The sequence below is a fragment of the Elephantulus edwardii genome, unplaced genomic scaffold (assembly GCF_000299155.1).
Source record: "Elephantulus edwardii isolate Elephantulus edwardi_28Jun2011 unplaced genomic scaffold, EleEdw1.0 scaffold00071, whole genome shotgun sequence".
In the NCBI taxonomy this organism is placed as follows: domain Eukaryota; kingdom Metazoa; phylum Chordata; class Mammalia; order Macroscelidea; family Macroscelididae; genus Elephantulus; species Elephantulus edwardii.
In genome coordinates this window covers 6,184,048-6,254,144 of record NW_006399821.1, presented here as the reverse complement: position 1 = coordinate 6,254,144, position 70,097 = coordinate 6,184,048, and the positions used below count along the sequence as shown (strand labels likewise).

Genomic DNA, 70,097 nt, shown 5'->3' with positions numbered 1-70,097 from the left:
TGAAACTGAAGAGGACCTGAAGCAATGAGATTATGATAGGAGAAAGACCACAGTTGGATAGCTTATAGAAATGGATTTTTCTCAGTTTGGGTGGCTAACAGAATTAAGCATACCAATTCTAGAAGAAGATGTTCTCTATCTCTTAGAAGAGACACAGAGTTTTAGGGGTTTGCCAGCATTGTCTGCATCCAATGGGCCTGTCCCACAGCCAGGTTTTCTCTTGTGGGTGTACTGAAGTCCTCCTCTGTTTGCTTCTCTCTTTGATCTCTTGAAAAACAAAAAATGGGGCAGAGCACAAACCAGGAAAGCTCCCTGAACATCTCATCAGGGCCAGGACCTGATTAAAGGTTTACAGCTCACCCTAATCCTGACAGAAAAAAGTTTGCCTACTCTGGGATCTTCTCTCTTCATAATCAGCTTTCTGTCTCTTAACAGTAGCAGTGAAATGAAAAAGGGCAGTTTGTACAGGAAATGTCAACCTTAACAGCAGGCAGAATGTCAGATGGCTTTATTGGATTGACTGATTGTTGTTATGTGCCAATGAGTCACCTGTGACTCATCGTGACCCCTATGTACAATATCTCTGAGGCCTGCTCTGTCCTGAGCTAGTCTCACAGACTCTGATATATCTACCCCATTGTCCTAGTTACTGTATCAATCCATCTCATCCAGCGCCTTCCTCTCCTGTACTGTCCCTCCATCATTCTGAGCATGAAATCATTCTCCAAGGTCTGGTCCTTCCTGGTCACGTGCCAAAAATATGTGAGATGGAGTTTGTTTCAGAATCCTAGCCTCCAAGGAAAAACTGTTTTACCCTCTCCAAGACAGACCTATTCATTTTCTTGGTTGTCCATGGTATGTTCAAGACTCTTCTCCAGCACCATAACTCAAAGGCTCCAATTCTTCTTCTGTCATCCTCTATCATTGGCCAGCTCTCTGATCCATAGCAAATAATTGCGAAGACCATGGCCTGAATCAGGCATACCTTAGTCTCTAGACTGACATGGTTACTTCTCAGTACTCTGAAGAGGTCCCTGGCAGCTTATTTTTCACATTGCAATTCGTCTTTCGATTTCCTGACTGCTGGTGCCAAGAGTGTTGATCGTGGAGCTCTTTAAGCTGTAACCGTTAGCAACCTCAGTCTCTTCTCCATCCATCATGGTGCTGTCAATTGAGATTTATTAGACTTAAATTTTTCTAAACTTGAGACAGAAATCAGCATGAGTGACAAGCAACATCGTGATGTGCAAGACATCACAGAAGTGACTTGTGGCCTAAGACATATCAAAGGGTTGCTGGGAGGGAGGGAGATGCTGGACAGGATAGGAGGGAGTGCAAATGATGCTAATATTCAGGGAAAGAGAAGGGACAAGACACATATGCAGCAGAAGGGCATTGCATGTATTGTTATCTCTGTAATGGGAAGTGTCTTTCATTTTCTCTTTCACTAAAATGCTTGTGTGTCAGATATTGTTCCAAAGCTAAGCATCCAAATTAAGGCAGACTACAATTGGAAGAAGAATTGGCCATCCACTTTTAAAATAAAACAGGCTTTCAAAAACCCTATGTATAATAGAGCATACATAACAGATATGGCAACAGAGGCTGAGATATCAAATTTGGAAACACAAAGGAGGAGGAACAGTCATAAGCAGAAACTAACGAGTAAACATGGAACATGAAATGCATAAATATAGGAAAATTGGACATCATTAAGAAAGAAACGGAATGCTTAAATATTGACTTATTAGGTACTGGGTGAAATGAGACGGACTGGCATAGGACATTTTGAATCAGATGATCATATGATCAACTACACTGGAGATGAAAAGGTAAGAAAAAAGTGGAGTAGCTTTCATACTTTAAAAAGCCGTTTCTAGATCCATCTTGAAACACAATGTTGTGAGTGATAGGATAATATCGATACACATACAAGGAAGACTTGTTAATACCACTATCATTCAAATTTATGCACCAACAACCAGAGCCAAAGAAGAGGACACAGATAATTTCTACCAACTTTTGCAGTCAGAAATTGATTGAACATGCAACCAAGATGCATTAATAATAATGGGTGACTGGAATACAAAAGTTGGGAATCAAGAAGTATCAGTAGTCGGAAAACATGGACTTGGTGACAGAAATGAGGCTGGGGATAGAATGATAGAATTTTGTACAATGAATGATTTATTCATAGCAAATACCTTTTATAATAAACAAACACAGGCTATGCACATGGATTTCACCTGATGGTATGCACAGGAATCAGACTGATTACGTCTGTGGAAAGAATTGTTGGAAACGCTCAATATTAGCAGTGAAAACTAGGTCAGGTACTCATTGCAGAAAGACTGTCAACAATTCATATGCAAATTCAAATTAAAGCTAAAGAAGGTCAAATCAAATCCACAGGAATCAACGTTTGACCTTGAGTCTGCCTGTCCTATCTGAATTTAAAAACCAACTCAGGAACAGGTTTGGGACTTTGAACACTAATGAATGAAGACCAGATGAGCTCTGAGAGGACACCAAGAATATCACCCACGAAGAATGCAAAAGGTCATTATCAAGACAGTAGAAGGACAAAAGGGGTTGTCAGAAGAGACTCTGAATAATGTACTAGAGTGCCAGGAAGCCAAAGCAAAGGGAAGAAATCTAGAAGTCAAGGAGCTGACTAGAAGATTTCAAAGGGCAGCACGGGAAGACAAAGCTAAATATTATAATGTGCAAAGAACTGGAGTCTGAAAATCAGAAGGGCCATGCTCACTTGGCATTTCTTAAGAAGTCAAGGAGCTGACTAGAAGATTTCAAAGGGCAGCACGGAAAGACAAAGCTAAATATTATAATGTGCAAAGAACTGGAGTCTGAAAATCAGAAGGGCCATGCTCACTTGGCATTTCTTAAGCTGAAAGAACTAAGGAACAAATTCAAATCTCAAGTTGCAATACTTAAGGATGATATGGGTAGAATATTGAATGATCCAGCAAGTATTAAAAGATGGAAGGAGTACACAGAGTCACTACCAAAAATAATTGGCAGACACAAAATAATTTTAAGAAACATATGATTAATGTTGTTAATGTGCCATCGAGTCGTTTGCGACTCACAGCGACCCTATGTACAAGAGCCCTCTCCAGGACAAACCTGTTTGTTCTCCTAGCAGTCCATGGTATATTCAACACTCTTCTCCAGCACATGTCAAAGGCATCAATTCTCTATCATCCCTATTAACGGTCCAAGTCTCTGATGCATAGCACGTAATTGTGAAGACTATAGCCTGGTTCAGGCGCACCTTAGTCTCCAGCCTGATGTAGCTGCACTTCAGTACTCTTGAGAGGTCCCTCCCAGCTGACTTTCCCAATAAAATTTGTCTCCTGATTTCCTGGCTGCTGTTACCAAGAATGTTGACTGTGGAGCCAAGCAAACTAAAACTGTTAACTTTCTCAATCTCTTCACCATCCATACTGATGCTGCCAATTGGCCCAGTGGTGAGAATCTTTGTTTTCTTGATGTTGAACTTCAATCCATATTGAAGGTTGCAGTCCTTGACCTTCTGCAGCAAGCGCTTCAGGTCCTCCTCAGTTTCAGAGAGCAGGGTTGTGTCATCTGCATAACGCAGGTTGCTGACGATTCTTCTACCAATCCTGATGCCACATTCCTCCTCATACAGCCCAGCGTCTCAGATGATCTGTTCTGCATACAGATTGAAGAGGTGTGGAGAAAAAAAATACATCCCTGATGGACCCCTTTCTTGATTTTTAACCATCCAGTGTCTCCCTGCTCTGTTCTGACGACTGCCTCTTGGTCCGAGTATAGGTTTCTCATTAGCACGATCAAATGTTCTGGGATTCCCATTCTTCTCAGAGTCAGCCACAGCTTGTTGTGATCCACAGTCAAAAGCCTTTGCATAGTCAATGAAGCACAGATAGACATTCTTCTGATATTCTCTGCTTTCTGCCAAGATCCATCTTACATTAGCTATAACATCCCTAGTACCATGACCTCTTCTAAATCCAGCCTGCACATCTGGCAGTTCTTTGATGACATATTGTTCCAGATGTTTTTGGATAATTTTCAGCAGAATCTTGCTTGTATGTGGTATCAATGATATTGTTCGATAACTTCCACACTCTGTTGGGTCACCTTTCTTTGGAAGGGGAACAAATATTGATCTCTTCCAGTCAGTTGGCCAGCTGGCTGTCCTCCAGATTTCCTGGCACAACCTAGTGAGTACACCCAGGGCAGCGTCTGTTTAGGCAATGATAATGAAGGAGGAAGTTTAGACCACTCTGAAGCACTTGGTAAAAATGAAAGCCAAGGAATTAATGGAATGCCAATTGACATAGAGTTTTATTTACACAAACATATTTTAGTACCTATGTTTGAGAAAACATTAGCATTTAATTGAAAATATTTTTTTTATACTTAGAAGGCAATTTCTTCAACATTGTGACAATCAAGAGCCAATATCATTCTTGATGGAGAAAGACTAAAAGCATTCTTGTGAACAGAGATCAGACAAGGATGCCCCCTATCACCACTCCTATTGATGATTGTATCTGAAGTACTTGCTAGGGCAATACAAAAATAAAAATAAAAACAAAATAAAAGAGAAAGAAGAAAGAGGCATCCAGATCAGCAAAGAGAGGGTGAAACTGTCACTATATGCCTATGATATGACAGTGTACACAGAAAATCCCAAAGACTGGAAAAAAAAATTCTTAGAGCTAGGAGACCAAGTTAGTAGAGTGGTAAGACACAAGATCAATATATTCAAGTTTGTGGAATCTACAGTAACAAAGAAAGCACAGAGATGGGAAATAAGGAAACAATACCATTCACAATAGGCAACTACAAATTGAGATACTTAGGAATAAACCTAACTTGTTGTTGGATGCCGTCGAGTCATAGACGATTTATAGTGACCCTATGAACGAAAGACCTGAGCACTATTCATAGAGCTTCTGGAGGCAAGCCATTTCAGAAGTGGATGCCACTCCTGCTTCCAAGTTTGTTTTCATGAGGGAGCCCCACCAAACACTGTCCACCAGGGCTAACCATTATCACATTTGGCACATCAGTATCACAGTGTTTAGCATCACAGCAACCACAAGTTACCTCTGTACAGCAATGCACAGACCAGTGCTATACCACCTAAAAGAATGTTTGACAACAAAAAAGGACCTTGTTTCTAGGGAAACATAAAACATTTACAAAGACAATGCAAAACACTTTTGTAAGAAACAATAAAAAAGCATAAATAAATGGCAAAACATTTCCTGCTCATGGATAGGAAGACTCAGAACAGTGAAAATGACAACCCTACCAAAAGTAACTACTTGTTTAATGCAATCCAATACAGACACCAAATTTATTTTTTAAGGAGATCTAAAAGGCAATTCTCAAGTTTATCTGGAGAGGAAAGAGACCCTGAATAACAAAGCACTTCTAAAAAAAAAAAAAAAGAATTAAGTGAGAGGCATAGCATTCTCTGATCTCAAAACCTACTATACAGCTGTAAGAACCCAAACAGCATGGTACTGGTACAATGATAAAAACAATGGAACAAAATCAAGAACCCAGACATGGATCTTTCTATCTACCTACCTACCTATCATCTATCTATCGTCAACTGATAATCCACAAGCAAAAAAAAAAAAAAATAGGGAAATGACAATCTCTTCAGCAAATGATACCGGCAAAACTGGACTGCTACTTGAAGAAAGCTGAAGCAAGATCAACTCAAGATGGAACACAGACCTAGGCGTAAACCCCAGACCACAAACATCATAAGACAAACTGGGACAAAGCTTAGAAGGCCTTGCCTATGGCTGTCAAATACAGCTGGAGAGGATAAAACTGATGAATGGGACCTTCTAAAGATTAAATCCCTGTGCATATAAAAAAAATTTTCCAATAGTGTGAAAAGAAAACCTACTGATTGGTAAAAAGTATTTGGCAATACCATCTCAGACAAGGATCTCATAACAAGTTTTTAGACTCCTATAGGGCCTCGACAACAGAAAGATTGTTAACCCAATTACAAAATGGTCAAAAGACTTGGAAAGACTTTTCAGAGGAAGATATTCAGATGGTCAACAGATATATGAAGAAATGCTTAAGATAGTGTTCAATAAGAGAGATGCAAATCAAAACTACAATATCATCTCACCCCAATTGTTACTATGTGCCATCAAGTCACCTGTGACTCATAGCTACCCTATGTACAACAGCTCTGAAGCCTGCCCTGCCTGAGTCAGTTTCACTGACTCTGATACACCCACCCCCATTGCCCAAGTTACTGTACCAATCCATCTCATCCTGGGTCTTCCTCTCCTGCACTGTCCCTCCACACTTCCAAGCATTAGCAGTGGCAGAGTTTACTAGGATAGCAAGCTGTAAATGTTGGAAAGGATATGGAAAGAGAGGAAATCACATATACTGTTGGTGGGATTGTAAAATGGTACCACCACTTGGGAAGGAAGTATGGTGTTTCCTCAAAAAGATAAACACAGAAATTCCATTTAATCCAGTTATTCCACTCCTAGGAACACACCCTAAGAAAATTAGAAATGAGACACATATGGAGATTTGTACACCAATGTTCACAGGCAGCACTATTCACCATCGTGAGAACATGAAAAATGTCTAAATGTCCAAATACAATTGAATGGATTGAGAAATTATCATACATTCACATAATGGAATACTATGCAGCACTCAGAAGCAATGATTTTGAAAATTACTACATGACTTGAGAGAGACTGCGAGGGCATTAGGCTTATTCAATTCAGTCTCATAAGGACAAACATTATATAGGATCAATATTATAAAAACAGAAGGAAAATGTAAAATGTGTATGGAGATCTAAAGAAGGGAGGAAGGACTGTAGATGGGGAAATTATAGGGCTCCATAATTTGGTAGGGGTGGGTTGGGGATGTGTGTATAAAGGAAATCTGGAAAGACAGGGTAATGAAGGGCATGGTTTGATGATGACTGATTTTATAATGAATGAAAATGATTTTATGAGACACAATGTGAAGAACAGTGTGAAACACAATGTGAATGAAGAACAATGTGAAACACTATGTATGTAAACTTTGTACACAAATGTAAAATTTAAAAGAAATATGTATTATAGCCCACTGCTTTAAAAACACACACACAAACACACACACACAAACAAATCACCTTTTATTTTTTGCTATTTAACACTCCTCAGTCAATGTTTTTGCTATTTAGAAAACTTAGAAAACAACTGAGGCAGAGGTATAAAGGATACACTTAGGACACAAAATCCAAGTCCTAGCAATGTCTGGGACCCTTCCCCCTCTAGTGCACCTTTTAATATACAGTATCCAGTAATTGTGTAGCTTCTGAGAAATGAGTCTAAGTTTTGTGTGTTGTGTGCATTTAGTCTGTTTCCAGTCATAGTGACCCTACAGAATAGAGCCGAATAGCCCCACATGGTTTCTGAGGCTGAAATCTTAACAAGGAGCAGGATTAGCCCGTCTTTTCTCCCATTGTAGGTTCAGACGGCAGCTGAGGTTTGTACCACTGCGCCAGCAGGGGGCGCTTCCTGGGTTTTGTGTGGACAGAATTGAAGCTTAGTATTTCAAAGTTGAGGTTCTCAACACTGGGTACTGGTGCCCTTCCAAAGAACATCTGTCAATATACAGTGATACTTTTATTACAAAGGAGAAGGAGGCTGGTGGAAAGAGGAGCTTACCTTCTGGTAAGTACAGACTAGGGATGCTTTGAAAAGACATCTTTTCAGCCACACAGTACACGTGCATGTTTGTGTGCTTGCTGGGCTGCTGGGGCTGTACAGTCAGAAGCACTGAACATTCTTACTGACCTACAAACACCAGGGTTCTTTCTGACACGTGATTGTCTTTCTGATACATGAACTGATTCACTCATTTTTTTTTCACTTCCTCACAGCATAGTGGCATGGCCTGGGGGTGGGGGGGAGGGGTTACATAACAACGAAAGAGTTTTCTTTCTTTTCAAAAGAGTGAATTGGGGGGAGGGGGTGGTGAGGGAGAAAAGTGCAACAATGAATGACTGGAAACCCTAAGTCTCTGTAAACTTTAATTAAAATTAATTAAAAAAAAATTAAACAAGGAAGGCCTATGGCCAGTTGGAGTCTATCTTGTCAAGTTTCTGTTCCTCCAAGACTTCATGTAGATTTTTAATGGCTGCGTATTAGAGGTACAAACTCCAGACTGAACCAGTCCTTTTTTATTTCTCCAGTAATACTGAGATAAACTGAAGTGACTAATGGTGATCACCTTTGAGGACCCTGTCATATTGCAGAGTTTAAAAAGGTCAGTATTTCCTGCATTCCTGTCTCCTCTTCAGGGCACACACATTGTGGCACCACATAAAGTACCAGAATGCCAGGGAAGAACTAAAAAAGGAATAAAGAACTTTTGTAGTAACAATGAGTAACTGTGGTGAGACTTTGATACTTTTTCTTTTGCCTCTATTTTCCCCTCCTTCAACTCTTTTAAACCTTCTTAATATAAAGAGTGGAGATATGCAAGTCATTCGTAATATCTTTAGTGATGTAGTAAATAATATATTGCACTGTTGACTGAAAGGTTGACAGTCTGAATCTATCAGCTACACTGAGGGAGAAAGAAGGGCAGTCTCTTCTTGTTAAGATTTATAGTTTTGGAAACCCAATGGAGTATTACCATGAGTCAGAATCAATCCCAAAACAGTTGGTTTAGTGAGTAATAACAGATAGTGTAATTACCTGGTATTGAAGTTATTGGTTTTGGGAATAAACAGGTTTTGGGGTGGGGGGACCCTATTTGGAACGAATGTAAAATTTTACTATATTTTGGTGTATAGCATGAGCCTGTTGTGGAGAGTATCAAATAAGAAGATACATTTTACGTGTTTTTTCTCGCGCGCGCATGCGCGCGCGCGCACACACACACACACACACACACACACACACAAATGGAATGTACTGTGTAAATGAAGGTTATTAGCTGAAGGAAATGATCTTCTTCAAATATCTCTTCTATCCATTTCAAAACTACTGAGGATCCTGTAGGATCTGGAGCTTTCACTAGTCTTCTTGTTTGCAGTTTCCTGAAGTTATTTGCATGAGATTTCTTTCTCCATTCTTCTGGTATGAAATGTTGGAAGTGGTTTTTGTTTTTGTTTTTATGATGACCCAGAAGCTGGATTGTTGTTGGTGTTGTTATTTGCCATCAAGTCACCTATGACTCATAGCAACTCTGTACAAAATCCTGGACTACCTTGAGTCAGCACACTTTCCATTGGTTACTCTCCAAGTGAGATGTACCTTCTGCTGCCAGAGCCCTGCACAGGGTTAGTTCTGGCTGACGTCTTTCAAATAGTTCACAAGGTCTATTCGTGAACAATGGTAAAGAGCATATGTCAGCTTTCCCACTGTGGCTCCCCTATTGCCTTCCTTCATCAGCCACTTCTGGAGCATCTGGTAAACCTTCTCTCTCAGTCCATCTCGCTCATAGTCATGGTCAATTTCATCAATCTGAGGTTCAGTGAAGCCCAGCTTACGGGCACACTTTTTCCATTGCTTTCCAAGATTTTCTCTAACTGGGTCCAGGTGTTTATCAGTCAGACTGGTATTATTAGCTGTAAAATGGAAAAGAGAAGATAGTTCCAAGTTATAATCCATTTGAGCATTCTAGCTTGCTAAAAACCCTTAGTATAGTGAAAAGTATCAGCAGACAATAAAAAAGATAACTTTTTCATTATTTTTGTTGTTAGATGTCACCCAATCGAGTATGATTCATAGCGACCTTAAGAACAACAATCTGTACCTTGTCCTATCCTGTTCCATCCTTATAATTTCTGTAACTTCTTAGTTTTACACAGGTGTTTATTCATTGCATTTAATACTTTTTATTTTATACTAGTTTATTTACAAAACTCGAATATATTATTTTTATAACAAATTCTTCCAATTTCCCTCACTCCACATCCATCAAATTATACAACTCCATGATTAAGCCCTCCTCCCTCTACTTCCACCTTCCTCTACCCTCCTCTTAGATCCTTATACCCATTCTACAAGAATAGTTTTATACAGTATTTGTCCTTGTGGGACTGAGTTAGTTCACTCAGCATAATGCTCTCCAGTTCCTCCCAAGTTAGGTAATAATTTACAAAATAATTGCTCCTGCATGCTGCGCAGTATTTCATTGTGTTAATGTACCATAATTTCTCAATTAATACTTTCTCATTTAATAGCTTATATACCTGTGAGTACTCATAGGACCTTTGTGCAAATGATCATAGTGTACGCCTTCCTCTAGCAGATAAAGACCTCAGTCACTGCTGATGGCATTGCCAGAGAAATCCCTACTGGACTACTAGGTTAGGCGATCTATACTGGATGAGCCAGCATCCCTATTTACATTACATTTTCTTGAGTGTAAAGGCAAAGACTAGTATTTTCACAGTTGTTGTTATGTGCCGTCGAGTCACCTGCAACTCATAGTGACCCTATGTACCACAGCCCTAAACCCTACTCTATCCTGTACCAATCTTATTGTCTCTGACACACCTACCCCATAACTACTTTTGGAAATTTTCCTTTCTGCTTACATCTGGCCGGAGTCATGGGTACCCAAGTCCTGATGTCCCGCACTCAACAGTTTACTTTCTTCTGATTTAATCAAGGACATTGAGACCACTATGATGTATGTTTCTGTGTGTTAATGACATGCTGAGCACATATTGTGTGTTAAGTACCACTGAGTCAGAATCAACTCATAACTGACCCTCCAGCAGGTTTTCAGAGGCAGTTAATCGCATGAGGGGAGACTGCCTATCTTTCTCCCAGAGTAACTGCTGGATTAGAACCTTGTACATTTGGGATTGCTCCATGAGTTCTTACCATCAGGCCACAAGTGATCCTAAAGTACCAGAATTGATAGATAAATGTGTTCAGGGACATTTTACAAAAAAGTTAGTTATGGTCTGAACCAAGTGTTTAACAATTGGGATCGTTTTTCTGACCATGCATTACTGCAACAGAATAACAGCTTTTTCAAGGGTGAATGAGTGCCTCTTAGAAGCAAGGATGGTGCAACTTCATCTCACAAACTTGGCGCATATTCTCAGGAGGGGTCAGTGCATGGAGAAGGACATCATGATCGCTTCTCGGCCTTTTGGCTAAGATTAAGTGTAGAAGGACATCATGCTTGGAAGCATGGAAGAACAACGAGCAAGAGCCTGAGGGAGGTGGACTGACCTGTGATTGCAATAATGGGCTTTAAGCCCAGCAGATGTTGTGAAGATGGTGCATGACCGGGCAGGGAAGGGCTTCATTCTGTTGTACATGAAGTTGAAGCCTATTTGATAGCAACTAACACCAGCTGCTCTGCGAGAGAGGATGGGCAATCTCTTCCCGTGTGATCAACTGTCTCTGAAAACCTGCTGGAGGGTCAGCTATGGGTCAATTATGATTCTATGGTACACAACAATAACAAAAACTACAACAAAATAAACATGGTAGCTAAGAATACACTAGATGCACCTGTGATAGCTATTTTATATATTGCAGTTTCAACATTTTAAAATGAACTATAAAATCAGTGATATCACCTTTCTTGTCTTTCACGGTCTCCAGGTCTGTTTTAGGACATGTACACAAAACACATACACACACACACACACCACGCACACGCACACACACCCCCTACAGTTGCTCTTTCCTATCTATTGTCACTTCTCTTTCTACTGGCATCTTCCCCTTATCTTTTTGTAAAAGTAACATGTAAAATAATTTTTTAAAAACCACAGATATAAATATATACTACCACTACAAACCAATCATCTTCTTGGATCCTAACCATAAACTGAATCTAATAAAATAAACTAAATATAAGCAGAAAGCAAATTATTTTCCCCCTGCAGTTCCCATCTTCTGTCCTCATTGTTGAGTATTGGCATTTCAAATACCGCTTAAGCTATTTGCCGAATTTTGTCGACTTCTTTAGACAACAGACCCTGAGTTTCATCAGATTCTCAAAGTTCCCCTTACATCTCCAAAATGCTATTTATGAGTTAGAACAAGAAATGGCAAACTCTGGCTATGGCCACATCTGCCTGTTTTGTAAGTAAGGTTTTAGTGGAATACACCCATACCTTTTAATTTACATATTGAGTTCACACTGCATTGATTAGCTGTAACAGAAACCTTAGGGCCTACAAAGTATATCTATAATATAATTGTAATTATTATAGACTGTCCAAGCCTTTGTAAATAAACATTGCCAATTCCTGGATTGATCAGAAAGCTGCATTCTTAGAATTTCAAATTCTCATAGAATCCACACTTCTAGCACTATGAAGGTTGGATCAATCCCTGAAACTACTGCCCTGACATACTCTTTAAATCTTAAAGGAAAAATAGCTCTTGAAGTCTTAAAAGCAAGCAAGATATTGTTGTTAATCTTGTTGTTGTTGTGTGCCACCGAGCTGGAACTGAATCATAGCTGACCCTCCAGCCAGTTTTCAAAAGAAGTAAAATGCATAGGAGGAATAGTTTATCTTTCTCCTACTGAGCAAGTGGTGGATTTGAAACTCATGCCTTCGGGTTGGCAGCACAGATCGTTTCCACTAGGCCACCAGTAGTTTAGTTTAATTAGTAAAGTATGTCTGCCATAGCATTATGTTCTACTACAATCTCTCTCTATGGAACAAACTGACAACAGCAACTCAAAAGGTTAAACTGGAAACAGGGCAGTGAACTTATATTACAGGAAGAGGTGCAACTTAGAAAAAAGGGTGTGAGAATGGTTGCACAAATCAGTGTTATTAATGTCATAAAACTGTACATGTAAAAACTGTTGAAATGGTGCTTGTTCTACTGTGTGTATTCTCAACAACATTCAAGAAATCAAAAAATTATGAAAGCAAGCTTCAAAGTCGCAAGCGACTTGACGGCACATAACAACAACAACAACAACAACAACAACATTTTGGACTCATAATTTCTTTCCTTGGTTGTGTTTTGTATTATTGGTCTGTACAGTGGAGCCCTAGTAGAGAAAACCCTCTGGCTTTTTATCCAGAGGTGCTGTTCAGATGACAGTCTCTGTCTGGTACAGAATCACCTATTTCTTCCAGGTCTGAGTGGCCATACTGGTGATGACAGTATTATAGAACTTACTACGTACTAAGAAGTGTTCAAAGTTTTTTGTAGAAAATGACTCATTTAATTTTCAAAATAAATCTATGTTCCTATCTTCATCACAGGGTAACTTTTAAGGAAAATACAATAGAAATTTTAGGATTTCATCATAATCCTGCTAAAAAGCAAGAATATTCAGGGTCATTAGGCAATGGGTCTTTTTTTAAAAAAAATAATTTTAATGAGCATTTACAGAAATTTTGGATTTCCATTCATTTATTGCTGCACTTCTCTCCCAGCCCAGCACCCCCCTCCCCAGTTCGCTCCTCTCTTTCAAAAGTAAAAGAAACACTCCCTCCCTGGTACACAATCCCCCTCACCCCTCCCACCGCCCCAAGTACATTCCACTATGCAACCTTAATTGTGGACTCTTGTGATGACCATAATACCCTATCATACATCACTTTTAAATTATTCACTCCCTCATCTGTTTCAGTGCAGTATACACAATTTATCCAGTTTTTCTCAGTCTTACCCCAGCAATGGATCTTTTTAAAGGGCATCTTACCAAAGATCTCTTGGTATTTTAATGCTGGCTCTTCGTAGTTCACAGAAGTACTCTCCAGTGGCTGTGTATGAGCTCCACCAATCTCCATGAAATTATTATTTCCAATCTGAATCCCCGAGCTATTATGTATGTTATATCTGGTGGACTCATCTAAGAAGACAGAAACACAAGTGAATACACCTAGACTGGTAACAGAAGATTAAAAAAAGTTTTATAAAGAGCTTAAAGGTAAATGTTGGGTTAAATGATATATCCTATGCTAGCCCTTTAGATGTTTTTTAAAATATGGCTGGTACCAAGTAAAGGAAGGATACAAGTAGGATCGATACATTCCTGAGCAGGCTCTTCAAATCAAAGTGCCGGTTAGTGTCTCCTTCCTATAATAAAACCCTAATCTCTCAGTTCAGTACTCAAAGCAAACCAGTTCTACCCAAACCTCTCTTGATCCTTTAAATAACTCCTTACTGTTCTAGTTCTCCTCTCACACAAGCTTTCCTGACTCATTGATGATAACACGGTCTGTCCTCAAACTGTTCTCTCTACCTGGACTATTTTCCTTTCCGTGTGTACTTGAGAGTTTCTGCAAGAGTCTTGCTCAAATTCAGCCTTCCATTAGTGATTCTCTGCTGTAATCTAACTGTAATCTAGCAAGGTGACACAGACTGCTCTGTTATCAGTTCACATGGCTTACTTCTGCACCAAGTGAGTTCTTAAAGAGCAGATATCCTGTTCCAGTATAGGCCAAGACTTTGTAAATTACATAGGTTTAGTGATATCCATGCTGAATTGAAGCTGTCAGAGTTTATTGTTACTAAGAACATTTACCAAGTCTTTGCCTGAGAGAAAAAGCAGAAGAAAGATTTAAGGAGGCAAATTAAATTTATCTGTTGGCAGGTTAGTACCTTTGTCCCTAAGAGACAACCATCTAACTGGATCAGACACCATAGACATTTGTTGCTTTTTCTCTCAGAAAGCTCTCAGAAAGTACATCCAGGAAATGTACTAAGGTACAGACAGAGGTGGTTTGTTCATTGTTATGTCACCAAAGCTATGTGGTATTTAGTCTTAAGTGATATATAAGTTTTATTGAATTAATTGTGAGGGAATAAAATATGGTGACACCAATGCAAAATTTTATTTCCAGATACAATGCAAACAGAACATGTTATTTACATGTAAAATGACTTACAGTCTGTTTAATGCCTAATTTAATATTTTGCATTCAATAAATTTTCTAAAACTTATAGGGGAAAAACCCCCATAGAGAATGTTTTTATCCAATGTTTTAGGATAATTTGGCCTTTTAAAGCAAATGCAATTCAGCTCTCTGATTTTTAATGTCTCTCTAACTAAGGTGATTTTATAATTCTCAGGGCACAGACATCACTAATTGCTGTGGGTATACTGAGGTGGTAGTGGGGCATACTACATGACAATGATGTTGGAAATCAGTATCACTTCCAGTGCAGATTGCTAGTAAATACTGTCAACTAGTTTATTTTACTCAAAAAATATGGAAATTTTAAGGAAATTTTTTAGCACAAATGGTATTTTCTGGCCTATATTAAAAAAGTATTAATACCCAAGACTTAACGTGTTGCTTTCAGAAAACAGCAAGCAAGATAAAAAGAATCCAAGCAAGCATCTTTCCATTCATCAAAGATTGGGACTAACAGTGCTAATAGATTACTCACTTCATGGTGGAGGTCACTTACCAGTTAAAATGATATGTAACCCAATACTTGTTGGCAACTGTGATGAATCCTAAGATAAAACTAAAATATGCACAGGCCAGGTAGTTGGATAAAAAGCATTCCATAGTCGTCAAGTTGCATCTGGCAGCCTAAGTCTAAAAAACTCTATCTGTCTCTATCATATCTACAATAGAGCTAACGGCTGCCTTTATTTTCAGAAAATGTAATAATAAAAGGGTAGGATTAACAGCCTGTTTACCTGTTGATGAGAAGGACTGAAACGGAATGGTAGGTAAGTGGAAACTTAGTAGGCTGGTCTCAGGCACTGGAGTTTTATGCAGGGGTGGTATATGACTAGGATTTGGCTCAAACCAAGGTCTTGGACCAGAAGTTCGTGGGTCTGGAGTTCTTATTTGATTAACTGTTGTATAGCTGTTATACTGATTGTTGTGTAACCCACTGTTCCAATATGTTATTTGGGGTTGGCTGGTTAGCCCTGGTGTGTGTAGCACTCTGTCACTGTGATTAGCTGCACTAGAAGAAGCAAGGCCTTTCATGCCTGGGTTCTGTGCATTTTCATAAAGCCTTGGCTGTGCAAAGGGGTCATGGGAAACTCTTCGTTTCCTTTCTTCCTCTCTATTATAAGCTACATTCCATTTTTCCTTTCTGTCCATGCGGCTGCCAAAGTGATGGTAGTTGGCTTCCTCCTGGAGTTTATTCTGCAGGCTGAGCTCATACTCTTGCTGGTGTTCCGAGGAAGGGCCAAACCAAGACTCCTCCACCGGACCCATCCTGAATCCCTGCGAACTGTGCAGTGAACCAGGCTGTTCTGTGGCTAAGAAGGAATGATCAACATTAGAATGAAGTTCATGAAAAATAAAAAAGGAAAATAAAATCTGAACAGCAACAAGAATCTGTACATCAAAGTAATATATTGTTAACTCTGAAGACAAATAGAAAGCATTTACTGTGTCCTGCTGTTTCTAGTGCCTCTATAATAGGACATAAGAGCCCCTTCTTAGTAGTCAGAAGGCATCTACGGAATTATGAGTATCAGAAAAGTGGATGTTGTAGGAGTGGCCAAAGAAGAAAGGAAAAAAGAGTAGAAAAGTAGTCACCTCCTTCATTTGTTTTGGGTTTGAAAATAGCAGTTCTGGGTATTTGCCATGTTGTTAGCTATTGTTAGGTGCTGTTAAGCATGAATCATAGCGACCCTATGAACAACCCATCTGAACCCTGTGCCATCTTCACGATTTCTAACACACTCTAGGCCATTGCCACAGTCACTGTGTCGACCCACCTGGTTGAAGGTATTCCTTTGTTCCGCCACGCTTCCACCTTCTTAAGCATGATGTTCCTCTCCAAGGGATAGCCTCTCTTAGCAACATGCCCAAAGTACATGAGATGAAGCTTCATCATCCTTTCCTCTAAGGAACACTCTGGCTGCACCTTCTCCAAGACATATCTGTTTGTTCTTTTGGCAGTCCACAGGACCTTCATCACTCTTCTCTATTACCATAGTTCCAAGACATCAGTTATTCTTCTATCATCCTTAGTCACTGTCTAGTTTTCAAATGCATAGCAAGTGACTGAAAGGACCAGGCTCAGAATAAAGAGCACCTTAGTCCTCAAACTGACATGATTGCTCCTCACTCATTTGGAGAGCTCTCTGACTACAGACTTTCCCCGTGCAATACATCTCCTAATCTCATGACTGCTGGTACCAAGTGTATTGATTGTGGATTCAAGAAAAAACGAAGTTAGTGACAATCTCAATCTTTTCTCTATCTAAATGACATTACTTATCAGTCCAGTAGCAATGATTTCTATTTTCCTGTCATTGAGATGAAATCCATATTGAAGGCTGAATTGATTAATCTTCTGTAGCAAGAGCTTCAAGTCCTCCTCATCTTCAGCAAGCAAGGTGTGTCATCTGTATAACTAAGGTTATTGATAAGACTTCCTCCAATCTCAATGCCACATTCTTCTTCACAGAGTGCAGCCTCTCAAATAGTCTGTTCATCACACAGATTAAATAGATATGGAGAAATTATACAACCTGATGCATACCTTTACTAATTTTAGACCATGCAGTGTTCTCTTTATTAGTTTGTACATAGCCACTTGGTCTAGGTATTGGTTTTACACAAGCACAATCAAGTGTTCTGGAATTCCCATTCTTCTCAGTGTTAGCCATAATATGCCAGGAACCACATAGTCAAATGCCTCTGAATAGTCAATAAAGCACAAATAGATATTCTTCTGGCGGTCTCTCCTTTCAGCCAGGATCCACTGACATCAGTAATGATATCCCTGATACCACAGCCTCTTCTAAATTCAGCAATTCTACTACTGTTCTAGCCATTTAAAAATAATCCTCAGCAGTATTTTGTTTGCAAGTGATTATTAATGATAATGTTAAATAATTTCAACTTTCTGTTGGATCATCTTTCTTGGGAATTGGAACAAACATTGATCCTTTTCAGTCAGCTGGCCAGGCAGCTGTTCTTTAATTTCCTGGCACAGACTGGTGAGCAGGTCTAGGGCTACATCTGCCATTTGAGACATCTCACTTGGTATCCCATCTATTCCTGGGACCTTATAGTTTTACCAATGCCTTGAGGGAAGCCTGAATTTCTTCCTTCATTATTACTGACTCTTCTTCATCTAGTACTTCCTGAAATATTTCAGTGTTAGTCAATTCTTTTTGGTACAGTGACTCTCTGTATTCTGTTCATCTTCTGTTTCCAGGATCATTCAAGATTTTGCCCATAGCATTCCTATGTACTGTAACTCAAGGCTTGAATTTGTCTTTCAGTTCCTTCAGCTTAAGATATGCTGAGTGAGTTCTTCCCTTTTTATTAGTGAATTCTAGGTCTCTGCATGTCCCATTATAGTAGTTTGCGCTGACTTCCCAAGCTGCCCTGTGAAATCTTCTGTTCAGGTCTTTTAGTGTACTTCCCATGGAAATGTAACATTATGTGGCTGTTCCTCAAAAGTTAACATAAGATTACCATATGGCCCAACAGCTCCACTCTTAGGTAGAAAAAAAATTGAAAGTAGGGGCTCAAAAGGGTCTTGGACATCATTATTCACTGCAGCATTATTCATAGCAGTCAAAGACAGAAACAGCTCAAGTGTCCATCAGCAGATTAATGGATAAGCAAAATACAAAATTATATATACAATAGGGAGTTCTGGTGACCTAGTGCTAGGAAGTTGATCTGTCAACCCAAAGGCAGGTGGTCTGCCATTTATACTACTATATAAATACTAGCTTTTTCTTGAGAGATAGATGGACAGTCTCCTCTCCTGTGATGTATAGCCTCTGAAAATCCACTGGACAGTCTGCTATAAGTCAGTCTTGACTCAATGGCACAAAAAACATGTCTACAATGGAATATTATTTCACAGAGAAATAAAGTTTGATGCATGCTACACCATAGCATTATGTTAAGTGAAGTGAGACACAAAAAGGAAATGCAATGTTATTTCATTTTTATGAATTCTGTAGAGAAACAAATGCATAGAGACCAGCATTTATTACTGGTTACCAGGGGCTTGAAGAAGGAGTGGGTGGGAGCTGCTGCTTAAGGGGTCCCATTTGCAAACGGATAGTGATGGTTACACAACATGACAGATACAATAGTGTAAGTGAATTGCACAGGTAAATGGTTAAATAGCAATATTTGTATGTATATTTGACCACAATAAAACAAAATTTTTTAAAAAAGTTAAAAGAGAGTGAGTTCTGATTGCTATCACTAATAGATACATGAGATTTATAAGAGTTTAAGTAAGTGGCCCCAGGTCAAATAGCTAGTAGTACATGGCCTCAACAGCCCATTATTTTATTCTCTTTTGTTATAATGAAAAATGTTATCTCTGACTGAACCTGAGGCCAACCTCTCTCCTTGTGCCCTCTATCCAATACCTCTGACATCCTTAAAGACATGGCTGGCTCCCACAAGTCTCCACATCTTCCTGAGCTGTGACCTTCTCTCTGTCTGGAACATATTGTTCTATTTAAGTTCCAAATAGATGTATCTAGATTTCCCAATATACTATAAACTCTTCAAATTCAAGTGTTAATGTGTTATACTTTTTCTCAGTTTCCAATCTGATCTTCAATAGTATTTTAAACAGCAGAGTACATGAATGTGCAAATCAACAAGATAAGCAGATTTTTAAAGTACCTGAGTTTGACCTGCTTGGAGGGACTGCTACACAGTCAATTTGGAGAGACTGCATTTCCTTAATGAATGAATCTTGGTCCGGATACGCTTCCTATAATTAGTTAAGAGTATAAACACACACTTTAGTAAACAGCAGAACATACTTCTTAGTTTCAAGAAAGTATTATGAGAGGAATAAATCCTTTCTGAAGATAGAATCTTAAAGATCCTATTGGGTGCTACAGAGTCATGAGACAGAGTAGAAATGCCCCATGAGAGTTTTTAGACACATTGCTCAGTCCCTGCTTTACAGCGGACTGTTCAGTCATTTTCCTGCTAAACTACTGTATGAGTTCAAACATTCCATCCTTCGATTAGCTAGCAGCTAAGTCATCCTTTGTAGATCTTACTCCTGTGTAGCTCTTACAAGCAAGAAATATTTTTTCTTTTAACAATGATAAAAAAATTTTTTTAATCTGCCCTTTGGGTCTTCACCCAAACATAGAAAGTTAACATTTTGTTTTTTTTTCTAGGTCTTCCCTTGGTGTGAGGTACCACTATGACTCACTGTGACAGGTCCAACCAAACCTTGCCCAATCCTTTGCCATTTTCATAGCTTCAACATGTTCAAGCCCATTGTTACAGCCACTGTGTCAGAAAGTGAGGGTCTTTCCCTCTTTCCCTAACCCTCCACCTTTCTCAGCATGATGTCTTTTTCCAAAGACTGGCCCTTCCTGAAACCACGTCCCAAGTATGCGAGATGAAGTTTCTCCATTCTTGTCTTTAAGGAGCATCTTAGTCACATTCTTCCAAGATAGACTTGCTCATTATTTTGGTAGTCCATAGGAAATTCAATGTTCTTCTCTAACACCACAATTTAAAGGCATCAATTCTTTGGTCTTCCTTATTTGTTGTCTGTAAGGAATTATGGTAGCACAAGAGTTAAGCCTTTGGCTGCTAACCAAAAGATCAGTAGTTCAAATCCACCAGTTGCTCTGTGGAGAAAAATCAAGTAGACTGCTTCCATGAAGATTAAGCCTTGAAAACTCTAAGTCAGTTGCACTCTGTCCTACAGAGTAACTATTGGTCAGAATTGACTTGATAAAAGTGGGTTTGGTTTGGGGTTTATAGTAGTCTAAAGGGTCCCTGGGTGGTGCAAACAGTTAATGTATCAAGTTGCTAACCTGATGATTTTTTATTTGAGTCCACCCAATTATGCCTTGGAAGAAAAGCCTGGTGATATATATGCCAAATGTCAGCCACTAAAAATCGTTATGACTCACATGGGTCACCATAAGTCGGAATCAACACAATGATGATAATTGGGTGAGTTGTTGTTGATGGCTTTTGAGTCAAGCATAACTCATAGCAACCCTATAAACAAAAGGACTGAAACCCCTCTACAACTATCGACATTTATCAAAGTTCATAGAGTTTCCAGAGGCATGTTATTTAGAAAGTGGATGCCATTCCTGCTTCCAAATTGGGAGGTTAGGTTCTTTTAATTTAACCTGATGTGTTTGCTCTGAGCTCCCTCCCACTGGGTTTGACTTCCTTTCTGCCCAGTCCTGCTTGCTATTCCTTTCTTGAACCTCAATTTCCATCTTTTGGATGCCTAAAGAGAGTCCAGTCTGTGAAGGCTGCTCTTTCGTGCTCATCTAATTTATTACCCTTGGTTTAATGCTACACTGCTTTCCTCTCCTTCAAAACTGTCTTGACTATCTCTTAGGTTTTATTGAGGGGTTTTTTTTTCCTTTCAAGCAAACTTAGAAATCAGCTTTATGAATTCAATAAAGAATATGGCTGAGGTTTTATTCAGACTGCACTCCATGTTTAATTATCTTAAATATAAAGCGAATTATATTCACCATATTAAACCATCATCACCTCTAATTTCCAAAAATTTTATATCATTCCTAACATAAAATCTGTACACTTTTTGTACCTTTTCGCAAAGTTTTCAGCATTTCATCATTGTTGTTGTTATTAAGTGTTGTTGAGCTGAGTACAATTCATAGTGAGTCTAAGAACAACATATCTGAACTCCGTCCTGTTTTGCACCTTCAGTTATCATCCTGGACACATCTGAGTCCACTGCCACAGACACTGTATCAATTCATCTCATTGAGGGTCTTGTCCTCCTTAGACGAGGGAAAAGCCAGCCTCTCCTAACAACATATCCAACATATGTGAGTTGAAGCTTTACCATTTTTGTCTCCAACACTCTGGTTTTACATCTGTTTGTTCTTTTGGAAGAACCCATGGGATATTCAGCACTCTTCTCTAACACCACGGTTCAAATGCATTGATTCTTCTCCTGTCATCCTTATGCAATGTCCAGCTCTCAGAGGTAGTGCAGGTGACTGGGAAAACTGTGGTTTGAATGAGGCACATTTTATAGTTTTTCAGCTGATGACACTGCTCTTTAGGACTTTGGAGAGATTCCTGACAGAAGACTTTCCCAATGCTATTCATCTCTTGATCTTCAGACTGCTGGTACTAATGGTATTGACTGTGAATTCAAGCAAGATTAAATCCTCGACAATTCCTATCTTTTCCCCATCTCTCATGATGTATATTGGCCCAGTGGTAAGGATTTTTGTTTTCTTCATAATTAAGTATAATATTTGTTGTATTTCATCATCTTTTTAATCAGGTAAGAAATTTCCCTCTATTTCTAGTAGGAGTTCACTAGGATTTTTAAAATAATGAATTTGGTATTTTATCAACTGCTTTTCTGTATCTACAGAAAATATGGATTTTCTCCCTTTTATTAGGATAATATCAGTAACTTATATAATAGACGGTTTTCTTAGGGTAAGAACTAAAGTTGCCTTCTTAGAATAAACCAAACTTGGTCATGTTTACTTTTTGCCCATAGATTGACTGAGTTGTATTTTATTTGAGATTGTACATCCATATTATTAAATGTGAATGGTTTGTATCACCTTGTCTTGTATTTTCTTAGTCAGGTTTAGGTATTAAGGTTGTGAGAGAGTTCTTACCTCTATGTACAAGTCTGTCGATGACTGAGATAATTCATGGGCTGTTTGGTAGGAATCATCTGATTCTAGAATTGTCTTTATTTTTCAAATAGAAGTTTTATTTTATACTGGTTTACTTACAAAGTTTGTATACATTGTTTTTCACACTGGATCTTTCCCATTTCCTGTACCCACCCTACCCTCCACCCTTCAAATTGTGCAACCCTATGATTCACCCCCCAACCCTTCGCCACCATTCTCACTCCTCTGTTCTCACCCTCCTCACCTTGGATCCTCATACACTTTCTACAATAATTATCTTAAACGGTAGTATTCCATCATGTGAATGTACCACAATGTCTCAATCCATCTGACTGTGTCTGGATATTTAGGCGATTTCCATGTTCTTATGATGGTGAATAATACTGCTATGAATATTGGTGTACAAATCTCCATTTGTGCCTCAGTTCTAATTTTCTTGGGATATATTCCAAGTAGTAGAATAGCTGGATCATATGGAATTTCTATGTTCAGCTTTCTGAGCAGATGTCAAACTGCCTTCCAGAGTAGCTGAACCACTTTAGAATACCATCAACAGTGTAAAAGAGTTCCTATTTTCTTTATATCCTCTCCAACATTTGTTACATGCTGTTCTGTGAAACTTTGCCATTGCTACTTGGGTGAGATGGTATCTCATTGTGGTTTTGATTTGAATCTCTCTTATTACCCGTGATTTTGAGCATTTTTCATGTGTCTGTTGGCCATTTGAATATCTTCCTCTGGGCAGTCTTCTGCCCAGTTTGTAATTGTTGTGTTATCAGTCTTTTTCGTGGGGAGCCCCTGTAGGATTCTATAAACTACTGATATGAGACATTGTCTGAAATGGTACTGCCAAATGTTTTTTCCTAGTCAGTAGCTTTTCTTTTCACTCTGTTGGAAAATGTTCTTGATGAATGCAGGGATTTAATCTTTAGACGGTCCCATTCATCAATTTCATCTAGAACTGTCTTTGTGGGATAATTTTTGATCATGGATTCAATCTCTTTAATAATTGTAGGAATAGTATTATTTTTAATTTGAATCTATTTTATTAAGTTCCATTGTCCCCCTAGAATTTGTTCATCTTATTATAAAAATTAATTAGCAAGTAATTATTCATAATATCTTTTTAAGTCCATTTTGATAGTACAAGAGTTATAGTGATGCTTTCTTATCTCAGACCTCTTTTTCTTGTCAGGTTTCATTTATTTTATTAGCCCTTTCAAATAACCAATATGTGACCTTTTTTCCTTGTATTTGTTTTCTCTCACACTAATTTATGTTTTTTTCTTATTAGTCAATTCGCTAGGTTTATTTTGCTTTTTTCTTAAGGTGAATACTTGGCTAATTAATTTGCAGCCCTTCATCTTTTCTACATTTTTCCAAAGTCTACTCTATAAGTTTTAATATGTAGTATTTTTGTGAGCATTCAGTTTAAACAATTTTCTAAATTATCCTGTGATCTTTTATTTACCTTAATTTTTTTAACTTTTAAGAAGTTCTTAACTTCTAACCGCATGAGAATTTTCCAATTATCTTTTTGTTATTAATTCCTAGCATATCTGAAATATAATCAGAGAACATCCTGTGATTACAGAGAGAATATTATTAGAACCCTTTTAAATTATACTTTTATTTTCCCAGTACAAGGTCAATATTTTAAAATAGTCTATATGTTTTTGAAAAACTTTTAAAAATAACTATTCTGTCATTTTTAGCAATGGTATGTTAATCATTCCTCAAATCTTCTGTTTCCTTCCTGATTTTTTTGTTTGTTCCACCAACTGAAGAGAGATTTATTAAAATCTCTATATCTACATATGGATTTGTCTTTTATGCCTTAAAATTATTTTAACTAAGAAAAAAATGTCAGTGCAGTGAAAAAAAAATAACATTTTTAACCATACAGTTATATTCACCATTTCCATGCCAATACGCCTTTTAATTTCCTGGCTACTGGTGCCAAGAGTGTTGACTATGGAGCCAAGCAAACTAAAGCTGTGAACAATTTCAATCTCTTCACCATCCATCCTGATGCTGTCAAGTGGTCCAGTGGTGAGAATCTTTGTCTTCTTGACATAGAGCCTCAATTCATATTGGAGGCTGCAGTCCTTGACCCTCTGCATCAAGCACTTCAGGTCCTCCTCAGTTTCAGCAAGCAGGGTTGTGTCATCTGCATAACGCAGATTGTTGATAGATCTTCCACCAATCTTGATGCCGCATTTCTCCTCAGAGCGCCCAGCCTCCCAGATAATCTGTTTTGCATACAGGTTGAAAAGGTAAGGAGATAGGACACATCCCTAGTGTATGCCCTTCCCAATTGTGAACCATGCTGTGTTCCCTTGCTGTTAGGGACCTCTCCAAAGTATTGAAGAGCAATGGTGTCTCTCTGAAGACTAAGATGCATCTGATACAGGCCATGGTCTTTGCAATCACTTGTTATGCATCAGAGAGTTGGACAATGACCAAGGAGGATAGAAGGAGAATTGATGCCGTTGAGCTGTGGTGCTGGAGAAGAGTACTGAGAGTACCATGGACTGCTAGGAAACAAATAGATTCATCCTGGAAAGGGTTAAACTGGGTGGCTCCTTGGAGGCAAGGATTCTGAGGCTCCGTCTAACATACTTTGGACATGTTGTAAGGAGAGACCGGTCCTTGGAGAAGGACACCATGCTTGGGAGGGTGGAGGGACAGCGCAGGAGGGGAAGGCACTCTGTGAGGTGAACTGATTCAGTGACTGGGGTAATCGGGATGGGAGTGTCAGAGACAGTGTGATTGGCACAGGACAGAGCAGAGTTTAGGGCTGTTGTACATAGGGTCGCTATGAGTTGCAAGCGACTTGATGGCACATAACAACAACAACAACAACATATTCACCATGTTTTACCATCCTTACCTATTTCCAAAAATTTTTAATCATCCCATCCATAAGTCTATATATTCTTTCAGCAACCACTGAGTTCTGAAAATGTTTGCTTGATATGTTAAGGTCAAGTTATCAAGGACATACCTACACATTTAAAGTTGTTTACCATCTGTCTGTGAATTCAATGTTTCACCATTAAAGAGACATCCTTATTACAGTAATGCTTTTTTGCAAAATGTCTATCTTGGCTGTTTCCTTTGGATTATTTCCTTGGGTTGCATTGCATACCTCTCTTTTATAATTCAGGATCCCCTCCCCCCAAGGTCTGTTTTGGTTTATTTTTGTAGTTTAAAAATAGTCTGCTTATTTTATTTACCTTAGTCTTCATTTCATGATTTAAAGGTGTGCTGCTAGAACTATGGCAGTAACTTATTTTTTGAGAGAGTGTGAATGTGTGTGTGTGTGTGCGTAAAGTCTCTGGCATTAAGTAAGAGGTAGGAGCAGGACCTGCACATACCTCTGACTCTAAGTACTGAGCTCATTACTTCAGTTTTTAGCAGATACCATTAGCCTCCATTCCTCAGCACTAAGCATTTGGAAAAGTCAACTTTCTACTGGCACAAATGTAGCCTTCCCATGACTCTCTCTATCCATGTGTCAGGTGACTCTGTTATTTCTTCTCCACATTGGGCTAAGACTTGCTCTCTTAGTTATTTCTTCCTCACCATTATGTTTTGGGACTGCACTTTTCCACCATATGTCTCAACACCAAAAATTCTGCTGGCTTTCTATCTTTCAAGAAGTCCCCCAAGAGGCTGATCCACCTTACTTTTTTATGATAATCCACCTTACTTTATTATGATAATTCGTTGTTTCTTTCTGTTTTGTTTATTTGTTCAAAAAGTTAAGTTTATTCTTATGCACAGAAAAGTCAGTGTGTACATCAGGTCAGTTTGGTGGTGAGTTCTTTGGCTTTGGCCTTCTCTAGCTTGGTGAGGCAGGCCACAGACTTGGGCCCAAGATGTTGTCTCTCCAGTGGCAGTGGATCTCATCATATCTGTTGTCGTAATTGTTCTTGATGGCTTCCATCAGCTTCACCAGAGCAACTCTGCTTCCGGGTTCACCTGTGTGAGGCGGTGCAGATCTTCCAGTGGACGAGGCAGCCCAGCCTGGCCTTGCCCTTGATGATGCCCTAGGGAACATTCATCTTACAACACAAGGTTGGCAGGGGCCTGAAGACCACCAGCTCTGGGGACCATGTCGTGCATGATCACCACCAGTTGCACCTTCTTGTTCTCCACCAGGGTGGAGACAGCATTCACCCTGGAATGGAGGACAGGGGGTCTCTTTGGGGGCATCTCCTTTGCCAGTAGCCTTCTTCTCAGTCCGGGGCAACAGCCTCTGGTTCTTCTTCTGTTTTGTCTCCAGTCAGTACTTGTGGACCAGCTTCAGCAGCTGAGTAGCTGTCTGGTGGTCTAAAGTCTGGGTGAACTGGTTAATGGAGGGTGTCACCATGAGTGGCTTGTAGAGGACTGTCCTTTGCTGCTACAGTTTGATATAGCAGGGCCATCTGACAAAGGTTCCTTAGGGTTGGGTGTCCTGTCTGATGCCAAAGTTCTTGAGCCTTGAAAAGAGGACTCACCATCTTCTTGGCTTCCTGCTTCTTGACCATGGTGGGTACCTGTGCCACAATCTTCCCCTTGGCCTTCTTTTTCTGCATATTAGGCGGATGGATGACAGAGTGATAATTGGCTGTTTAATGTCTTAATGCTATATTTGTTTTCTCTCATTTCATAAGCATTGATGGAGAAAATGGTCCAGCAATGCCAACTTGATATTTATCCAACAACATTAATGTTTTGTTACCAAACATGCTTACCTGAAAACTTAGTAACAAATGACACTGCCCTGATTTTCATTATTTATAAAATATGCTCTGACATGTTAATATTTTTTAGCATTTGCTTTAAAACCCACCTTTAAGCTTTTCACATCCTCTTCTACTTTATCTTCCAATTGACTTAAGTAAAAAGATTTAAAAGTTTCTTCAATGGCTATATGGGGGAAAAAGTAGCACTGTGAATTTCTTTGGTATTTTCTAAAAGAAAATTTAAATATCAGTAAACCATTGCTAATGAATTTAACTAATCTAAGTAAAGCTCAAAAATAAAAACTTCCAATCTCTACATAGAGAGAGATCAGCTGGCCCAGTGGACAGAAAGCGATGCTACCAAGCGAAAGGTGGGTGACTTTTAATCCGCTGCCCTCGGGCCTGTCTTTCATTGTTCAGACATTCCTCTAGGTCATATAGCCCTGGTGTACAAGTTGCCGTACTGCGTTCACTTTTGGTTGCTGTGAGGCTGAACACCGTGACGCTGGTGTGTCAAATGCATTAATGATCGGCTACCCAATGCGGACAGAGAGTGGGGTGGAGCTCCCCGATTAAAACAAGCTTGTCAGGAGGAGTGGCATCCACTTCCATAATAGTTTGCCTCCAGAAACCCTATGAACCTGGAGAGAGGATGAAAGGCACCTAAACATCAAGGTCTCTCCTTCCTAGGGTCACTATGAGTCACCTGCGACTCGACGGCACTTAACAACAACAACAACAAGTAAAACTCAAAAATTAAAAATTCCAAACTCTACTGGAGTCCAAAAAGTCTAATAACTAGATAGAACATGGGATAGCCTATCAATTGCTCCTCTCAAATGCATGTAGTTCCTCTGACTGTGGCCCAAGGTCAACTCAGTCATTATTACCTGGTACAAGTTAATCTCTCAGTGTACAAGAATGAGTGATATCTGATTTATGATAGAATGGGTTACTAATAATAAGGACGCAGTGCAAAGGTTAGAGTTATTAGCATGAAAAGGAAAAAGCCACTTCTGCTTCCAATAATGGAGAAAAGACTGAAGTTCAAGAATTTCATTTTACATGGATCCACAATCAACACCCATGGCAGTAACAATCAAGAAATCAAAAGGTGCATTGCATTTGGAAAATCTGGTGTCAAAGACCTCTCCAAAGTGAAGAACAGCGCTGTCAGAGGCCTAATGAAGAGCTAGGAACTCCTACCCTCAACCAGAAGTAAAGTGTATGCCTCATCTCAAGTGTATAATAAGGAGTCAGGTAGGGATCCTTCAATCATATCACCACCTAACACTAAGAAAGAGGCAACCATCCTTTCCTGGAGCAAGGTCAGAAAAAGCTGCTAAGACAAAAGACTTAAATAAGACCCAGAGTCTCATAATAAGAAAATGCACAAGTTTCTATAGACAATTTTACATTATATCAAGAACCATAAAATATCAGACTAAATTAAAAAGACACAACTGATTGGTGCCAGGGATAAAGTGGCACAAGACAGACACGATAAAACATTTCAGTGAGCAATTGTGAACATATATGAAAAAGAGAAAAACTTCAGCAAAGTAGAAAATGTCAGCAAAAAAAGATAAGAAGGAAACACAATAGAAATTTTAGAACTGAAAGCTCTGATAATGAAACCAAAGGTTCCATTGTGAACCTTTTGTGTCTAGGTGTTATCAAGTTATAACTCACTGCTGACGCTCCAGCAGGTTTCCAAAGTCTGGAAATTGCCCAGGAGGAAACTGCCTATATTTCTCCCATGGAGCTGCTGATGGCTTCAAAATGCCAGAGAGGCATCATCTTTGGGTTAGCAGTCCAACTCCCTGTGACCTACGCCACCAGAGTTCCCCAAAGAAGTGACAAGTGTTTAGAAACAGCGAACTGACTGGTGAATACCAGGAACTGAAGAGGTGTTGTGGCAGAAGGTGGGTATAGTTATAAAGAGCAACATGAGGGAGCTCTGGAGTGATAGAATTCTTCTATATCTGATTGTGTCAATCTTGTGATATTGTATTCCAGTCTTACAAGATGTTATTCCTAGGGAGAAACTGGGTAAAGAGCACATAATAATATCGGTATTATTTCAAGGGAGCGCTGGGGGCTTAGAGGTAAAGACATGCACTACCAAGTCAAAAACATGCAGTTCTAACCCTCCAGATGCTCCAAAGTTAAAAACAAAACAAAACAATCTCTTCCAGTCTGATTAACTGCCTCTGAAAGCCTGCTGGAGTGTCAGCTATGGGTCAATTCCAATTAGATGGTACACCACCACCACAACAACATTATTGCTTACATTATTGCATGTGAATCTACAGTCTCAAAAGAAAAATTCCCATTAAAAATTGAAAACAGCTTTAGAAAAAGCAAAGAAACCCAGAGAAGATTAATTAATGCTGACTGACTGTATAAGAAAACATATAACTAAATGAAAGTACTTCTGGAATTCTTTTATGCTTTACTTCTGTCTTCTCAAATTTAAAAAAAAAATATTGAGCAAAGTGCCTTCATGTCTTTCTACTATTTCTTTTTCTCTTAGCTGATTTTCTTCTTTCTTCTGCACCTGCCTCATGTCCTTACATTATATCTGGGAATAGGAAAAAAATGCATGAATGTGGCAAACATTTGTATCCTTTTTTCTCTCTACTCCATCTAAATGAGTAAATGCATTTACAAAGATACCAGACATAGAAGAGGGCAGAAAAGAAGGCAAAAATCATGAGGGCTCCTCTAAGGAAAATGTCCATTCATTCAGCCATCATACTTTTGGGAGGGATGGCATCCTTTTATTGCACAAAATATTTGAAACCATGAGTAAAGTAAAACTGTTTTCTGAAGATCCAAATCAAGATGTTAAAACCTTCCTAGGAAAACCAGTGCCTAAGCAAATCATTCGTGACAGATGTTCTTACCAGGAAATGGTGGCCGGGCTTCTGGCTTGCTCTCCCAGCACTGCCGCATGAGGCTAATAATCTCCTTTGGGCAGTGCTCAATGATGTCGTTCACGTGTGGCCTGTTTCCATTTTTAATGCATGCTATCAATTGTTGCTCATTCATTGCATCTATAAGACAAAGACAGTTTAAGCTAGATTTTCAAATCCTGCTCCACTGTTGGTCAGGAAGGTAAAAGAACTTAAGATAATGTTGCCATATCATTTTTTAAGGACATAGTGAACTTGTGACAAGCCGCTCACATTAAATATTTTCATTTTTGCATATAAAAGAATTATGAACAAAGCTTCCTCCTGGTAGAATAAGTGGAAGGTATAGGTAAACACAATGGCATGTTCTAGATTTTAATACAAAGTCAAATACAGTTTAGCCCTTACCTTTAGGAGACTCACTTTAATGAGAGTGACTTAAAACATGAAGTGATAGGTGCTATGCCAGAAGTAAGTACAAAGGTTCTGACAGAACAATCAGAACTAAAAGGCTGTGCAATAAGTCTGTTCTATCCAGGCCAAGAATAAGAAAGAAGGACATTCTGGATAATTTTGTGCTAGGGGAGTAGGATATAAATGGATTGGGAGTTACAGGAACCACGATGTATCCTATAAATTAATTAATAAAGGAAGGAATGAGAAGGTAGAAAGGATGTAGGTAGAAAGAAAAGCAAAAGCCAGATCATAAAGCATCTTATATGCCATAATAAGAAACTGGAATGTTATCCTGAAGTCACTGGGAGTCTCTGGATGATTTTAAATAGGAAAGAAGGCTGGCTGTTCTCAGATGATCATGCACTACAGGGTAAGTGAGGTGGTGGACAAAGATAAAATAAGAAAACAAGGAGTCTGAAGCAGAAGAAAGGAGAATGAACTAAAAAGAAGCCAGTGAGAATAGGAAGAAGTGAGTGGATTTAAGACACACTATGATCATATATAGAGAATTCAGAGTTTTGATTTCTGATTGGATAGTGAATAAGAGGGACAAGCCAAAGTCTGAGATGTCCCTAAAGTTTTTGGAAGGGCAGCTAGGCAGACCTGGAAAGATAACATTTTTTGAGCATAAAAAGATAAGCATAGCTGAGTAGCAGAGAGGGTTACAGAGAGAATATTTAGGAGATGAATCATTGGGAAAGAATGCTGTTTTGAGGGTTTCCTGGGTACAAGTAACAGATCTCACTAATAGATAGCTGGATTTCCAGGCCAAGCTTACAGGTAAGACTTGAGAACCATCAGTAAAGGGATGATTATTAAACTCACACTCACTGTAAACTATAAACCGTAATAGGAGATTGCCCATCTTTCTTCCAAGGAGCCACTGGTGGATTTGAACCATCGGAGTGGTGGGGCCTTTGGGTTATCAGTGCATTTTACTACAGACTATGCCATGAGAGCTCCTTCATTGAACCACGGGAGTTGATAAAACATACCAGGGGAAAAATGTGTGGGAAAATGTTCATTAGTTTAAGCACTTAGAAAATTAAAGAATGATTATTTAGCTATCTGTTTTGTATGAACATTCATTTTTTACATTCATTCATTTTTAAAGTTCTAATACCAACCAAAGTTCTGATTGTAAGTTTGAGGGAAAAATTATTAAATGAAGGAGTACGTGGATGAAGCATAATGTTTATACTTCATAACACAGAGGAATAAGTTCTCATAAGCAGAAATTTGCAAACTTTCCTGTTCAGGAGGGAATCCTGAAATTTTACTGCACCTTCTCAGGTTAGATGTACTGTCAAGGCTACTACTGGTGCTGGGACTCTCGATTCCTAAAGTGGTATACTCAAACAGTCAAAAAAATATACCGTACATTGAGCTCGTTCCAGGCAGCATTTATGTTAGTGCTGGGGAAAAGCAGTCAGAAAGTCCCAGCCCTCATGGAGCTTGTAGTATAGAGAGCAATACAGACATTACATGATGAACAAGGGACTCCAACTCTTCACTGACTTTATGAAAAGCCATTCTTTCACATAGCCATCTTGATTAATACCCAAATCCCAGATCTCTACAAATATCTTACTTTCATATGGCTCCTTATGAGCAAAAATTGCCCAGAGTACGATGGCAAAGCTGTAAACATCTGACTTCTCCGTGGGCTTTGCATTGATATCATCCAGATGCTCAGGGGCCATGTAGCAGAGAGTACCAGCGTTTCTCCTGGAGATAAAAGTCTGTTTCCTCTGCTCATTGTGTTCTTCTTTAGTCAGCTTACTCCACGTCTTAAAAGTAGCAACCCCAAGATCAGCTATCTGCAAAAGAGATCAAACTGATGGGATTGTTTTGGGAAGGCTACACTTAATCAGATCTGGCTTTAAATCTGGAGGCTTATTAAACCATGTGAGATACAGTGAATTTTCCCAGAAATAGTTTCACTGGACAGATTTTAAATAGCTACTTCTGTTTTAAACGCTGCATAATTACCAATTAAAGGCTCATAGAAACATGCTTTCTAAGGATCTAGAAAAGTTCTCCCTCCCTGAGAGATAGCCAAGTAAAATTAATTATCTTAATTCTCAGGCAATAAGAGTAGGGCACTTTCCAAGTCAAGGGAGGAGAAAAGTAGAAAACAATTCTGGCATAACAATAAAATAGATTTATTATTCTGCCTATTATTCAACTATTGTTAAGCAAAAATAGTAAGTATTTTCTCCTCAGCACACCTTCTACTTGTGTAGCAGATGGGTACTGCATCTTCTGTTTTCCTAAATGATGTCCACAGGCCCATGGATTCGAGTGTTCAAGGATTCCAAAGATACACTGAGGCTAAGGAGTCTGATGCTACTCTTTTGACAGATAGAACAAACCTATGAGAAGACAAGGTAAAGCAGAGGAGGAAGAGAGCATACAACAAAGAAACAGTAAGGCCATCCATAAAACACAGAAGTAGTAGGTGGAAATGACAGGATAACACAGTTTAAAAAGTGACAGTGCCACTTTTGTCTCTGGGGAACTAAGCAAGCATTTAAAGATGAACTTTGATACATGATTATCTAAAATCTACAATAGGTTACTCAATTGAAATCTGAATTCAATTGAATGTTTTTAGTGTAAAGAAAAAAATTTTCCTTTGCAGATAAAAGGATAAAAATCCCTCTGAGACCAATACAAAGAGATGCAGAAACTTCGGGCAGAGGACATGTGTGCAGACAGCTCCTGAGTTCTTCTGGAACGCTGCTCCCCCTTTCAGATTCTTGAGCACCCAATCCCTGCAGTGAAAAATCAATAGTATATGACACTCTCCCTCATTATATCTTACCTTTGAGTGAACAATACTCTTTCCTTGTTCTCTTTACTCTAATAGAAAGTTGAATTTCAAAAGGAAATGGATAAAATAACAACCAAAAACTCCACCAAACAAAGCAAAAAGCACTATAAAAGTACACAAACAAAAAAAATAAATGCAAATTCCAAAACTGACAGGTTTTTTTTTTTGCCAAATGGCCAACTCAATACTTGTCTGACCCATGGGCCATTTTCAAAGACTAAGGATTCTCCTGCACACATCCTCATGCTACTCCTCACATTTCATTTATACACATTTCCTGAAGAAAATTATGAGTTAACTCTTGAATGTTTCTGTCTCAAAGTCTACAACAAAGGCAAAAAAAAAAAATCTAAGAAATTTTCAACTTCATTTCTCCCCCAAAAGATAAAAGAAGTATGTTCTTATAGTTATTTCCCAGATCCAAAAAGTCTGTATCTTTCTTTTCTAACCTTGGGCAAGCCTTTGGCCTTACCACCACTACAATCAGCAGGAAATGGAACTGGGGCTTTCTTTACAACAGATATGCTTTGGGCATGTTGTCAGGACGAATCAGGACCTGGATAAAGAGGTAATGCTTAGCAAAGTGGAGAAGATGATAGAGAAGAAGAGTCTTAATGAGATGGATTGATACAATGACTAAAACAATGGACTTAAGCATAGGAAATACTGTGAGGATTGAGTAAGATTGCAGTGTTCCCTGTTACACATGGGGTGGGTTGCTATAAGTCAGAGTCTAATCAAGATTACCTAATAACTAACAACAACAAAGGGTTTCCTTTATCATCTATCTACAAAATGGACTGAAGTGGCAGAAGCTGTAGACTGTAGCTTACCTTAATATGAAAGTAATTATCAACGAGGATATTTTCAGGCTTCAAGTCCTTATGTATTATACCTTCTCTGTGTAGGTAGCACATTCCTTCAATGGTCTCCAAAATAATCCTCCCTTTGACTGAAAGGGGGATGCTTATCTAAAACAAGTGACAGTAACTTTATGAAATGGAAAGTCGTCAAGCAACCTAAAACAACTGTTTCATTTAAGAGTAATGGGGGCTGAAACTGAGGCTGTATTTGTCAGATACCCTTCTACCATTCTTTATAGCACTGCAATCAGTGTAAACCAAGATCCCTCTTTCCCTTCTCCCATTTTTAATTGAGATTTTAAAGAAAGTTTATAAAGAACTTGGATTTCCATTCATTCATTGTTGCACATTTTCCTCTCTGCCTCCCCTCTCTCCAAGATCTCTTTTCTCTTTGGAAAAAATGTTCTTTCATTGTTATACAGTGCCCCTCTCTCCAAATCACTTCACTATGCAACTCTTACTCTGGACTCTAGTCATACTAATAATGCCTAATCATAAATTCCTTTTGCACACAACTTTAAAAAATGTAATCACATCACTGATCTCTGCATTTGGAAACTGCTGAAATGATGGGGTTTTTTTCCCCCCTTTGCATATATTTTTACCAGGGGGGACCTATGTTGAAGATAATTTATTATCTACTTTGTCATTTAATGAAACAACATATGAGCAAGTGATGGTAATGAAGGAAGAAGTTCAAGCTGCTTTGAAGAAAATAGCAAAAAATAAGGCCCCAGGAATAGATGGTATACCAATTGACATATTTCAGCTCACAGATGCTGCCCTGGATGTGTTAACCAAGTTGTGCCAAGAAATCTGGAGAACAACCACTTGGCCAACTGACTAGAAGAGATCTATATTTCTTCCCATTCCAAAGAAAGGTGACCCAACAGAGTGTGGAAACTGTAGAACAGTATCGTTGATTTCACATGCAAGCAATATTCTGCTAAAGATTACCCAAAAATGACTCGAACAACACATCAGCAGAGAACTGCCAGAAGTCCAGGCTGGGCTTAGAAGGGGTCGTGGTACTAGGGATATTGTAGATGATGTTAGATGGATCTTAGCTGAAAGCAGGAAATACCAGAAGAATGTCTATCTGTGTTTCATTGATTATGCAAAGGCATTTGACTGCATGGATCATAAACTGTGGCTGACTCTGAGAAGAATGGGAATCCCAGAACACTTGATCATGCTAATGTGAAACTTATACTTGAACCAAGAAGCAGTCATCAAAACAGAGTGAGGAAACACTGTATGGTTCAAAATTGGGAAGGGTGTACGCCAGGGATGTGTCCTGTCTCCATACCTTTTCAACCTGTATGCAGAACAGATCATCCGGGAGGCTGGGCTCTATGAGGAGAAATGTGGCATCAGGATTGGTGGAAGATCCATAAACAATCTGCTTTATGCAGATGATACAATCCTGCTTGCTGAAACTGAGGAGGACCTGAAGTGCTTGCTGCTGAGGGTCAGGGACCGCAGCCTTCAATATGAACTGAGGCTCAATGTCAAGAAGACAAAGATTCTCACCACTGGACCAATTAGCAGCATAAAGAGATTGAGACTGTTCACAACTTTAGTCTGCTTGGCTCCATAATCAACACTCTTGGCATCAGCAGCCAGGAAATTAAAAGATTTATTGTGATGGGAAAGTCTGTTGTTAGGGACCTCTCTAAAGTACTGAAGAGCAATGGTGTGTCTCTGGAGACTAAGGTGCATCTGGGACAGGCCATGGTCTTTGCAATCACTTGTTAGGCATCAGAGAGCTGGACAATGACCAGGGAGGATAGAAGGAGAATTGATGCCTTTGAGCTCTGATGTTGGAGAAGAGTATTGAGAGTTCCATGGACTGCCAAGAAAACAGATTTATCCTGGACAGTGTTTAACTGGGCTGCTCCTTGGAGGCAAGGATTTTGAGACTTCGTCTGACATACTTTGGTCATGTTGTAAGGAGGGACCAGTCCTTGGAGAAGGACATTATGCTTGGGAGGGTGGAGGGCAGGCACAGGAGGGGAATGCATGCCCTCTGGGAGGTAGATTGATTCAGTGACTGGGGCAACTGGGATGAGTGCGTAGGAGACAATGAGATTGGCACAGGACAGAGCAGAGTTTAGAGCTGTTGTACATAGGGTTGCTATGAGTCGCAAGCAACTCGACAGCACATAACAACAACAACTTTGTCATTTGGTATTAGATAGTTCAGGTCATTGTATAGTCTCATGTCATCTTTTCTTTCTACTGTAGTTATACGAACATTAATGTTAGGAGATGATTTAGATGTCTATTATAGTGGCTGCTTGGGTGTGTGGTATATAGGGATTTGTGTTACTACCCAAAAGGTGGCACCTTCCTGGCAGCTCCAACCCACAAGTGGCTGCATGGGAGAAAGATGAGCAATTTCCTGCTGTGCCATTTATAGCCTCTAGAAAATACACTGGAGGGTTAGCTGGGGGTCAGTTCTGAAGTGAATTGAGAATTCTAGTGATTAAAATTTTATACATAAATGTGTATTTTACACATAAGATACATATTTATATATAAAATACATGGTTTATATATGTGTGTGTATTTATTTATTTATAAGGGAGCTCTGGTGACTTAGTGGTAAGGAATTGTGCTGTCAATGCAAAGGTATATGGTTCAAATCCCTCAGTTGTTACATGGGAGAAAGACAGGGAATCTCCTCTCACAAAATTTACAGCCTCTGAAAACCTGTCAGAGGGGTCAACTATAGATCCGTTCCAATTTGATGGTACACAACAACAATAGTATGTGTCGTTACATGTTGTCAACTATGACTCATAGTGACCCTCTGAACAATGAATCTGCACCTTACCATACCCTATTCCATCCTCGTCATCTCTTATACATTTGAGTCCATTGTCACAGTCACGGTGTAAATATATCTTGAGTGTCATAGATATATAAAATGTGTGTATACATGCAGTATCTTTTATATACACACACATATAGAGTTGCAAACATATAACTTTCATAAACTTTGTAGTTACAAACATCCCAGGAAGCATATTACACTAAAAATCTGACGTATAAATCTAGGGTTGACCCTTGAACAATGCAGGAGTGGGGAGCAGAACTATCTCACAGTCGAAAATCAGCATATAACTTACAATTCACCTACAAAAAACATGAGCTTAAAATATCTAGGCTCAATGTTTTTAAGCGCCTGCTTAAAAGTCCATGTGACACTAATCATTGCTACAGAAGTTCATCTCTGTTGGAAACTCCTAACCCTATCCCTCCTGTTCAGGGAGATATTAGCCATACTGCCCAACGGGGGAGGGGGGAATCTGCATATATGAGGGTAGTTCAAATTCAAGTTGTTCAAGGGTTAGTTGTAAGTGTATCTCAGTTTACAAAAACAATGCTCCCTAAAAATGTATGTACATATTCATTATAGACAGGAAAACATAAATAATGGAAGTTCTCAAGTCAACACCAAACCATGTTTAACTCCCAATGCAGCTGAACTCTTGCATTAAAAGCCTGGCCACCGTACACAAAACAGCAAAAGAGAATCTCTCCACTTTTCTTTTGGATATGGTTGGACTCAGAAATAGAGTTGACCACCTCTGGACCCTCTTTTTGCTTCTCTGTTTTGTCCTTCTGACTTTCTTCCTAAACCCCAACTAGTGTTGTTTAGGTTGTCCCAAGACACCTCACTCCTAATCATAAAGGCTACATACCCCACACAACTGACTATCTACTTCTGAGGAGGAGAACGATCTAAAGAAATTACAGTGTCATGTATATAATCTTCTTCCCAAAAGCATTCTCCATTTTTGAGAGATGTCTGTTGACATGAAAGAATTGACAAAGTCTAGCTGTAAGAACCCAGGAAGTCTGAAACCCCTTAGCCTGTCCAGGAAGAAAGATGTGGCAATCTGCTTCCATAAAAATTTACAGTCTTGAAAACCCTTCAGATAATTCTATTCTTTGTAAAGCCACTATAAGCAAAGAGACTTGACGGCAATGGGTTTAGTATTTTGGTTTCCAGGGAGGAGACAGGTACACTCTGGACAAAGCTAGTTTATTTGCAGTTCACACACACTGGCAACTTTCCATTCCTTTGCATATGCCATTCTTTCTGTCTGGAATACTTATCCCTCAGTTCTGCCCTTTCAATGTTCTTGTCTTTCAAATCATGGCTCATACCTTCTCCTGCTAGAAGCCTTTCAGGCAACCGTCCTAGCACAGCTCCCATTTACCTCTCTGCCTCCTATTACTTGTCTGTGTCATACTGGGCACAAAAACCTGAGCAACTAGCACAAGACCTTGTTCTTAATGGGTTGATAAACAAAGTTTTAATAATATTTGGTTTTTGCAAACAGCTTTTATTTTCCTGTGTTAAATCATATCCAGTGCTGTTGCCTATAATTTTCAATATTTAATCTAAAATAAATGTGCCTTTAACAGTATCAGCATGCAATCACAAATATTCTTTCTGCTTTAATGGCCATATACTCTGCAAGCTTTAACCAATCAACACACTACTGTTACCCGTTGTGTATCTACCCCACATCAGAGCACAGACTTTATGAAGACAAGATTCAACTCTGAACTGTGGACCTTAGAGTGGGTGAAAAGACTCTCAAAAGCCAACTCCAATACTGAGATGTAGAAGTGATGGTTCAGGTGAGCAATACAGAAAGTGACCTGCAGAAATTACCTGAGGGAAGAGACCACCCTTTGGGCCAATCTAAAAACAAATCTAGCAATTGATTTGTGTAGTGTTTCACTCCAACAAGCTACAGAAGATTAGACATGATGAGGATGTGCAGGGGGACGGAGGATTTAATCACGGGGTTGTACAATTTGATGGGGGGGTGGTGAGGGGAAATTGAAAGAATCTGTTCCTGAAAACAATGTATTCAAATTTTGTAAATAAACTAGTATAAATTTTTTTTTAAAAAACTAGAGAGGATAATAAACAGTCAGCAGCCACACTTGTGTCTTTGAAGTGTGCATCTGCGCTCTCTACCTCTGCCTTCAGCACTCGCATCAGGTTTCCCTTCTCCATGTACTCCATCACAAGAGAGTAGTTGCCGTCCTCAATAATGACTCCCAGGAGCTTCACCACTCGGTTGTGGTTCAGTCTGTGCATCATCTTGCCCTCCTCCAGTAGGGACTCATTGTACCTGTGGGAAAACCAGGTGCTGTGTGAGTATGAACAGAGGCAGTACCTTCGCCCTCAGGTCTACACCCCAAAACTCTATACACCTCCAACATCTCACATATTTTGTAATTCATTGTATATGCACCGATCTTTTCCAGTGACAGCCTACACGACTTAGAAGGCAGCAGAGGTGCTCATTCATCTTCATACAAAGATGAATACAACTGCTTCCTCCCAGGCATTCAATCCATGTTCAATTAATGAAGGAACAAATGTAAAGTGAAAAGCAGCAATGGAACATGGATAAAAGACTGTTTTGGATAAAGGAGTCAAACTCACTGCCACCAAGCTTATTCTAATTCATAGGAAGCTTAAACAACAGCGGAGAATTGCCCCATCAAGCTTCCAGGCTACAAATCTTCATTTTCTTCTGCAAAGCAGCTGGTGGGTTTAGACCACTAATCTCTTGGTTAACAGCCCAACTCTTAACCCATTATACCACTACAGCATTGGGCAGTATAGTTAAAAATCCCCCAAATTCAGCCAAAACCACCTTGACAAGAAGAGGGAGAACCAAAACTATGTCTTTAAATTTTATTTTCATTGCCTCCATCATCGTCTTTTCTCTATTTTCTTTATTGTTTTTCCTTTTCTTTTTCTTTTTTTATTTACTGGCTGTGAGCTTTAACTAGCCACCTACCTAAGAATCCTCTTGCATGATAATAAAGTTAATAACAATAAGCACCTTGTAGAAGTCTGGTGTTCTACTTGACATAAAGGTCATGTACTGAAATAGAAATCATATCTATCAACTCTCAAATCCAACCTGCCCTTACCCATTACATTATCCTTCATTTCTACCAGGATTCACTCTAAGACAAATCCTTTATTTGTCCCACCTCCTCTTTGTTACCCACTCACTCAGTGCACTTGGGCCCTGTGTACACTTTCTTCAGTATCACCAATCCACAGGTTCTGTGTAAACACAGCGACACCTCTCCAAAGCTCCCATTGTCTATTTCCTTTTTGACCAGTAAGTCAGTAGATTTCATCTCAATATCATCCAGGGACATTATTGGTTCCTTCAAAAGGCTAACAATGTCCAAAACTATAGTGCTTTTTCCTGAGCGCAGTATCCTATAAAGAAAATAAAGAAAACATTTCAGCACAAAATATCATTATACAAAAAAACTCTTGAAAAGTTTCACACTAAGAGTGGTATGTGTCTTTGTTGTCAGAAAGCAGACTTATAATCTCCAAGATGAGATCTTTTTTATATTCACAAGAATAAGAAAAGAATATAATTTCTGTGGAATGCTCAGGGCTCTTATGGCTTTCTTTTCATCCCAAGTGGGTGTCAGCGGATGGGCCCTGCCAGATAAATTGATAGCTATATGGAATACTACCAATCTCCCCATAACATGGGGACAAAACCTGACATTCAGAGCATGCAAGAAAGGAAGGTTGGAATTAACCACTCAATGCCTTTGAGTTGTGGTATTGGAGAAGAGTGCTGACTGCCCCATGGACTGCCAAAAGGGCAAATAGGTCTTGGAAAAGGAGCAGCCATGATGCTACTTGGAAGCAAGAATAGTGAAACTTGTTCTCACATACTTTGTGTATGTTATTAGGAGGGCCCAGTCCTTAGAAAAGGACATCTTGCTTGGAAAGGTAAATTGTCAATGAAGGAAAAGACCATCAACGAAACAGATGAACAAAATGACTGTAATGTTGGCCTTGAGTATTATCACAGATGATGACAACGACACAGGATAGGGTAGGGTTCAGATCTATTGTTCATAAGGTCTCTATGAGTCATAGTTGACTCAGTGGTACTTAATAACACAACAAACCTTGTAACATAATCCTATCCACTAAATTATTGTTGTGTGTTGTTGTTATGTGCCATCCAGTCGACTCATAGCGACCCTATGTACAACAGCCCTAAACCCTACTCTATCCTGTGCCAATCGCACTGCCTCAGACACACCCATCCCGATTACCCCAGTCACTGAATCAATCCACCTCATAGAGGGTCTTCCACTCCTGCGCTGTCCCTCCACCCTCCCAAGCATGATGTCCCTCTCCAAGGACCTGTCTCTCCTTACAACATGTCCAAAGTATGTCAGATGAAGCCCCAGAATCCTTGCCTCCAAGGAGTAGCCTGGTTTAACCCTCTCTACAATGAATCTGTTTGTTTTCTTGGCAGTCCACGGTACTCTCAATACTCTTCTCCAGCACCACAGCTCAAAGGCATCAATTCTCCTTCTATCCTCCCTAGTCACTGTCCAACTCTCTGATGCATAGCAAGTGATTGCAAAGACCATGGCCTGTATCAGGCGGACCTTAGTCTCCAGAGAGACACCTTTGCTCTTGAGTACTTTAGAGAGGTCCCTAACAGCAGACTTTCCCATCACAACACGTTTTTTTATTTCCTGGCTACTGGTACACCAAGAGTGTTGACCGTGGAGCCGAGCAAAATGAAGCTGTGAACAATCTCAATTATTACCTTATTCAAAATTTCCCATACCAACTCATTTCATTTCACCAATGCCTGTGCCAATATTTAAGCATTCCATTTCTTCCTTAACAGTCCACAACTTTCCTATATTCATACTTCTCACATCCCATGTTCCAATCAGGAGTGTCTGTTTACAACTGTTCCTCTCTTTTGTGATTCCCAGTTGGAAGGTTCTGACTCTGGTACAATATCTGCAAGTCTAATCTAAATGTGCTCTATTGTACATAGGGTTTTCAGTTGCCTGTTATTTTACTGGAGGTTAAAAGTGAGAAAAAATGGAGTCACTTTCATTGTTAAAAAGACCATTTCTAAATCTATCTTGAAATACAATGTCATGAGTGACAGGACAGTATCTACATACAGGCAAGGAAGACCTCTTAATACCACTATCATTCAAATATATGCACCAAATACCAGGGTCAAAGAGGAGGCAATAATTATTTTATCAACATTTGCAATAGGAAACTGATCAAACATGCAACTAAGATTCTTTGATAATAACAGGTGATTGAGATGCAAAAGTTGGGAAGAAGGAAAAAATTGAGTTGGTGACAGAAATAAGGCTGGAGACAGAATGAGAGACTTCTGTACAATCAGTGACCTATTCATTGTAAATAGCTTTTATAAAAAAACATAAATTGTAACTATACACATGGACTTCACATGATGGTCTACACAAGAATCAGACTGACTACATCTGTGGGAAAAAAATAATTGGAGAATCTCATTATCAGCTGTTAAAAGTAGGCCAGGTGCTGAGTGTGGAAAAGACCATCAAATACTCATATGCAAGTTCAAACTGAAGCTAAAGAATACAAAATCAAATCCACAAGACAGAAAGTTTGACCTCGAGTCTATCCCACCAGAATTTAAAGACCACCTCATGAAGAAGTTTGAAGCCTTAAGCACTAATGAGCAAATACCAAATGAGCTGTGGGAGGATATCCAGAATATCACTCATGAAGAATGCAAAAAGTCACTGCCAAGACAGAGGAGAAAGAAGAGACCAAGACGGATGTCAGAAGACAAGAAGTGCTTTACCAAGGCATTATCGGAAATGAGACACGTGTGGCGGAAAGTGCATACTGTCTGGGTGAACATAGGGGGCCTGCATGCTGCAGTTTATCTTCTGAATCGTACCCCTCAGGCTTTTGTTCATTCTTCAGAACAGGATGAGGACAAAGGAAACCCTTGGTGATAACAAACAATGAAGATGGCTAAATAGCAGTACCTTTCTCAACACTGGAAATATCAGCACAAAGAACTTTATAAGGAAATAATAGTATTAACAGGAGTGCAGTTTGCATTGAACTTAATCTGGTCTACAGCTTTTCACCTAGCTTATCCTCTGCCTTTTAAAAATTAAAATATACATCGCTACTCAGATTAATATAGAACTAAAAATACATGTGAAGATTCACCAAGGAAATTGCAGATACTGGGCTCTAAATAGTTCTTTTTTTAAAAAATATTACAGCAGATAGATTGATAAGGTATGGGTCCAACACCCGATTAAAAGACATTTTCTTTTACTTTCAAAAAAAAAAGACTCTCTGAATATTGCACTACAATGCCAAGAAGCAAAAGCAAAGGTAAGAAATCAAGAAGTTGAAGAGCTGAACAGATGATTTCAAAAGGCAGTTTGGGAAGACAAAACAAAGTATTATAATGTGCAAGGAGCTGGAGTCAGAAAATCAAAAGGGACAAACATGCTCAGCATTTTTTAAACTGAAGAAACGAAAGAACAAATTCAAGCCATGAGTTGTAATACTTAAGGATGATGAGGAAGAAAGTTGAATGACCTAGGAAGCATCAAAAGAAGATGGAAGGAGAACAGAGACACCAAACCAAAAAGAATTGGCTGACACAGAAGAATTTCATTAAACAACATATGATTAAGAGCCTATGATAATGAAGGAGGAAGTTCAAGCTGCTCTGAAGAAATTGGCAAAAAACAAGCCTCCAGGAATTGATGGAATAATAATTGGCATATTACAACAAACAGATGCTGCCCTGGATGCACTCAGCAGGTTATGCCAAGAAATTTGGAGGACAACTACCTGACCAATTGACTGGAAGAGATCTGTATATATTACCATTACCCCCACAAAAAAAAAGATGACCCAATAGTGTGTGGAAATTATAAAAAAATATCACTACTATCACAAACAAGCACAATCCTGCTGAAGATTATCCCAATACGACTGGATTGACAGAGAACTGCCAAAAATACAAGCTGGGTTTAGAAGAGGCTGTGGCACCAGAGACATTATTGGCAATGTCAGATGGATTTTTGTCTGAAAGCAAAAAGTTCCAGAGGAATGACTATCTGTGTTTCATTGACTATGCAAAGGCATTTGACTGAGTGGATCACAACAAATTGTGACTAACTTTGAAAAGAATGGGAATCCCAGAACACTTAATTGTGCTCATACGAAACCTATACTTGGACCAAGAAGCAGTAGTCAGAACAGAGCAGAGAAATATGGCATGGTTTAGAATTAGGAAAGGTGTGCTTCAGGGAATGCATTGTATCTCCATACCTTTTCAATCTATATGTAGAACAGATCATTCAAGAGGCTGGATTTTATGAGGAGGAATGTGGCATCAGGATTGGAGGGTGATTCATTAACAACTGTATTATGGAGAAGACACAACCTTGCTTGCTAAAAATGAAGAGGACTTGAGGTGTCTCCTGCATAGAGTCAAGAATTAGCGTTTGCGTTTCAACAAGGATTGAAGCTCAACATCAAGCAAACAAAGATTCTCACCATTGGGCCAATTGGCAGCTTCATAACAGACAAAGGAGAGATTGAGATTGTTGATAAATTCAGCTTGTATGGTTCCACAATCAACACTCTTGGTGCTAACAAGATAAGTCAGGAAATCAAAAGATAAACTGCACTGGAAAAATCTGCTGTCAGGGACTTCTCTAGAGTACTAAAGAGCAATGATGTTAGTCAGTCTGGAGACGAAGGTGTGCCTGACTAGGCTATGATCTTCTCAATTACTTGCTATTCATCCAAGAGTTGTATAATAATTAAGGTTGATAGTATAAGGATCTTGAATACATACGGGAAAAGAATATTGCCCTAACCCACGCCTTTCTTGATTTAAAACCATGTAGTCCTTCCTTACTCTGTTTGGACAATAGCCTCTTGGTCTAGGTATAGAGTTCATAAGAGCACAATTAAGTGTTCTTGGATCCCCATTCTTCTCAATATTAGCCATAATTTGTTGTGATCAAATGCCTTTGCAAAGTCAGTGAAACACAGATCGACATCCTACTGTATTTTCTGCTTTCAGCCAGGATCCATCTGATATAAGCATTGAGATCCCTGCTGCCACAACCTCTTCTAAATCACCTTGAATTAATGACGATCATGTGTCAATGTACTCTTCTAGCTGTTTTTTAATAAACTTCAGCAAAATTATGCTTGCATGGGATATTAATAATTGTTGCTGTTATTAGGTGCCATTGAATCAAGTACAACTCATAGTGACCTTATGGACAAAAGATCTGAACCCTGTGCTATCCTCACACAACCTGATACACAAGAGCCCATTGCAGCAGTCACTGTGTCAATCCACCTGGCGAAGGGTCTTCCTCCACACTTCCTAGCATCATGTCCTTCTCCAAGGAACAGCCCCTCCTAGCAAGACCCCCAAAGTATATGAGGTGAAGCCTCATCATTCTTGCCTCCAAAAAGCACTCTGGCTGCACCCTCTCCAAGACATTTCTGTTTGTCGTTTTGGCTGTCCATGGGATGTTCAGTGTTCTTCTCCAACATCACAGCTCAAAGTCATCAATTCTTTTTCTGTCACCCTTATTCACTGTCTAGCTCTCAGATATATAGCAAGTGATCAAAAAGACGATGGCCTGAATCAGATGCACCTTAGTCCTGAAACTGATATCATTATTCCTCAATAATCTGGAGAGGTCCCTAACTGCATATTTTCCAGTGCAATGTGTCTCCCTACTTTCTGACTGCTGGTACCAAATGAGTTAATTGTGAATTCAAACAAGATGAACCTGTTGACAATTTCAATCTCCTATCAATCATGATGTTGCCTATTGGTCCAGTGGTTAAGATCTGCATTATGGCTCAGGATGGGGAAGGTTTCAGGGCTAATGTACATTGGGCTGCTATGAAATGACTCGATGATGTATAATAACAACAGTAAGATATTATTTTTCTGTAAAATTGCATTTGATTTGCTATAACTGTATTTTAAACTTTTCCATTTAGGTTATTTTTTTTTCCTCTATAAGGAGTTGCACTGCAAACCCTAAGATATGAAGTTTAAATCCACCAATGCTCCATAGAAGAAAGATGTACAATCTTCCCCTGTATGATTTACTGTTTCCGAAAACCCACTGGAGGGTCAGCTATGGGTCAGTTCCAACTCAATATATGAGAACATCAGAGCAACATCATGCTAGGTGGAGAAAAGATTCAAAGAGTCAACAGTTTCATCTTGCTGGGATCCACAATCAGCAGCACCCTTTGCACTAGCAGATATGTTGCAATGAGAAAGTCTGCTGGGACCTCAGGGACCTCCCTCAAGTACTGAGGAGCAATGATGCCAGTTTAAAGGCTAAGTAAGGTGTGCATGATTCGGGACATAGTCTTTTCAATCACTTGCTAAGTATCTGAGAGCTGGACAATGAATAAAAATCCTAGAAGAATAATTTATACTTTTGAGTTATCATGCTGGAGAAGAGCAGTAAATATCCCATAGACTGCCAAAAGAATAAATGGATATGTCTTAGAGAAAGTGTGGTCAGAGTGTCCCTCAGAGGCAAGGACAGTGAAGCTTCATCTCACATATTTTGGGAATGTTGTTAAGTGTTGTCAAGTCAAGTTGTTGGGTGTTAGGCTGTTAGGTGGGGTTATTCCTTGGAAAGGGACTTCACACTTGAGAAAATGAATGGTCAGAGAAACAGGAAAACCCTAAATGAGATGGACTGACACACAGACAGCAGCAATGGAATCAAGTATGTCAGAGATGATGAGGATGGCACAAGATAGGCCAGGGTTAAGATATGTTGCTCAAAGAGTCACTAGGAGTCATGTTCAATTCCATGGCACCTAATTAAAAACAACAACAACAGTATCAACAGGATGTTGGCTTTATAAAAGAAGTTCACAGTGTTTCTTCCTTCCATCTTTTCTCCTATATGACTGATATTCTTTCTTTCTTTAAATATGTGATAGAATTTACCAATGAAGTTGTGTTAACATAGGGTTTTCTTTGAGAAGGGCTTGGTTTTGTTTTTCACTCTAGGTTCACTATTTCAATCGACATAAGACATTTTGAATTTTCTATTTCTTCTTTAATCAGTTTCAGTCATGGGGTATCTCAAGGAATTGATCTATTTCCTCTAAGTTGTTGGTATAGGATTGTTCACACAAAATAAATCATTAACATCAAGATGATAATTAGAGCAAACTTGTAAACATACAGAAGTACCCTACTGAGTTTCCAAGCCTATATAAATCTTTCTGGAAGCATACTGACTCATTATTTTCCTATAGATCGGCAGGTAAGCCCAAACTGCTGCTCTGTTTACTAGCAGCATGATGCCTTCACCACAGCACCAGCAGAGCTTCTAAAGCCATTCCTTTTAGTCTTCTGATTTCTGTAACAGGGAGCTCTGGTGGCTCACTCCCTTGGGAATCGCACTGCTAATCCAAAGGTGTCGCCTCTCTGGTGCTTCAAATGCACCAGTAGTTCCAAGAAAATCCACCGGAGGATCAGTTATGAGTCAGAGTTAGTTCTAATTCTACAAAAATGAGGGACTTTTTAGTTTTATATCTGTCAGATATATGCCATTCTGGATACTGGTAACTTATGCCTTTTCTCTCTGGTCTAACTAGCATTTAATCAATTTTATTGATTGTTTTTTTTCTCTGAAGACCATCCTTTGCTTTGATATTTTCTATACTTTTGCCTATTTTACAGTATGTTTATATATTTCCTTCTTCACTTCTTTTTGGTTGTTGTTGTTGTGTGCTGTCAAGTTGGAACCAACTCACAACTGACTCACAGCTGGGTGTGGCCAGAGTGCTCTTTGGAGGCCAAAATGATAAAGCTTCGCCTCATAGACCTTGGACATGTTGCTAGAAGGGGCTATTCCTTGGAGAAGGACATGATGCTCAGAAAGCCAGAAGGTCGGAAAAGGAGAGGAAGACCATTAACCAGGTGGACTGATACAGCAACTGCTGCAATGGGCTCTAGTGTGTCAAGAAGGCACGGGATAGGACTGGGTTCAGATCTGTTGTACATAAGTTTGCTATGGGTCATACTCGACTCGAGGGCACTTAGCAACGACAACATAGGTGACCCCGCATTGGGTTATTGAGGTTATAAATCCTACAGGAACAGATTACCCATCTTTCTACCTCAGAGTAGCTAGTAGATTGGAACCATCTGCCTTTGGTTTGACAGTGTAGCTCATTATCACTAGGTCACTAGAAATTTTCCAGGTTTGATTCTTGTTTATATTTTTCTTATTCCTTCTTTATACTTTTTTCTGTTTGTCCATCACTGATTTTGGTCCTGGCTCTCCACTACAAGCAACAGAAACAATAAATTTCTCTTTGAGAACTGTTTTAAGTTCATGCTACAAATTTTGATATACTGTGTTTTAATTTCCAACAAGTTTTACATGTTTTCTATTATCTTTTGTGTTTCTTTATATATATATATATATATTTATATATATATATATTTTAAGTTTTCAAATACTTCAAGATTTCATTATTAACTCTCTAGCAGTTCAAATATTTTTAGTCTCTTTTCCCCCTAGGGCTTCTCTCTCATTCCCCTCCCTTTTAGAATCCATAAAATTTTTAACTTTGGGAGTCTCACTTTTGCTGCCTGGTGGTTTTTTGTTTGTTTTTTAACTTTCTTTTTTTTTTTTTTTTTTGAGACATCCTTAAGACTTAAACTTACGTGGGAAGCTTTGCTCTCTTTGGGTATATTAATGATTTTATGAAGCAGCAGTTCATTTTTTGGTTTCCTCCCTCCCTTCCTTTTGAGTGCTGTCAAGTTGGACGTTGGGCACGTCGTTAGGAGGGGCTATTCTTTGGAGAAGGACATGATGCTCAGAAAGCCAGAAGACTGACAAAGAGCAAGACCATCAACCAGGTGGATTGATACAATGACTGCTGCAATGGGCTCTTTTTTTATTTCTTATGGCTACTAATTTCTGATAAGAAAACCTTTACAAACATGGTATGAGGATATATTTAAAGTCTGTGTTATACTCTGCTAATTCTGAAAACAAACTTCTGGCTCAATGTGGGGTTTGAGGCAGAGGGTTTTCAGCTTTTTTATAGAATAACTGGAACTCTTGATGACTAGTCTTTGTTCTTTTGTGATATACGTGGTGTATTTGACTTTAAGAATGTACAATACTTATTACAAATCTTATTCCTTATCTCATAACTTATTACTTATGTTTAGGCAACAGAGGTAACTCGTGGTTGCTGTAATGCTAAACACTGTGACACAAATGTGTCAAATGTGATACTGGTATCACCCATGGTGGACAGTGTTTGGTGGAGTTCCCAGATTAAAACAGGCTTGGAAGCAGGAGTGGCATCCACTACTGAAATAGCTTGCCTCTATATATGAACTTGGCTCCATGGTTAGCACTCTTGGCACCAGCAGCCAGGAAATAAAAAAACATACTGCGATGGGAAAGTCGGCTGTTAGGGACCTCTCCAGAGTACTGAAGAGCAATGGTGTCTGGAGACTAAGGTGCGTCTGATACAGGCTATGGTCTTTGCAATCACTTGTTATGTATCAAAGAGTTGGACAATGACTAGGGAGGATAGAAGGAGAATTGATGCCTTTGAGCTATGGTGCTGGAGAAGAGTATTGAATGTACCATGGACTGCCAAGGAAACAAACAGATTCATCCTAGAAAGGGTTAAACCAGGCTGCTCCTTGGAGGCAAGGATTCTGGGGCTTCATCTGACATGCTTTGGACATGTAAGGAGGTACAGGTCCTTGGAGAGGGACATCATGCTTGGGAGGGTGGAGGAACAGCACAAGAGGGGAAGACCCTTTATGAGGTGGACTGATTCAGTGACTGGGGTAATCAGGATGGGTGTGTCTGAGGCAGTGAGACTGGCACAGGACAGAGCAGGGTTTAGGGCTGTTGTACATAGGGTCGCTATGAGTAGCAAGCAACTCGACGGCACATAATAACAACAACAATATAAGAACTTAGATAAATGATAAAAGTTACACATGTGTTCAGGTCTTTCGTTCACAAGGTCGCTATGAGTCGTCTACGACTCAGTGGCACTTAACAACAAAAGGCAACAGTTAAGGTTCCAATCCTTGGGAAATGACCTCATGCTGAGAGAAGTGGAAGGTCAGAGAAGAAGATTCTCAACATGATGGACTGATACAGTGACGGTAACAATGGGTTTGAGCATGTCTCGGATTGTGGGGATGGCATAGGATAGAGCAAGGGTTAGATCTATTGTTCATAGAATTGCTGTAAGTCATAGAGCTCTGTTGGCCTAGTGGATACAAAATTATGTTACCAAGCCAAAGATAAGTGATTTTAATCTGCAGTCCTCAGGCCTGGTTTTGGTTTTGGTCTAACATTCTTCTAAATGGTATAGCACGGGTCTGTCAATGTACTGTACAGAGTGATTGCTCTAATGCTAAACACTGTGACACTGATGTGTCAAATACGATAATGGTTACTCATGGTAGACAGTGTTTGGTGGAGCTCTCAGATTAAAACAGGCTTAGAATCAGAAGTGGCATCTACTTCTGAAATATCTTGCCTCTAGGAACTCTATGAACTTAGAGAAATAATTAAAGTTATACAAGTGTTCAGGTCTTTCATTCACAGGGTCGCTATGAGTGGTCTACAGCTTGATGGCACTTAACAACAACAACATTATTATTATTTGCTATTAATATCTAATTTAATTTTGTTTCAGTACTAGAACATAACGTGTGTGATTTTGTTAATCCATTAAAAATAAGCAAAAAGAGAAATGAATGAAAAATATATCAGGCAAATGAAATTTTTTTTAAAAGACTATGGGTGTCAATATTAATTTGTGATTAAATATACCTCAATGAAAAAGTCAGCATAAAAATATAAGGATATTATTGGAAGAATGAAAAAAATAAACCGAACAAGAGGATATAACTATAAAATTATCAAATTAATATCTAGATCCTCAATGACAGAGATCCAAGACTATAATTCAAACTTTAATAGAGAATTAATAGGGAAATAGATAACTCCATAAAAATACAGTGGATTTCAGTATATTATACCCTTGCTGATGGACAGAACGACTAGAAATAAATTCAACTAAGATACAGAATAACTATATTAACCAAGTTTATCTTGGGGACATATACAGAACACTCTACCCAAAAAGAGCATAGTGTATACAGTTTTTCAGTGAATATGAAATATTCTCTGGAATAGACAAATGTTAGGTCACAAAGCAAGGATCAATAAAAGAAAGAAACATTAAAATGATATAAACAATCTTCTCATATCACAGTGCTATAAAATTTTAAATCAAAATCAGGGCGATTAAGGGAGAAAAATACATGGAAAAACATTACTTAGTCTCCAAGTACATGAAAGCTGAGTAATAACACTCTGTTTGAACACCACTGGGCAATAAAATAAATAGACAGACATTTTAAAATAAGTGAGAATGAAAACACAACATACCAAAATCTTTGGAACAGAGCAATAGCAGTGCTCAGAAGCCAATTTACAATAAATACACACATCTAAAAGAAAGAATAACAGCACCAACAAGAAAGCAACTCAACATCTTTCACAAACAGAACAACAACAACAACAACAACAACAACAACAAAAAAGACTGCTATAATCTCCACAAGAAAGGACAAAACAAAGATTAGAACTAAGTGAAGTTAGATATAACTTAGATTAGCTTTTGGGCGGTGGCTGTGGTCTCAGTTGAGGGTTGAGTTCACGTTGCTGATACTTGGATACTTCAGGAATAGACTACATGGAATGAATCTGGCTTGAATGTTTTTGGTTCAGTGGTGACCTCAAGTTGCTGGTGAACTTCAGGGTTGCTGCTTGGAAGACGTTCTTTCTCAAGTAAAGCCACATATATAGAAGAATTTTTTTTTGGATGGTGAACTAGTTAGATTGGAAAACCTGTTGCTACTGCAGGAACACCAGGAAAGCCAGCTACAGATGATCATCCTAAAATCCTGAAATTGGGAATTTATTGAGCACGAAATTAGACAAAGATTGAAGGAGGAAGCTGGAGTAAAGCAACCATTGAAGAGACGAGTAGAAATGGTTCCCCAGGTCTGAACACTTTTGCCTTCTTGGTAAGGTTCAACACAACTGCCAAAATCAAGGCGACATCCTCTGACACCCATCCGAAGACCTTATCTGACCAGAGAATACCTCATTTGTAATAACATAAGATCTTCCTGAGTCACCCAGTACCGACACACCCTCATATACTAAGAAGAACCTCACATAATGGCAAAGAAGGAGCAGTCAGGTTCAAACATGAAAAAAATACCAATATACTCTGAATTAAGCAGACCACCAGTTCGCCACTCCTGTGATTATCCCAGAGTCAGGAACCCAGAAGTCATTTGCCAGTGTGGAGTTGTTCCAACAACAATTTATAACTTAGAAATTAAAAAAGCTGAAGGAAAGTTTTGAAACCACAAATAAAACACTAAGCAAAATTGTTACTACCGTATGGAAAGAGTACAACCAGCACAAACCAAGAAGAGCCTCCCACAATGCCAAGGGACCTGCAGTCAAGTTCAAATATTATGACAGGACAAAACAAGCCTTCTTGTAGAAAAGCACACCAGATTGCCCATCCAGTGAATCTCTGAGACAGGAAGCCAAAAGAAATATACCGATATAGAGTTCCTATATTGGACAATGAGGAAATTGTAATTATTCAAAGAGCTGCCAGGATTGATGAAATTATCACAAGAAGGAAAGGGTAGAGCCATCACAATATTAAAACAATAGAGAAACATGAAAATCCAATGCTTAGCTAGCACTTGCATTAAACCACTCAGTGGTTCCTTGTTCTGTTTAGAAAACTTGTTATAGGTATAGATTTTGCATGAGCATATTTAAGTGTTTTGGTGTTCACATTCTCAATTTGGTAATATTTGTTAGTAGGTAGTACGGAATGTAAAAAAGTGAAATGAAAATTACTACATAACTTGGGAGGGACTAGAGAGCATTATGTAAGTGACCTAACGCTGTCCCATAAAGACAAATACGATATAAGACTATTATTGTAGAAATAGAAAGATAACTAGTAAAATGTGTATTAGGATCCAAATGGAGCGAGGAGTAATCATAGAGTTGCACAATTTGAAGGAAAGATAGAGGGGTGGGTAAAGGAAATGGGAAAGATACAGTGTGAAAAACAGCGTGTACAAACTTTGTAAGAAAGCCTGTATAAAATAATTTTTTTTAAAAAAGGAACCACTTGATCATATAAATAAATCGATGAAGAAAAGGAATTTAACAAAATTCAACAGTTTTCTGATAAAAATGCCCAACAAACTATGAATAGAGGGGAATTCTCCAACATAATTAAAAGCATATATACAAACCAGTGCTCAATATTACTTTCAATGTAAAGAAACTGGCATCATTTACCTTGAGAAACAAGAACCAAACAAGGATGCCTTCCATCATTATTGCTTTTCAATACTGTGTCAGAAGTCCAAGACAGAGAAATAAGCCAAGAAAAGGAAATACAAGGTGTCCAGATTGGCAAAGAGTAAATAAAACAATTTGCAGATAAGATTCTGCATATGAAAAAATCCCAAAGATTCAGCAAGAAAATTATTGGTTTTAGTTGAACATTTTAGCAAAGTATCAAGATACAAGATCAACATACAAACATTATTCAGAATCTTCTACCATAATAAAGAGAACTCTAAAAAGGAAATTTAAAAAATAATACCAATTATAATAGCCATGCAAAAGGTGAAATATGAACTAATAAATATAGACAGAGATAGAAAAAAAAACCTACACAAAGAAAACTATAAAACATCAGTGCCAATAGACACCTACATAAATGAAGAGTATACTGTGCTCAGCAGTAAGAATATTTAATACAATGAAAATGTCAATCTTACCAATGTTATAGATATAACGCAATCTCAATTCAGCTCCAATAATCATTCTTCAAAGAGATGGCAAAAGTAGTCGTCAACGGCTATGGAAAGGAAAGAGATCCCAGATAAGCAAAGTGGTGGCATACTGAATAAGGAGCTGTGCTGCCAAACTAAAGGCTCCACAGAAGAAAGATGGGCAATCAATTCCCTGGGTTTTAGCCTCTGAAAACCCTCTGGTGGGTCAGCTATAGATTGGTTCTCACAATAAATGAAGAAGAAATAGGAGCTCTAGTGGTCTAGTATTAAGAAGCCTTGCTGCAAATCCAAAAGGCATGTGGTTAGAATCCACCAAGTGCTCTATGGGAGAAAGATGGGCAATCTCTACCCATGTAATTTGTTTGTGCTTGTTAAGTATTGCTTCTGAAAACCTGATAAGGCATGTAACAAATGAAGAAGAAAAACATAGTTGGAGGTCTTTCACTTTCTGTTCTCCAAACCTACTACTACACCATGTTGTTGTTTGTTGTTGATTGCCTTTGAATTGAGCACGACTCATAGCGACCCTATGAACAAAAGGCCTGAAGCCTTTCTATAACTATCGACATTTATCCAAGTTCATAGAGTTTCCGGAGGTATGTTGGTTAGGAAGTGGATGCCACTCCTGCTTCCAATAGTATTTAAAATAGTAAGGGAGCTCTGGTGGCCTAGTGGCAAGAAGCTTGCACTGCAATACCAAAGGTATGTGGTTCAAATCCACCAGATGCTCCACTGTAGATGAAGGGGCAACTTCCTCCTGTGCCAGTCGGATCCGATTCGACAGTACACAACAAGAAAAATACATAAATAAAATAGTATAGTACTGATACAACAACAGATACATATACAAGTGGAAAAGAATTGAGAACTCAGAAGTAAATCCATCCACCTCTGTCTCACCTACTTTGGGCACATGGCCAGAAGCAATCAGTCATTGGAGAAAGACATCATGCTTGGAAGGGGGAGGGAGAGTGCAGGAGAGGAAGATCCCGGAGATGTATTGATACAGTAACTAAGGCCATGAAAGTAGGTGTGTAGGAGTCAGTGAAATTGGCTCAGGACAGGGCAGGCTTCAGAGCTGTTTTACACAATGAGTTACAGGTGACTTGACAGCACCTAACAATAACAACATAGACAGCTGATCTTTGACAAAGAGATAAAATCCACTGAATAGGGACACAGCTCTTTAACCAAGATAACTGGCATAACTGGCTATCTTGTTGCAGAATATCGACACAAAATCCATACCTCATACTATGTACAAAAACTAACTCAAGATTTATCAAGGATTTAGGAATGTAATGTAAACCTATAGAGATTATAAAAGAAAAAATATAGACATATTTAGAAGCCCTAATCTCTGGTGGATAAGAAGCTATGCTACAGCCACAAAAATACATGGTTCAAATCCACCAGTTGCTCCAACAGAAAAGGATAGACAATTTCCTCTCATGTAATTTACTGCTGTTTTTCCCCCTTTTCATTTGTTTATTTACAAAATTCTAATACAAATTCTTTTTTCCCCCTCACCTCCCCACCCATCAAATTGTACAACACAATGATTAATCCCCTCTTCCCCCTGTACAACCACATCCCTCTGCTTCCAGCTTCTCCCACCCCTCCTGAATCCTATACTCATTCTACAATAATGGTCTTATACAATATTTATCCTTTTGGGACTGAGTTAGTTCACACAGTATAATGCTCTCCAGTCCCTCTCAAGTTAGGTAATAATTTACAAAGTTATTGCTCCTGTATGCTACCTAGTATTCCATTGTGTGAATGTACAATAATTTCTCAATCCATTCATTTGTGGTTGACATTTGGGCTGTTTCCATGTTCTTGCGATGGTGAATAATGCTGCTATGAACACTGGTGTACAAATCTCAGTTTACTCAACTTACTGCTTCTGAAACCCACTGGATGTTCAGCTATGAGTCAGTTTCAACTCAGCAGCATACAACATCAACAATCTGTGGCATCAATAGACTATCAAATATAGCTCAAAGCACAATCAGCAAAAGATAAACTAGACAAGTGGGACCTTCTAACAAAATCTTAACATCAAGAAAGCAAAGGTCCTTACCACTGGGATAATGGGAAACATCATGATAGATAGGGAAAGGATTGAAATTATCAATGATTTCATCTGACTTGGGTCCACAATCAACAGGCTTGGTCAGGAGATAAGGAAATTGTTTTAGGCAATGAGACATATTGTTTTAGGCAAGTCCACTGTCAGAGAATTCTCCAAAATACTGAAAAGCAATGATGTCAGTCTGAAGACTAAGGCATGTGTGGTTCGTGCAATGGAGTAGATTACAATTTAGCAACCCTCTATAGTGTTTCCAAGGCAACTTGGAAACTGAAACAGGAGGCAACTTCCCATCTTTCTCTGTGAAGCCTCTAGTAGATCTGAACTCCCAGAAGCACACTTTGGGCTAACAATATAATTCACTCTTAAGAATTTACCATTAAAGCTCCTTACATATCTGACATGGGTCTAATTTCTAAAATTAAAGCATCACCACCTCAAAAGCAACAAAAAATACAACCAAGCAGTTACAAAACCAACCAATTACAAAAGACATGAAAAGACACTTCATCAAAGAAGATATTCAAATGGTCAACACACATATGAAGAAATGCTCATGATAATTAGCTATTGTTGTTCTATTTGTTAGGTACTGTCAGGCTGATGATAACTTATGAGTAACAGATCTAAACATTGCCCTATCCTGCACCATTCTCATGATCTCTGTTATTGCTCAAACCCATAGCAAAGTCACCACGTCAATCAATATTGTTGAAGGTCTTCCTCACTTTTTCTGACCCTAGATCTTTCCCAGCATGATCCCTCTCTTTAAGGACTAGTTTCTCCTGAAAATATGCCCACAGTAAGTGAGATGAAGCTTCACCATCCTAGCCTCTGGTTGTATTAGCTATTGTTATTAAGTGCCATCATACAGAGTACAACTCAGAGTGACTCTCAAGAGACCTGAACCCTAAACTCTCCTATGCCATCCTTCTCATCTCTGACACACTAGAGCGATTTCTTGGTGAAGTTACTGGGTCAGTCTATCTCGTTGAAGGTCTTTCTAACCTTCACTGACCTTTCATCTTTCCAACCATGTATGTGTATTAGGATGTGTAAGGATTAGCCTCACCTACCTACATGTCTAAAGTATGAGGGACAAGATTTTACCATCTATACCCCTAAGGGACATCCAATTTGCATTTTCTCAAGACATATCTGTTCATTCTTTTGGCAGTCAGTACTCCTCTGCAACACCATATCATAAAGGCATCAATTCTTCTGGCATCCAACTTTATTGTCCAGTTCTCTGATGCACAGCAACTGATTGAGAAGACCAAGGCCTGAATTAGGCACATTTTAGCCTTCAAACTAACATCACTGTTCTCACGTGTTTTTTAGAGGTGTCTCCTAGTGGACTTGTCTACAACAAACAACACAACTCCTGATTTCCTGACTGCTTGTATCAAAGGTATTAATTTTCAATCTAAGTAAGTAAGTAAGATGAAGTTATTAACAGTTTCAATCCTTTCTCCATCTATCATGATTTTCCCCATGGGCCCAGTGGTAAGGACCTTTGTTTTCTTGTTGTTGAGATGTAATTCATACAAAAGGTTGTATAGTCCTTGATCTTCTGAAGCAAAGCTTGCATATATTCATCTTTTTCAGCAATCAAGGTTGCTGGTAAATCTTCCTCCAACCCTGATGCTACATTTATCTTCAAAGTGTCCAGTTTCACAAATTATTTGCTCAGTATAAATACTAAATAGGTATGGAGAAAGGATACAATCCTGACGCACAACCTTCCTGATTTTAAACCATGCACTGTTCCCTTGCTGTGTTCAGACAACAGCTTCTTGATCTAGGTATAGATTTTATACCTAGCAAAATTAAGAGTTCTAGGATTTTAAGTGTTATATATAATTTCTTAGCATCCACATTGTCAAAAGCCGTTGTATAATCAACAAGTAAGATATGTTTCTGGTATTTCCTGCTCTCAAGTCAGGATCCATCTGACATCAGCAGTAATATCCTTGACACCACAGCCTCTTCTAAATGCTGCTTGAACTTCTGAAAGATCCTTGATAAGGTACTGTTTTAGACATTTTTGGATGATCTTCAGCAAAATTTTCCTTGTATGTGATATTGATGATGTCATGAGATAATTCCACATTGTTTTGGATCACCTTTCTTGGGAATATCTCTTCCAGTCAGTTGGCTAGGCAGCTGTCCTCCAAATTTCCTGTCACAGACTGGTGAGCACATCCAGGGCTGTCATCTGCTATGTGAAAGATGGAGATTGGTATTCCATTGATCCCTGGAGTCCTATGTTTTTGCAAGCACCTTCAATCCTGTTTGAACATCATCCTTCATTATCTTTGGCTCTTACTCACATGGTACTTGTTGTTAATTTTTCAGTGTCACTTAATTCTTTTAGGCACAGTGATTCTATTTATTCCTTCCATCTTCTTTTGCTGCTCCTGGATCATTCAAGATTACATCCATATTCTCCTCTCACCATTACAACACAGGGGTTGGATTTGTTTTTCTGTTCTTTCAACTCAAGATGTTGAGCAAGTTCTTTCCTTTTGAGTCTCTGACTCCGGCTCTTTGCACATTTTGTTATAATATTTTGCTGTCTTCTTGAGCTGCCCTTTAAAATCCTCTGTTCAGTTCTTTTACTCCAGAATCTCTTTCTTTTGTTTGGTTTCTCAACACTCTTAGTGCAATTTTCATAGTCTCTTCTGACATCCATTTTGAAATACCACTTCATTTCAGTTAACAGTAGCAAAATTCAATCACTTAGTGAGCAACACATCCTGGTGGGGTGTAGAGAGACTGGAACTCTCTCACACACACTTGGTAAAAATGTAAAATGATGTAACTATGAAGTTTAACAGGACAACAAGTATAAATGTTAGAGAGGATGTGGCAAGATAGGAACTCTTATACATTGTTGGTGGTATTGTAAAATGGTACAGCCATTCTGGAAGGCAGTTTGGTGCTTCCTTAAAAAGATGAACATAGAAATTCCGTATGACCCAGCCATTCCACTGTTTGGAATATACCCTGAGTAAAAGAGAACTGAGGCACAAATGGAGACTTGTATACCACTGTTCATAGCAGAGATATTTACCTTCACAAGAACATGAAAACAGCCCAGATGTCCAATCACAATCAAATGGACTGAGAAATTGTGGTACATTAACACAATGGAATACCATGCAGCAAGCAGGAGCAATGATTTTGTAAATTATTACCTAACTTGGGAGGGAATGGACAGCATTATGCTGAGTGAACTAACTCAGTCCCTTATGGACAAATATTGCATAGAACCATTATTTTATAATTAGTATGAGGATCCAAGGGGGAGGGGGGGTGGATGCAGAGGGATGAGGATGTGGATGTGCAGGGGGAGGGGGATTAATCATGGGATTGTACAATTCGATGGGTGGGGCTGAGGGAAACTGGAAGAATTTGGTCTGAAAAACAATGCATTTGAATTTTGTAAATAAACTAGTATAAGAGAAAAATAATGGTGTAACTACAGAAAGCAGTTTGGTGCTTCTGTGTTGTTGCTGTTTTTAGGTGCTATCAAGGTGAGTATGACCCACAGATACCTTATCAATAACAGATTTGAACTCTGTCCTATCCTGTGCCATTCTCATACTTTCTGATATACTTGATCCCATTACAATAGTCACTATGTTGATCCATCTTATTGGAGGTATGCTTCTCTTTCAATGATCATTCCCCTTTCTAGGCATGATGTCTTCTCCAAAGACTGGCCCGTCCTCAAAATATGCCCAAAGTATGTAAGATGGAGTTTTACCATCTTTGCCTCCAAGGAGTATGCTGATTTCTTTGTCTGCAGGACACATCTGTTTGTTCTCTTAGAAGTCCATAGGATACTCAGTATTCTTCTTCAATACTACAACTCAAAGGCACCAATTCTTCTGTCATCACTAATCATTGTCCAATTTTCATATGCATAAAAAGAAATGGAAAAGACTAATTGTAATGCATTGTCCTTTTCAATTTATATGGGGAACCAAATAATTCATGAGACTGGGCTTTATGATGAGGAATGTGGCATCAGGATTGGAGGAAGACTCATCAATAATCTGCATTATGCAGATGATACAACATTGCTTGATGAAACTGAGGAGGACCTGAAGTGCTTGCTGTACTAAATAACTGTAGTATTCAATATGGACTGAAGCACAGTATCAAGAAGACAAAGATTCTTACCATTGGGCCTACTGGCAGCACCACAGAGAAGAAACTGAGGTTGTTAATAATTACAGCCTGCACGGTTCCGCAATCACTACTCCTGACACCAGCAGTCAGGAAATAAAAGAATTTCACTGGGAAAATCTGCGGTCAGGGACCTCTCAAGAGTACTGCAGATCAACAATATCAGTCTGTAGAAATGATGCAGATGATGGTCTTTGCAATTATTTATTATGCCTCAGAGGTCTGAACAGTGACTAAGATGACAGAAGAAAAATCAATGCTTTTGAGTTGTGGTGCTGAAGAAGAGTCCTGAACATACCTATCATGGACTGTCAAGAAAGTCTGAGAAACGGTGAAACCAAGTTTCGCCTTGGAGGCTACGATTCTGATGCTTCATCTCACACACTTTTGCCATATAGCCAGGAAAGACCAGTCCTTGAAGAAGGACATTATTCTTGAAGGATGGAGGGACAGCAGAGGAGAGGAAGATTTCAATTAAGAGTGATACAGTAACTGGGGCAACTGGGGTAGGTGTATTGGAATCAGTGAGACTGGTTCAGGACAGGGCAGGCTACAGAGCTGTATACTCAGGGTCATTAAGAGTCACTGATGGCCTGACGGCACATAACAACAACAACAACAATTGTAATGGAGGTAGTATTCTACTGTTAAAAAAAGGAGTGGTATTAAAGAACAATAAGGAAGTCTACAAACAATGCACAATGTGGATAAATCTAGAGGACATTATGTTGAATGAAATAAGTTGGTTATAAAAGGATGAATATTGTATTATAAGGCCAGTATTACAAAAAGGTAATAAAAGGTTTACATACAAATTGAATAATCCTTGGATGGTGAGCAGGGATGGGAAGGGAAGAGGGGGGATAAAAGCATGTGTGTGTGTGTGTGTGTGTGTGTGTGTGTGTGTATGTTATATAACAAAATGTGCATAAATCATTAAATGAAAACCAACATTTTTTGTAAACTTTTGCTCAAATCACAATTTTTAAAAAGGAATAAAATGCAATATACATTAAGGAAGAGGTTAGTATAACATAACCAACCCAAGAAGAAACTGGAATCTGTGTAAGAATAAAGGGCAATAATTATAAATACAATTGTATATACAATCCTACAATAAGAGTAATAAAAAACAATAATTTTCAAGTGGAACTATAGGTAGATGTTTAGGCTGAATAGATGTGGTATAGAATATGACAGGGTACTCCTTAGCATAGCCTGGAAGCAGGAGTGGCATCCACTTCCAAAATGGCTTGCCTCCGGAAACTCTATGTACGAACAGTGCTCAGGCTGTTTGTTCATAGGGTCGCTATGAGTCGTCTATGACTCGACGGCATTAAACAACAACAACAACAACAACAACTTCTTAGCATATATAGGTTTGACAACGGATATTTCCACATACGTATTTACATGTGTTGCAAATAAATAGAAAACAAACAGGGAGCAAAGTTAGACAAACTTGTTAGCCATGCTCAAATACCTAGAAAGAACAAGTTACTGAGCTTGAGAGTTTCTTACCAAAGTGCTGGGAGACACCTAAGTCAAGTGGCCTAATAAACATCTTACTAGGGTGACTGGTCTCCTAATGTGGAGCAAAGGAGAGTGATGAAAATAAAAAACTCAAAGAAACATTTAATCCAATGAACTAATGAGCCAAACAAACCACAGCATCCACTTGTTTTGGGGGGGAAAAGAACTAGATGGTGCCCAGGTACCGCTACTGACTCTTGCAATCAGGATCACAATACAAGGTCCTGGACAGAATGGATGAAGGAGGGGAGCATGTAGAACAAAATTCAAAATCACAAGAAGGAGAGGACTTGCAGATCTAAAAGAGTCTGATGGAACTCCAAGACAATAGCGCTCAGACAATCCATCAAACCTGGAACCGATCATACTCCTAGACATCTCCTTTCAGCCAAATAGCAGTAAGACAACAAAGTGGGCAGTTAAACCTGTGAAGAAGGTAATTCTCAGAACAACCAAGCAAACAAGATAAAAAAAGGTAGCACTTGCCCCAAAATCTCAGAAGGCAGGAACACCGAGAAAAAAGGAGGAACTTAAAGAGGGAAGAGGAAGAATGTATCAAAAGTATATTAAAAAAAATTAATACTTTCAGAAACTATTTCCCCAAAATTATCCTTTTAACCTAAATATAAAGCCATGTCCAGAGATTTTTAGCTAAGTAACAAGCTTGGCTTGCAAAATGAACAATGACATCCCTAAGGACTGTTTTCCTAAGAACAATCAAATACAGCAACTAACGTTTGCTCAAAGGCAAAGATGAGAAGGTAAGGCAGGGCAGGGAAACTCAGAAATGGAAATGTAGAAGAAAGGGCAGGAATATTGTTGACAACTGCCCCCAAAACAGCAATCCGTGTCCCAGAACCACTTGTGTGTGACTGTCAAATGTGAAATTAATGGGCTATATAAAGGTTTTTTTCCCTAAAACACAAAAAAATGTTAAAAAAATGAAGGTGAAATGAAGATTTTCTCAGATAAACAAAAGATAAGGTAGTCTGTTATGTCTAGACCTTCCCTATAACAAATCCTAAGGGAAGACCTTCAAGCTGAAATGAAAAGAATTAGATTATGAGTCAAAACCGTAGAAACGAAAACAAATTTCCAATAAATGACAAATATAAGAGCCAGTTTTCCTTTTGTAACTCTAATCGTTATACCCAACATAATTTACAATGAAGAGTGTACAAAATAATAATAAATATACATTATTTGGTACATAAAGTATGAAGGTACAACTTTTCGTAACAGCAACACAGAGGAGAAGCAGTGTAGGAACAATGTATGCAGAATGGTCAGGTTGTGTGTCACTTGGCTGTCCATAATTGTCTGGTTTGGTAGTTACGATGTAGTCATTCCCTGATAAGATCTGCTGTGTTGTTGTTGTTGATTGCCACAGAGTGGAGCACAACTCATAGGGACCCTATGAACAAAAGTCCTGAAGCCTTTCTATAACTATAGTTTTTCAAAGTGCATAGAGTTTCCAGAGGCATGTTGCTTAGGAAGTGGATGACATTCCTGCTTCCAAAACTAATAATTAAGTACTTAATAATCTGTTCTACCTTAGAGAGAGAGAGACAGTGTGTATGTATGTATGTATGTATATGCACTCATCCTTAAAAATATTTATGTATAGGAGATAAGAAATAAAAGACTAAGTCAATGGAAAAGTTAATTTCTACTTATTAGAAAGGTATGATAAAAAAAGATGAAAACTCAGTAACACATGCAATTCACCCTAATCTTAAATGTTAATTAAACTCAAATCTCTAACTTAACTGTAAATTCCATAAAGGCAACTATGGATCTACAGTAACACCTGACATGTAATATTACATAAAACCAAGAATTAGTAACTGCTGCTACAAGCAACATGAATGAATGTAACTCCAAAGATCCAGGAAGAATTTTAGAACCTAGCAGGAATCACTTTAGTCAATCCCCCAATTTAAAAATGAGATTATAAAGCTACTCTGAGGCAGGAAGGGAGGCTGGCAGTGGTAAGAAGCTGCGCTGCACATGGTTCAAACTGACCAGCCACTCCAGGGAAGAGAGAGGAGCAATCTCCTCTCATGTGATTTACAGCCTCTGAAAACTTGCTTGTGGACTTGAATTCCTTGTATTGGTAGTTCTTTATTCCGAGGAATTAAATGAGATAAAGTTTAGATACAAGAAGGTTCACAGAACAGTTCACAGAGCCCAAAAAAGCATGTGGGGTCGGGGGGGAAAGCATTCCAGAAAGTTTGTGTGCAGAGAGATTAGGCAATACATTATGAGTCATTCACACTCTGAAACATATATAATGGTTTGAAATGATATTTCATCAAACTTTTTAATAAGATTTTTAAAACATTCAGAGCACAAAAGAAAAGAATTGCAGTCTTGTCTAGAAATACGTCCATTCGGGGTTAAAATTCAACTTTATAAGGAGCTTTATTTGGGGTCTCTGCTTTAGCTCTGACTGTGTCTCCTTAAAAACTGCCCGAACAATTGGGATTCCCCTTGCTCTGGGGCACATGACCAGCTTGGGGAAGGAGGATCTCCAGCCAGTGTACTTCATTTTCTGACCGAAAAGTTACCCTTGACAATACAGGCTGTGGAGGGGAAATCTGAATGAAAGGACAAAGTTTAACTCCAAATTGGCGATTTTGGGTAAATTTAACACAAATCAGCTCTCCCTACAACAGTCTAGTTTAGTTTGAGTTTAATCTTGTGCAGGATTTCCAGAGATGTCTTCTGGTTTTGCTCTATTTCCTCTACTAATCAATCAATTTTGTAACTACTTAGGAACCATTTTAGGAAGATGTTTCAAGAAGTTTAATGAAGCATATTCAAGAGGCATAAGAGCACTGTGGGCAGGTGGAGAAGAGCTTTACAGAGAATCATTGATAAAGGCACTCGTGTATACCCATTTACTCATTGCTATCAAGTCCATTCCAACTCAAAGCAATCCCACATTGGGTTTCCAAGGAATAAATAAAAATGGGAGGTCACTGCTCATCTTTCTCGCTCCAGAACTGTCAGTGGATTAAAACTGTGAAATACAAGCTGCTTGTGGGCTAGAAGCACAACTTGCTAGAGACAAAGTGTCAGAGTTCTCCAATAAAGGTACACTGGCTTGCTATACCAAGCCATGACAACCAATTTTCAACGGATAAGGAGGTTTGTGTTTCTGCATAATGGTTGTTCACAAACAACTGCTAGGCAAATGGATCTACACAATTCTCTATTAATTTTCCTCAGTGAAATTAATGAGAAAATTCCACAACCTATTTCTATTGTAGAGGCAAGTCTGAAAGTCAAAAGATTCCTATGTATTTACAAGTGGTCAGTCCGTTTTTAACGCTAATTTGTTTTTGCTCCATTTTTCAGTGATGATGATACATAAGGAGAATGTGATAGTGTCAAATGCTGACCAACCTGTCCCTGACCCCTTCTTCCTGACCTAAAGAACCTGACTGTACTCATTCAGCTCTCTGACCCAAACAAAGGACTTTATGAGTCAGGGTGAGGGTGATAAACATGGAAGAAAGAGTTTTCATCATTCATTATCCCATTATGACCCCCTGAAATAATTTTTATCATCATTCTAAATTTACAGATGTGGAAACTAAGATTTGGCGTTCCATTTACCTAAAATGGCCAAATCTGGAATAAAACTTTGTCCCTTCACTCCAACTATCACTCTCCATTCTCTAACTTGGATTGCCAAGGATAACTTATCTTTTGGAAAATTCCAATGTGGAGACTCAATCTTACAGCCTTGCTCACCTATAGTAAATGCTGTTAAGTGCCCTCAAGTAGACTATGATGCACGCCCCACCCCACACACTCCCCATGATCTCTGATATGTTCCAGCTCACTGTTACAGTAACTGTGCCAACCTATAGTGTTAAGAGTCTTCTTCCTCTCTAATGACCCGCCACCTTTCCCAGCATGATGTCTTTTTCCAAGAACTAGCTCCTTCTGAAATCATGTCCAAAGTATGTGAGATGAAGCTTCACCCTCAGGATTAGAGGAAGACAGATCAACAACTTTGCAGAAAGTGAAGAGGACTCGAAGCACTTGCTGCAGAAAATCAAACACAATAGCCTTCAGTATGAATTACATCTCAAATCCAAGCAAACTATCCTTGCCAGCAGACTAATAGGGAGAAAAGTCATGGTAGGAGGAGAAAAGATTGAAATTGTTAATAATATTAAATGAATATACTAAAATCAGAAACATGGGATATGTACACGTAAGTTATAAAAACATGACAATAAGTAGATAAAAAAATCAATAACCTACAAATTAATAGAACCACTGTCATAAGTACGATTTCAACTAATGTCAGCTTAGACATACATTTTCAATAGCTATTTTTTGAGAAATAGATCAATAGGCTTTTCTTCCAGTAGACCTTGAATCATTCTGATTATAAATCAAGCTCATTAACCATTTACACCACACTGTTGAGTGCCGTCAAGTCAACTATGACTCATAGAGACCCTCTGAATAACAGAGCTAAACCCTACCCTATCCTGAGCCATCCTCATGACCTCTAGCATGCTCCAGTCTCAACAGCCTGGAGTTACTGCACCAGTTCATGTTGTGGAGGGTACTGTTTTTTCTCTGACCCTCCACCTTTCACAGTATGTCTTTCTCCAGGGGTGTGCTCATAGTATGTGAGATGAAGTTTCACCACCCTTGCCTCTAAGAAGCACCCTGGCTGCACTGCCTCCAAGACAGTCTTGTTTGTTCTTCTGGCAGCCCATGGAATATTCAGTACTGTTCTTCAGCATCACAGTTCAAAGGCACTGATTCTTCTTTGGTCCTTATTCACTGTCCAACTTTCAAATGCACAGGAAGCAACTGAAAATATCTTGGCTTGACAAAAAAGAAATACAAATAGATCTAACCAAAGTAAAGGAAGCTGAATATTTTTTCAAATCCACCGATATCAGCAATATTATCATGTTACTAACTGCTAAAGAGCCCATTCATCAATTAATAAATGTAGAATAGTAGGTCTTCTAGTTTAGAAGTAGATAATTTAGGAATGTTTAACTCATTATTATTCAAATTTATTAAAGTATAACATTTCCGTAGGGATCAATATCATTTAAGATAGATGTAAAATGAATCATATAATCATAATTACAACTATTACTGGTAATAATGATGTCATAACCCATCTAGTCAACTCTGACTCAGGGAAATCCTCAATCTTCAGGGTGGCAAATTGTCACATCTTTCACCCCTAGAGCTGCTGGCAGATCTGAACCCTCAAACTTTACTAAACATAGGCTTAACCACTGTGCCACCTGGGCTCCTTACGATGACCATACTCCCCAATTTCATTTTCCCTCAATGCCTTTGAGTCAGCGCCAACTCACAGCACCCTCTATGGGTTTCTGAGGCTGTAAATCCTATCAGGAAGAGACTGTCCACCTTTCTCAGGGGAGGAACTGCAGGAGCCCACAGCTTTTTGGTGAGCAGAGGGCAACGAACTATGGATGTTGTCACCAGAAGTCCTCACTGTAAGTCTACAGTAGTCTACATTTCCAAATCAATCTTCCCTATGCTTGCACTTGTTAGAAAATATCAAACTATTTGAGGGGTTGGCCTTTTAAAAATATTTTTATCATTCTTATACATTGTTTCATGTATGTACACTGTAAAACTGACTATTAAAAGTCAAAAGCTCATTGCTATGGAAACAGAACCAATTCACAGTTGACCCTACAGTCTGTTTCTGAAGTCCTAAATGATAAGGGAGACTGCACACCTTCCTCCAGTGAAACAGGTGGTGGGTGGATTCCAAATGTCTTTGGGCCGCCTGAGTTCTTTTATTTCAATGTTGATTCCTAACCTTCCTTACTTCAGATCTGGGAAGAAATGACAGTGATGCAAAGGCCAAAGTTCATCTGCAGAGTTCTCTGATCATAGCCAACCAGTACGCTCAAGCATTCCTACCGCACAGTCTGATTCATTAACTGGGCCCTGGAGCCTTGCCGTTTTCTCAAACGGATCTACTCTTTCAAAATCCTGATGATATTTTGGGGCAATCCTGAGCCAAGGGAGCTCCGGTGACCTGGTGGTTAAGAAGCTGTGCTGTCAACCAAAGGCAAGTAGTTCGACTCCAGTAGCTGCTCCAAGGATAAACGATGGGCAATCTCCTCATGTGTGATTTTACAGCCTCTGGAAAGGCACCTGAGAGTCAACTATGAAGTGGGCCCGACTCCATGGCATATTAACAACCACCACCAAAACAAATGCCAGGAGAACAGAAAATTCTTCCTAGGGCTACAATTTTGTCCCTCTAGCCAGTGGGGCTGCTAACCTCTCCTTAACCATCTGCTCACTCCGTCTATGATAATGCGGAAATGCCAACGTCATTTGCCCCTGGAAAGATCCCCACTTTCCCAGGCCCTTTCCAGGGTTAAATAAGAAGTCAGCTACAAAATAAAACCAAACCCTCTGCGGAGGAGTCGATCCAAACTCATCCCCTTTCCAAGACCTTAAATCTTTAGGAGGGGAGACGGAATATGCTTCTCCCATTGAGTACCTGGTTTGCAGCGCAACAAGTGACGCACTACACGTAACCCTGCGCGCCTTTGGGGTATCTAAGCACTCTTCCCTTTGAATGAAAACATGCAGCATCACTTCCAAAGCAGCACTAGGCCACCTTAATAGAGGTCCAGCCAGTCTCGGCTCCTTTTGGGGACCCGCGCCCTGCCCTGCGTCCTGCGTCAGTTTCGCTTTCGTTTTCACGACAACTTCCAGAGGTCGGAATGGGAAGTTAAGTGTTTAGTCGCCCTCACCAAGGGCCTTATGCAAGAAAGCCTGGACCTCACAAATGGGCCACCCCGGTTGGGTGGAGGTAAGGGTAGTGCCCGCCCGACCGAGGGAAACCACTGCCCACTCGCGGCCGCTCACCCCGCGCGCTCACCCTCGGCTCCCCAGGCCAGGCCGCCACCTCCACGCACAGGCTCCGTGGGTGAGAGACACCCGGACGATCTATGGATGCTGGACAGCAGCGCCTCGGGATATCAGGGAGGAGGCTAGGTCCACTCCCTGTTCTACTGACCGCCCACCTCCTCCTGATTCTTGGGCACCAGTTTTTCTACTTCCTCCTCCACAGCCTGCTTTCACTCCAGCCCCTCCCCACCGCGCTCCTCCTCTCACCCCAGCTCCTCCTCCTCCGGCGGCGCTCTTCCCACCCTCTTCTATTTTTTTTTTTTCACAGAAATAAATTTTATTTCTACTTGTACATGACAGTTGTACTTAGAGACTTTTAAATTGAAGTGATACTAGCTGCATCATAAGAGACTGACAGCAGCATGATGTCACAAAAATCCTGAAGGCCTGTGGCTTAAACCATCATATTAAGGGCTGGTGGTCCAGGGGAGAGAGGTGTTGAATGGTGTAGGCAGAAGTAGGAAGGGATGGTGGTGGAGTATGGAAAGGGGTGGGTCAAAATGAGTGTAGCAAGGGTGGGTAGCAACATTGAATCTATTGGTCATTTTTCTATATGGGTAAATGTCTTTTACCTGCTCTTTTCTGTAAAACGCTTGTCTGTCAGATACTATTATAAAAAAAACAACAACAAACAAGAACAAACACACACACAAAGATTAGGAAGAAGGATTGGCCATCCACTTCAGAAATAAAAGGCCTTTGAAAACCCTATGCACAATACACTTAGACTAGCAGACATAGCCATTAAGACTGAGATCTTAGAAATGGATACACGAAGAAAGAGGAACATCTGTAAGCAGACACTAATGATTGGAATGTGGAATGTGAGAAGCATGAATGTAGGAAAATTGAACATTGTTAAGAAAGAAATGGACCGCATAAATATTGACACACATACTATTGGCGAAATGGGGTGGCTTGGCATGGGACATTTTGAATCAGATGATCATATGATCTACTATGCCAGGGATGAAAAGGTGAGAAAAAATGGGGTTGGCTTCATAATTTAAAAAGTCATTTTTAGATACACCATGAAATACAATGTATT

General features: G+C 39.1%; 1 protein-coding gene across 1 annotated transcript; it reads right to left on the bottom strand.

Annotated features, from left to right (window-relative positions):
* Nucleotides 1-9,353: 9,353 nt before the first annotated feature.
* Nucleotides 9,354-40,633, bottom strand: RIPK1 (receptor (TNFRSF)-interacting serine-threonine kinase 1). The gene is made up of 10 exons (XM_006888715.1): nucleotides 40,479-40,633; nucleotides 39,423-39,579; nucleotides 34,388-34,525; nucleotides 32,310-32,538; nucleotides 30,254-30,403; nucleotides 27,452-27,528; nucleotides 19,607-19,697; nucleotides 15,670-16,245; nucleotides 13,717-13,866; nucleotides 9,354-9,640 (listed from the first exon to the last, which is right to left on the bottom strand). Exons 1-10 carry the CDS (start codon nucleotides 40,628-40,630, stop codon nucleotides 9,354-9,356), a joined length of 2,007 nt encoding a protein of 668 aa, XP_006888777.1. The 5' UTR covers nucleotides 40,631-40,633.
* Nucleotides 40,634-70,097: the final 29,464 nt, after the last annotated feature.

Bases quoted from the DNA above. Each gene is read 5' to 3' on its own strand.
- RIPK1 (XM_006888715.1), bottom strand. From the start codon at position 40,630: ATGTCCCTGGATGATATTGAGATGAAATCTACTGACTTACTGGTCAAA. The intron at 34,526-39,422 runs GTAGAGAGCGCA...CACTTGTTTTAG, and splicing joins TGCGAGTGCTGAAGGCAGAG to ATAAGCATCCCCCTTTCAGT. The intron at 9,641-13,716 runs GTAAGATGCCCT...TCCATTTTACAG, and splicing joins AAAATACCAAGAGATCTTTG to CTAATAATACCAGTCTGACT.